We start from the raw sequence: 72089 nt of genomic DNA on the forward strand, positions 1-72089 counted from the left end.
GCTGATTGTGTGAAGCCCATTGAGGATATCCTTTATCCAATGGGAGTTGAAAGGTTAGTATTATTTAATCTGATTTGATTGTAAAATGACTAAGGTTATTGGGGATCTAATTTAATCCAATCACTTGGATGGATTGAACTGGGGTAGGGTTCGATTCGACTTGATCAATAAGGGAAATTAACCAAGTTTAATTACTGATTTGGCTATGTATTTCAAAATGTGATTTAGCTATTTGAAACATATGTAATTAGATAAATTACACATGTGATGCAGGACTTTGATTGGTGATGAGAAGCGTGACGTGGGGGTCATTTCTTGCACACACTATACTTGAGGCGAGTACTTCTTCCTCGGCATCTATAGTTCATTGAACTAGTACATGAATTTTAATTGATGGATTATGTTGCTTTATCTTAAATCTACTTATATTTATCCATGATTAATACTTACGTGCTTGACCTTAGAGAGGATCTATTTATTGCTTATAAGCCTAAGCTTTGGATATCTATACTCTATAGAGTATATACTGTATAAGATACCATGTTGACTGATTATATGCATGTAGTGTGTACATGGATATGGTGTGCACTATAAGAGTTAACATACTGATTATGCATATGATATAGAGTATACGCATGTACGATATGTATTATAGGAGATACCATGTTGATTATACATTTATATGTTGTGTATGAACACATGTATGGTGTGTACTATTAGAGGAATCATGTTGATTATACCTATATTGTAGGGTGCATACGTGTCTGGTATGTACTATAGGTATTGCTACTTACTGTATCTGTTGTTTAGTAGACACCTGTTAGATCTATTTATACCTATAGACTTAAGTGATAGATAAATCATGTACTAGATATACCTATGTTGATTTGGGTTGTTGCATTGATAATTGTTGCATCTGTATCATGATTATTCATATCATGTTCATCATTACATTATATGCTTGCTGACAATCATTGGTCCCTTATGGTATAAGCTAGTCGTCAATCATCTTGCTACCCATTTGACCACTCAGGGTGAGTGGTAGCTGGAGTTGGGTTCATCTTGTCCTATTGTGCCCGCTCGGCCATTCTGAGTAGTGGTAACTAGAGTTGTGAAGGCAGTGCCCCCTTGTTATTATGTAGCTAATAGCTAATCTGCATCCTATCCATCTCGGCCATATTGATGTAGTGGTAGCTGGAGACACGAGCAATCATCATAGTCATGCTCGCTCGATCACTCAGATGTAGTAGTTGCTGGAGTAGAGTGTGGGAGTGATGCATACATGTTCATATGTATATGATGCACAGTATATCTTTCATAGATATATCTTCATTTTCTTGTGATTATTGCATTTGCTTGAGATATGATTATTGTATATGGTTGTCATGCTTCATACATGTTCATTTGTCATACATGTATATGTTATCGTTTATATTGCTCAGGTGTTATGAGCAGATTTATTGTTGATCTCTAGTGAGTTTACTGATCACTATACCGTATGTGTGTTAGATCTAGATTGGGTATGTATATTCATTATGTCAGTTATGATTATATACATTTATTATGTTATATATGATCATGTTCTTATTTCCTTACTAAGACTATATGCTTTGATCTCTATATTTTATATTGACCATGCACTATCTTCTCTATTACCCACTGAGTCACCCATACTCACCACCCCTATTTGTACATTTATGTTCGTTAGGTACATATAGATGATGCTGAGTCTCTTGGTGTGCCCTAACTATCAGTCCCACGTCACATCTGGGGATAGTTTCTAGTTTTGTGTTCTGCTTTACTTGCATTTTAGATTTTATGAACTTGGCATTGTAATAATTTGACTTAGACTTGTTATTTGGCCTTATGACTCTTTTTGTGATTATTTTGGTGGTTGTTGTGTAAACTGAGTCGGCTCACAGATAGTCATTTTACGCATTACATTGTTTATCTTATTGTCTTCCACTATATTTCTATTCCAGCCGTGTGGGTTGCATATACAGCTGTATAGTTGTAATTATTTCCAACCGTGTGGGCTACATATACATAAGTGTGGTTGTGTTTTGTTCCAACCATGTGGGTTGTAGTTATTATACTTATACAACCATGTGGTAATGTATCCAAGTTTCATATGTTGTCATTGTTGGTGCTGGGAATTCCGTTCTGTGTAAATCCCCTGTATAAAAATTTGTAGGAGCACAGAACCTTTCCTAGCAACCCACATGCTTGATCAGACATGTGTTTGATCAATCAAGCAAGTTCTTGATTGATCAAAGTGCACCTTGATCGAAGCACAAGATCGCTGGCCTCTTGTGTTGGTATTCAAAATCGATACGCAAAATCGATACAAAGAAAAATGAAACTAGATACGCAGCGGAATTAAAGAACTAGTTGTACCTTTCTTCGTAGCTAAAGACCTCAAGATCTTCTGCCATATTTCTCTCCTCTTCTTGGACGTCATGTGGGCGATGATCTACCAAGACAACACCACCCTCTTTTCTTCTCTTCCAAAACCGTCGGTCACAAAAGAGTCGCTAGGATGGGGCACCTTCTAATCTCCTTCCTTCTCTTCTTCTTCCTCTTCTTGCTTTTCTTGCTCTTCTTCCCTTTCTTCAAGCCACCACCCACAAGTGGATGGGAAGGGGCACCGGCCACCAAGTGAGAAGGAGGTATCGGCCACCAAGTGAGAAGGGGGGAATAAGGGCGCCATCCCTAAGCAAGGAGAAGGAGAGGGAAAGGGGGGAGGAGAATAGGTTTGTGTCGCCGGCCCTAGGAGGAGGAGAGGGGGCGGCAACCACAAGGAGAGAAGGGATTATGGAGAATAAGAAAGTTAGGTTTTAGGGGCGACATCCTACTCCTTTTTATAGACTTGCCATCAGTTAAAAGGAAAGAAAAATTAACAAAATTTTATTTAGAAAAAATCTAAACAAATTTTGTTAAAACAAACCAAGTTAAATTAAACCAAACCAAGTTAAGTTAAACCAAACCAAGTTAAATTAAACCAAACCAAGTTAAGTTAAACCAAACTCGGTTATGGATGGGTGGATGCGAGGCTTTATATATAGAGGCTACAATAAGGACCGAGAGGAGGAATTTGTTTTGGCCTCCTGATGGACTTGAGCTTCCTGTATTCGACCCGAACACCCAACTCAAGTTCATCAATAATAACTCACACCACTAAAGGGTCATTATTGAACTACCGCACCAATATCATATTACGATATGGGCTCCTACTTATCATGAGTGCGTTAATCTCCCTGTATTTAAAATATCGTATGTCCATTAATTAAATGAGTTACTGACAACTCATTTAATTAACATCTGACTCCAAGAGTAGTACCACTCAACTTTATTATCATGTCGGACTAAGTCCACCTGCAGGGTTTACATAACAATCCTTATGAGCTCCTCAAGAAAACATCATCAACCTAAATAAATAGGACACAGTTTCCCTTTAATCAACAATACACCATATAAATGGTACACACTCTCAACTTATCGGGCCTATTGATTTAACGAATAAATCTCACCCATTGATAAGTTAAAGAAATAAATACTAAGTATATGTGTTTGTTATTATATCGGGATTAAGAGTGCGCACATCCATAATAATAGAGGTTATGTTCTTTTATATAGTCAGTATAAATCGAACAACATCAAATGGTCCAGCTCAATACACATAGTGTACTAGTGTAATTATATAGTCAAGACAAACTAATATCAATTTATACTACAATCGTTCCAATGGTTTGTCTCTATCCATCTTGGTTGTGAGCTACTATTTATAATTTATAAGAAGTCAATAACATGATCTTCTGTGTGGCACCACACATCATGTTATCTACAATATAAATTAAATGGACAACTGCATCGACATATATATAAATATAAAATGTAGATATTTGACCAAAGTGATTCTCATTTCAAAATATCTCAAAAATAAATATTCATACAAAAGCTAGGCTTATAGTATACATCAACAATCTCCCACTTATACTAAAAGACTATGCTGGCATACATCTGATTCTCATCCCCTCAACATGCCCATCAAAAGCTCTCTTCAGAAGGGCCTTAGTGAAAGGATCTGTCAGGTTATCTGTTGATGCAATCTTGGCGACAACTTCTCCTCACTTTACAATGTCTCGTATCAGGTGGTACTTGCGTCCGATGTGTTTACTTGCCTTATGGGCTCGTGGTTCCTTCTGTTGGTGCAACCTTAGGTCAAGGTTGACCTAGTTGACCCGACTAGAGTTGACCTGACTCGAGTTGTATTTTGATGTTTGACGAGAATAGAAAAGTTGTATCTTGATGTTTGACAAGAATACAAACTTGGGAGATTGTGGGTGCAACCTTTGGTCAAGGTTGACCCGACTTGAGTTGACCTGATTCGGGAAAAGTCCAAGTATGGAGACTTGGCACGGGAAAAGTCCAAGTATGGAGACTTGGCACGGGAAAAGTCCAAGTAGGGAGCTTGGCACGGGAAAAGTCCAAGAATGGAGACTTGGCACGGAAAAGTCCAAGCAGGGAGCTTGGCACGGGAGAAGTCCAAGTATGGAAGCTTGGCATGGGAAGTCGGAGAGGGCTCGGCAGCTCGTTCTCCGGACTTGGTCAGAGAGGGCTCGGGAGCTCGTTCTCTGGACCAAACGAAGTCAGAGAGGGCTCGGGAGCTCGTTCTCTGGACCGGACGTGGAAGTCAGAGAGGGCTCGGTAGCTCGTTCTCTGGACTGGATGAAGTCAGAGAGGGCTCGGTAGCTCGTTCTCTAGACTGGATAGAGTCAGAGAGGGCTCGTGAGCTCGTTCTCTAGACCGGACGAAGTCGGAGAGGGCTCGGTAGCTCGTTCTCCGGACTAGGTCAGAGAGGGCTCGGGAGCTCGCTCTCCGGACTAGGTCAGGCTCGGTAGCTCGTTCTCCGGACTAGGTCGAGAGGGCTCGGGTCGTTCTCTGGACCGGACGGAGTTGGAGAGGGCTCGGTAGCTCGTTCTCCGACTAGGTCCGAGAGGGCTCGGCCTCGTTCTCTGGACCGGATGAGGAAGTCGGAGAGGGCCTGTAGCTCGTTCTCCGGACTAGGTCGAGAGGGCTCGGTAGCTCAAGACCGGAAGGCCTTAGGATTTAGGGATGAGAAGCTCTAAATCCATGGGCATTGGATCGGTCAGACCGATCCAAAGGATACTCAGTTTATCGATCGGTCCGTGACCGATCAAGAACCAAACGTAAGCTATCAGGTTATCGGTCGATGCGGTAGACCGATGAAGCGTTATCCGAGGAAGCGAGGGATTCAGAGAGGGGGATCGGCGTGGACCGATCCACTGTATCTGATCGGTCACGATCGATCAAGCTTGCCAACTCACAAAGAGTTGGTTGATCGGTCTGGGACCGATCAGGATGATATCTGATCGATCAGGGTCCTCCTGGACCGATCAGGATGGAGCCTGATCGGTCCAAGCTTAGCCGTTGTGACTCAACGGCTAGATTTCTGGATTCTTCTTTGTCTTCTTCGCAGGTGCAGGATATAAGGCCGCTACAGTAGAAGAAGGAAAGATAACGCTTGCTGACTACGGTTCTTGCTCCTGCGATCTGAGCTTTTTTGAGCTCTCCACTGCTGAAGCTTCGTGTGAGCTTCCATCGGCTGGTTTTCTAGCTGCTGTTGTTGGATCCGTGAAGTTGCTGCTTCATCAACGGACTCCAGTAGACAACGAGAAGACAAGCAAACTTGGTAGGGTGTTTTTACATTCATATTGTCCATTGTTTCTTGCTATATCTTGTACTCCTTTATTGCTGTTGCAAAAGAGTTTGTGGCGAGGTTTCTCCACCCAGAAGGAGTTGTTGTTAGCCGATTTTCCGGGGTCTCATCCACCGACGGATTGATAGGCTTCGTCCACCTTACGGACACGCCGAGGAGTAGGAGTATCATCTCCGAACCTCGTTACATCATCGTGTTTGAGGTTTGATCTTCTCCACTTTCGTTTCTACATTGTATTTCCGCTGCGCTAACCTAAATTGTAGGAAGAAACGATAATTTGAAGTCGGCTATTCACACCCCCCCCTCTCTAGCCGCTATCCGAAGGTCATAACAAGTGGTATCAGAGCAAGGTTGCTCTTCGTCGGATTAACACCCGGGGGAGCACAAGCTAGAGAATGGATCTACTTGGAGAAGACATCACGATTCCACCCTTCTACGATCGCGACGACTTCGCGTATTGGAAGGTAAGAATGAAGTATTTTCTTATAACTAACCTAGTGAATTGGAATTGTGTACGAGTAGGTTTTACTCCTCCGGTGGATAAAAAGGGAGAACCTCTCGAGAAGAAGAAGTGGACGAAGGAACAAATCCACCAATCCACAATCAACGATGAGGTAACGAAAATCCTTGAATTTTCATTACCTAATGATATCGTGTGTAAGATAGGTGGATACAACGATGCCAAGGAGTTGTGGAACAACTTGGCTAAGTTTCATGAGGAGAGCTCCAATTCAAGTCATGAAGAGGAGTCAAGTGAGCCAAGTAGCTCACATCATGGAGGTATGGAATTAGAAGTTGAGGGCTACTCAACATCTAAGGAAGAAGAGGAGAAGAGTTCTTCTTCAAGATTGGAGCAAGAAGAAGAAGTCTCTACCTCCGGAAGGGATGAAGAAGAGAGCTTATATCCATCCTCAACCTTAGGTAACTCAAGCAACTTAATTTCAAGTAAATTACATATAATGTGCTTTGAGTGTAGGGAATATGGGCATTACAAGAGTAAATGTCCAAAGAGGATTAGGAAGACTCCACCGGCGCCAAAGGTCAAGGAAGCCGGAGTCTCGATACGCAAGGGCAAGGAGCACGTGGTGTGCTTCCAATGCAAGCAAAGGGGACATTATAGGAGCCAATGTTCGAGGGGGAGGCAACCTCACAAGGACAAGAGACCAAGCACATCTATAGGGGGAGCTAAGGCAACCCCTAAGGTACCCTTTAAGGCACATTATTGCAATTCTAATAAGAAACATGCTAGTAGCTTTATTGCAATTGCCAATGATGATAAGCATGATAACCATAGAAACCGATACATGTGCTTAGGTGCCAAACATGTTAGTCTAGGTAAGGATAATACTAGAAATGCCAACCCTAGAATTAACTCATCTAAGGTTAAGGAAAACCTAGATAGGAATCCCAAAACAACAAGACATATGCCTAGGAATACCTCAAAGAAAAATGACAAATTAAAACTTGAGGTATTAGAGAAGGAAAATCAAGTCTTGAGGTCAAGACTTGACACCTTAGAAAAGACTCTTAAGAATTTGGAGAAGTCAACTCTAGGGTCTAAGGGTCAAAAGAAAAAGCCCAAGGACATGAGAGGTTTGAGTCACAAACCTAAGTCTCAAGTTGTCAAGCCCACTTACCATAATGTTCCATTCGATTATGGAACAAGACCTAGGGCTAGGAAGACCATCACCAAGGTCACAAGGGGAGTCATCCCTAGAGTTGATCTTGATGAGTCCCAAATGACCAAGGCTTTAAAGCCTAGGAGGGTCATTAGGAGGGTTGCTAGGGAAGTCATCCCTAGTGAATATTTAGTGAACCCAATGAGCTCAAATAGGTTTTGGGTTCCTAGGAGCGTGATTCCATCACGCTAGATGTGTTAGGGTGTGCCAACCTTAATTAGATAGGTAGTTAACCTACTCATGGCAAAAGGTGGCATTTTAGGAATATTCAAGGTGTAATCAAGCCTTGAAAATGAAATTAAGAACTATTCCTAAGGTGATTAGGATGTGCCAACCACATTTGAGGAGTTTTCTAATATCAATCTAATCGACACATAGTGATCTAAAAATCTTTAGTATATGATTTTAAATCTATTACACTTAGGAATATAGAATTTATGGCAAAATGATCAAAATTATCAAAAATGGCAACTAAAGCTAGAATTAGGTATTTTCTATACCTTTATATGTTATTTGCCATATATTATTTGTCATATGCCATGTCATGACATCATATTTATTTTATTATCATTTGAAATATCATGATAATGCTTAGGTTAGTTATATGTCATGCCTTATTTAAGTTTCATACTTTATGTCATGACATCATGACATTGGCACATGTTTCCACTTATGATATTATCTTATGCCATGTCATCATCTCTTGCATGTATGATCAATTAATTTGATTTAAGGATAAAAACTCAATTTGATATGGAAATCAAATTGTTGTCTAGAAAATGCATGAGAACTTAGCTTAAGATGACCTAAACCCATATCTCACATCAAAATTGACTTGGATGTGTTTGATACACCTTAGATGTGTGTGAGATATTAGGATTATGAGTTAGGATCAAGGTGCATAGCTCTTGTACCTAGATGAGCCTAATTCTAAATTGAGGATCATAGGGAAAGCTTGTGTACAAGTCATGTACATTTAGCCCTAAGATTGTGGTCCTAAATTGAATGGTTTAAGATCATTTCAAAATTGATTTGAAAAACCTTGATGAAGCTTTTCTAGTGATAGCATTCATCATTGAGCAAGTTGATACAAAGATGGATTAACCTTGAGCTATTTCAAAGTTTTTCGAACTTTGTATCAAGATTTGAAAATGGAAGTTATTTTCATAGAAAACTATTTTTCCATGATAATATATGTTATGAGGAATGTATCCTCAAAATTTTACAATTTTTGGAATTTTCTGTAATGTTTAGGGGTTTCTGAATTTCGGGAAGAAAAAATTCAGAACTCTTATCAGAGAGTTGTGGACCGATCAGAGAAGAGCCTGATCGGTCCAGAGTAGTGTGGATCGGTCACTGGACCGATCCAGGGAAGTCTGATCGGTCTGGTGACCGATCCAGAGGAGTTCTGATCGGTCTGGTGACCGATCAGAGCGTGCCAAAATGCTTATTTTCGACTGATTATCTGAAATTTCAGCTGTGGAAGTTGGTGTTTTAGATTTCTAAAGGGTTGAAACTCTCCAAGACATTGTTGGTGCAATGGTCAAGGGGGAGTTTTACCTATTGGTCAAGCAGGAGTTGACTTTTAGGGGGAGTTTTTACTCGTCAAGATGAGTGATATGGGATGATCACTATGTTGATTGTTGTCTTTAGTATCAAGGGGGAAATTAAGGGTTTCAATGAAAGGTATGAGACTTTCATTAGGAAGAAACTCTTAACCTTGATTCACTCTTTTTGATGTGTGTCAAAAAGGGGGAGAAATGTCTAGAGAATGTTCAAGGAAGAACATTGGAGTTTGGGGAGAATGTTCAAGGAAGAACATTGATTGGAGAACTATTGGAAAACCTAAGTTAGGTTATCGGGTTAACCTAACTTGATTATGGTTTTTGTCAAACATCAAAAAGGGGGAGATTGTTGGTGCAACCTTAGGTCGAGGTTGACCTGGTTGACCCGACTCGAGTTGACCTGACTCGAGTTGTATTTTGATGTTTGACGAGAATAGAAAAGTTGTATCTTGATGTTTGACAAGAATACAAACTTGGGAGATTGTGGGTACAACCTTTGGTCAAGGTTGACCTGGTTGACCCGCCTTGAGTTGACCTGATTCGGGAAAAGTCCAAGTATGGAGACTTGGCACGGGAAAAGTCCAAGTAGGGAGCTTGGCACGGGAAAAGTCCAAGTATGGAGACTTGGCACGAAAAAGTCCAAGTAGGGAGCTTGGCACGGGAGAAGTCCAAGTATGGAAGCTTGGCATGGGAAGTCGAAGAGGGCTCGGCAGCTCGTTCTCCGGACTAGGTCAGAGAGGGCTCGGGAGCTCGTTCTCTGGACCAGACGAAGTTAGAGAGGGCTCGGGAGCTCGTTCTCTGGACCGGACGTGGAAGTCAGAGAGGGCTCGGTAGCTCGTTCTCTGGACTGGATGAAGTCAGAGAGGGCTCGGTAACTCGTTCTCTAGACTCGATGGAGTCAGAGAGGGCTCGTGAGCTCGTTCTCAAGACTGGACGAAGTCGGAGAGGGCTCGGTAGCTCGTTCTCCGGACTAGGTCAGAGAGGGCTCGGGAGCTCGTTCTCTGGACCGGACGAAGTCGGAGAGGGCTCGGTAGCTCGTTCTCCGGACTAGGTCAGAGAGGGCTCGGGAGCTCGTTCTCTGGACCAGACAGAGTTGGAGAGGGCTCGGTAGCTCGTTCTCCGGACTAGGTCAGAGAGGGCTCGGTAGCTCGTTCTCTGGACCGGATGAGGAAGTCGGAGAGGGCTCGGTAGCTCGTTCTCCGGACTAGGTCAGAGAGGGCTCGGTAGCTCGTTCTCAAGACCAGGAAGGCCTTAGGATTTAGGGATGAGAAGCTCTAAATCCACATGGGCATTGGATCGGTCAGCAGACCGATCCAGTGATACTCAGGTTTATCTGATCGGTCTGGTGACCGATCGGTAACCAAACAGTGGTTCGCTGTAGGTTATCAGGAAGCGATCAGGAGGTAGAGAAAGATAGGGGGATCGGTCTGTGGACCGATCCACCTATAGCCTGATCGGTCCACAGACCGATCAGGCTTCGAAGCCAACTCTCACAGAGAGTTGGTTGATCGGTCTGGGGACCGATCAGCCTAGGGCCTGATCGGTCCACAGACCGATCAGGGTCCTCCTGGACCGATCAGGATGGAGCCTGATCGGTCCAGGCTTAGCCGTTGTGACTCAACGGCTAGATTTCTGGATTCTTCTTTGTCTTCTTCGCAGGTGCAGGATATAAGGCCGCTACAGTAGAAGAAGGAAGGATAACGCTTGCTGACTACGGTTCTTGCTCCTGCGATCTGAGCTTTGTTGAGCTCTCCACTGCTGAAGCTTCGTGTGAGCTTCCATCGGCTGGTTTTCTAGCTGCTGTTGTTGGATCCGTGAAGTTGCTGCTTTATCAACGGACTCTAGTAGACAACGAGAAGACAAGCAAACTTGGTAGGGTGTTTTTACATTCATATTTTCCATTGTTTCTTGCTCTATCTTGTACTCCTTTATTGCTGTTGCAAAAGAGTTTGTGGCGAGGTTTCTCCACCTAGAAGGAGTTGTTGTTAGCCGGTTTTCCGGGGTCTCATCTACCGATAGATTGATAGGCTTCGTCCACCTTACGGACACGCCGAGGAGTAGGAGTATCATCTCCGAACCTCGTTACATCATCGTGTTTGAGGTTTGATTTTCTCCACTTTCGTTTCTACATTGTATTTCCGCTGCGCTAACCTAAATTGTAGGAAGAAACGATAATTTGAGGTCGTCTATTCACACCCCCCCCTCTCTAGCCGCTATCCGAAGGTCCTAACACCTTCGAGTTTGCTATGCACTACTATTATCACAATAAATTGAGATAATTTTGGGCAAATCAGGAATCACATCTAAATCCATCAAGAAGTTTCTTAGCCATACAACTTCTTTGGCTGCCTCAAAGGCTGCCACATACTCATCATCCATAGTGGAGTCCGAAACACATTTCTACTTAACACTCCTCCATGTTATGGCTCTACCTCCAAAAGTAAACACATACCCTGAGGTTGACTTATTATTGTCCCTATCTGATTGGAAGTCAGAATCCGTGTAACTCACAGGGAGCAAATTATCTGCCTGGTAAGCCAGCATAAAATCTCTAATCTTTCTCAGGTACTTTAATATATGTTTTACAGCAGTCCAATGTCCTGATCCTGGGTTACTTTGAGATCTGCTAATCATGCCCCCGATAAAATAGGTATCCGATCTCGTACATAGCATCGCATACATTAGGCTTCCTGCAGCCGAAGCATAAGAAACTGCCTTCATCTCCTCTGTCTCCTTTGATGTTTTAAGACACATCTCTTTAGATAAAGGTACTCCATGCCGAAAAGATAGAAAACCTTTCTTAGAGTTTTGCATGCTAAAATAAGCTAGGATAGTATCGATATATGAAGCTTGGGATAAGCACAACATCCTTTTCTTGCAATCCCTTATTACTTTGATCCCAAAAATATGTCCACATTCTCCCAAGTCCTTCATATCAAACTGCTTGGACAATCATACCCTTACGTCTACCAACACTTTGACATTGTTGCCAATGAGCAAAATGTCATTTACGTATAGTACAAGAAATACCATCACGTTTCTGTTACTTTTCTTGTATACACAAGACTCATCTGGACACTGAATGAATCCATAATATTGGATTACTTCATCAAATCGGATGTTCCAAGATCTCGAAGCTTGCTTCAATCCATAAATGGACCGATTGAGCTTGCATACAAGATGTTCTTTGCCCTTTGCAATGAATCTCTCTGGTTGCTTTATATAGATGTTTTCTTCAAGACTTCCGTTAAGGAAAGCTGTCTTGACATCCATTTACCAAACCTCATAATCCATATGAGCAGCAATAGATAAAAGAACTCGGATAGACTTGAGCATGGCTACCGGTGAAAAGAGTTCCTCATAATCGATTTCCTCTTTCTGAGTATACCCCTTCGCAACAAGCCTCGCTTTAAAGGTTTCTACCTTCCCATCTGTCTCTCTTTTCCTTTTGTAGACTCATTTATATCCAATGGCTTTTACATCATTTGGTGGCTCTACAAGTTCCCAGACTTGATTAGAATACATAGATTCTATTTCAGAATTCATTGCACTTTGCCAATATGCTGCATCTTTATCTTGGAGTGCTTCATCATATGTCCAGGGATCAAGTTCATGTTCACCAGGAATCAAGTCTGAAGACTCTCCTAAAAATATAAATCTATCAGGTTGTCGAACAACCCTCCCACTACGATGAGGCACTACCTGTAATTGTGCATCATTTGTGACACGTGTTGCAGTTACTTGTGGTATCTCATCTTGTACCGTTGGTACTAAATTAGACGTGTCCTCTCTTATTTCCTCAAGAACAATTTTACTCATGGACTTGTGGTTCATTACATAATCCTCTTCTAAAAATAGAGCATTTGTGCTAACAATGACCTTCTGATCTTTAGGACTATAAAACAAATCACCTTTCGTTCCTTTAGGATATCCCACGAACAAGCGAACTTATGTACGTAATTCCAACTTATCAGCGTCTCCCTTCAGCACATGTGTTGCACTACCCCAAATTTGAATGTGTTTCAAACTAGGCTTACACCCATTCCACATTTCTGTGGGAGTAGAGGGTACTGACTTAGAAGGTACTAAGTTTAGAATGTACACCGTCGTTTCCAGAAACGAATTTGGTAATTCTGAATAACTCATCATTGATCTGACTATTTCCATAAGAGTCATATTCCTTCGTTCTACTACACCATTCTGTTGGGGTGTACCAAGTGCAGACAATTAGGATTGAATCCTGGCCTCTAATAAGTAATTTCTAAACTCTCCTAAGAGGTACTCTCCACTACAATCAGACCGTAGTGTATTGATACTCTTACCCTGACGTTTCTCCACATCAGCCTTGTACTCTTTGAACTTATCAAAGCACTCAGGCTTGCGGTGCATCAAGTAAATGTACCCATATCTCGAATAGTCGTATATAAAAGAGACAAAATATTCGAAACCGCCTCTCGCCTGGATAGTCATAGGTCTACACAAATCAGAATGAACCAATTCCAACACTTCTTTGGCTCTATACTCCTTTGCCTTAAAAGGCCTTTTGGTCATTTTTCCTTCCAAGCAAGATTCACAGGTTGGAAAGTTTTTCACTACCAATGAACCCAAAGGTCCATCAGCTATTAACCTTTGAATCCTACTCAAGTTAATATGACCTAGCCTTAGATGTCAAAGATATGTTTGGTTCATTTTCGAAGGCTGCTTTCTCTTATTAGATTTAGAAGATGTGTTATTAATTTCCCTTTGTTGCATCGTGGGAGTTATTAGATTAAGAGTGTACAAATTGTCAACCAACATACCAGAAAAGATAACCTCCCTATTTTTCTTGACAACTACTTTGTCATCAAAAGAAACAGAATATCCATCTATAAATAATTTAGAAACTGAAATCAAGTTCTTGTTCTTTCTAAAACATGGTACGTAAAGATAATTTCTCAAAATCAATGTTTTATTCTTATCAAAAGATAAATAAACATCTCCCACTACAACAACCACCACTCTCGTAGCATTGCAAATGTAGATGATGATTTCCCCTTCATGTAGTCGTCGGGTTTCCTGGAACCCTTGCAATGAATTGCAGACATGATCAGTGGCTCCCGTATCTACACGCCAGGTACTGGTAGATAACACTGCTAAACATATTTCAATAACTAATGAATGAGATATACCTTTATTATTCTCTTTTCTGCGAGGACAGTCCACCTTCCAATATCCAGACTACTTGCATATGAAGCACTTGCCCTTCGGCTTCTTCACGCCTGCTTGTGGTCCAGTCCCTTGAGGTCGAATCACTTTCTTTGCTGAACCAACTTGTTTCTTTTTCTTCTTCCTGCATTTCGGCTTAGAAGCAAAAATGTTTTCAGTAATGTGAATTTGAGAACTTTGACGAAATATCCCTTCTGCTGCTTGGAGTTTTGTCAGAAGTCCTGCCAATGAATAAGTCCTTTTGTTAATGTTATAGTTCAGGCGGAACTGCTCAAAACTCTTGGGTAGCGTTTGGAGAATGATATCGACATGGGTTTCCCCATTGATTTCAGCTCTAAGGATTTGTATCTCGTTCAAGTGAGCCATCATTTTGAGGATATGATCCCTCACGAGTGTCCCCTCAGTCATGGTGGTTGTCATCAGGTTTCTCATAGCCTCCTGCTTGGCAGCCCGATTCTGGTGTCCAAAGAGTTTTTTGAGATTGTACATCATGTCATAGGCAGTAGGCATGGCCTGATGCTGATGTTGCAGCACATTTGAAATAGAAGTCAAAATATAACACCGCACCATCTCATCTACCTTGACCCATTTCCTATATCTGTCAATCTCCTATTCACTAGAATCACTATCAGGAACATTAGGATAGACCTCAAAAAGTACAAATTTATATCCTTCAGCAGTTAAGACAATGTCCAAGTTTCGCTTCCAATCAATATAATTGGGACCAATAAGTTTATTTTCTTTTAAAATAACAATAAGAGAATTGAAAGCCATTTTGAAATCCTGAGAATCACAAATAAAATATTTGGTCAAAACTTTAGAATTTAAAATAATATTGATTCCTCGAACAATATAATTTAAATTCACCAACACCTCAAAACACCGTGAATTTTGTATGCCACAATAGTGTGGATGTATACTAATTCAAACACAACCTTGGACTTGAGTTAAGCAAGTCAAATGGAGGTTAATCGATCAACCAATCGATTGAATCGTGGTCCAATCAATCAGCCAATCGATTGAAGATGTACTGCGAGTTAAGGCTAGCCCAATCGATCAGTTGATTGATTGGGAAGCGTTAACGCAAGCACAAAACGTTCCCCAATCAATCAGCTGATCGATTGGGCATCGCCAATAGATCGGTCGATCGATTGGAGGCTGGTTTTCTTTCGTGCAAACGTGAGGAAGCCTGAATCGATCGGTCGATCGATTCAGGTCATTTTCAGCAAAGCACAGAGGCGCTCTGAATCGATCAACCGATCGATTTAAGCCTCCCCATTCGATTGACCAATCGATTGGGATATGACCGTTGCAAAGGAAGTGTCGAGTTTAAAGTCGCGACGAGCCTTCTTCATTTACAACTCTCCACCTCCTCTTCTCACGATTCTCTCAGGTGATCTCGCCAGTTCTTGAAGCTTCTTGGAGCAAAGTGTTGTTGCACTTCCAAGGTCAAGAGGCGTTCCACACAAGAAGAAGAAGTTGTTGGACCCTATGGTTATTTTGATGTGATCAGCCAAGTTAGGTTAGGTCCTGTTTGGTTTTGATCCCTATGTCTAAGTGTGCAGGAGCTTAGCAGCATAGGAAGTCGAGTGAAAGACGCAGCTAGCGAGAAGGACAACACGAGAAGGGAGCCGATGGGCTCGGTGCGTCCAAGGGACGAAAGAGCTGCGAAAGAGTACACCGGTGACGAGAAGAACGTACGCGACGTTCGAGGGACGAGAAGCCGGAGCGGAAATCTACTCTAGGAGAAGGCCGGAAATTGAGTTCAGGTGAGCCCTATTTCAGTTGGCCGCAATCACCCAAGTGAACGGAGTAGTGGAAGATCTAAAGAAAATCTAGAGCTATTTATATGCTGCAGCATTTAGGGCGCCCTCCACATTGAGGGTGCCCTACACATTGAGGGTGTCCTCCGTAGCATTGAGGGTGCCCTCAAACCAGTTAAAGTGATCGTTTCGTATTTAGATAAAACTTTATCCAAATGTCATGCTGGAGGCACCCTCCATGCTTATGGGAGGCGCCCTTAAGCCGAAGATAGAGTTTTCAGGCTCTATAAAAAGGGCTCTGGAGCTAGGAAATTAATCATCAATTTTTGTACTAACTTCCTAGCAACTATTTAAGCTTTTATTGTGTAAAAGGCTTCTCCACCTTTAGAGAAGGAGATTCTGACTTAGCTTTTCTGTTGGGTCGTGGCGGCCAGCTAGAAGGGAGGTTGAATAACTTGCAAAAATAAAAACACAACCCTTCTCGAACTTCTTAAACTAACACTTGCATAATAATTAAATAGATAGAAAGTAAAAGAAGAGACGAGAGGATTTTTACTTGGTTACAACCGGGGAGGTTGTTAATCCAAGGAAAGTGTAGCACTAAATACTCCTTCAGGCGGAGAAACCTCTTACAGCAGTGAAGTGCAAAAACAACGAAGCTAATCTAGAAATGAACTGTACAAGTGTTGAAAATGAATTGCTTGAGTTGATTGAAAGCTTCTGGACCAAGGCTGTATTTATAGCCTTGGTCGGGGTGCCCCGAAGTGTTCCGAGCACCCTAGGGGGGATAAAACTTTATCCCCAACGTACAGATCTTGGTTTGACCGAGATCTGGATATAATTTCGGTCTGGGCGCCCGGAAGGGTTCAGGGCGCCCCGGACTGTTCCGGGCGCCTTGAAGCCCAAAGTCAACAGGAGTTGACTTTTTCAGTCTGGGCCCTCTGCTCCGAGTCTGTTCGCCTCGGTTCGGGTCTTCCACTCCGGTTCCGTTCGTTTGGGTGATCTTTGCCATCCGGAATAGGGCTCACCCGAACCCAACTTTCGGTCTTCTCGAGTAGGCTTCCGTTCCGACTTCTCATCCCTCAAAATCATCGTGTGCTTCCTTCTCATCCGCCAGCGTACTCATCCGCAGTCTTCATCCCTCAGTCGCACCCCATGCCGACCTTCTCGCTAGTTGCATCTCTTGCTACCCGAGCAGTCTTCCGCTCCGGCTTCTCATCCCTCGGAACCACTGCACGCTTCCTTCTCGTCCGCCGGTGTACTCTTCCTCAGCGCCTCATCCCTCGGACGCACCGCGTGCCGTCCTTCTCGTTAGCTGCGTCTTCCGCTCGACTACCTGTGCTCCTAAGCTCCTGCACACTTAAACACAAGGTTAAAAACACACAGGACCTAACTTTACTTGTTGATCACACCAAAACAACCTTGGGGTTCCAACAATCTCCCCCTTTTTAATGTGAGCAACCCAAGTTAAGTTACGGTAAATAGACATAAAAAGTAAACTAACTAATTTTGCAATTAAAGTGCAAAAAGATAGAAAATTTAAATTTTTGTCTACCTCCCCCTAGACCTATACTTTTCCTCCTCCCCCTTTGATCACATAAAAATTGGGGTTCCGGAAAAAATCTAAGGGTTAAAACTTAGAAAATTTTGAAAATAATTTCAATGATTAAAAATTTCTAAGTTAGATAAATTCTTAGTTAGAGAATTTGCAAAGGAAATATTAAAAATTTCTTAACTTAAATTTTTTAATTTTCTAAGTTAAAACATTAGGTAAGAAAATTTTATAAAAACAAAAATTTAAGCAATAATTTCTAGTTTTCAGAATAAATTATAACTTAGGCAAAAAAAAATTGAGAATTTTTCTAAGTAAAAAAATTTTACGCACGAAAATTTTTCTAAGTATAAAAATATTTTAGAAAGATTTCCAAAAAAAAATGTTTGAAAAACTTTTTAAAGCATTTATTAAATTTTAATACTTTACCATAAAGTTAATTAAATATTTTATTTCAATATTTTGACTTCCAGGTCGTAGCGAGGCACTAGGCCTTCTTGGTTATTGGAGCAACAACCACTTCCTTAGACTAAGCCTCATAAAGAAACTGATTGTTTAATTTTCTCACTGAAAACGCTAAATCCGATTAAAAGTTCAAATTAAACATGACTTTGGAACCCAATAATAGTTCCAGCCTACTGGATTAACTAAAAATTTCTTAGGGGCATACCTTTTTGAAATGTTCCTAATTTGTCTCTTATGATATCTAAAATACCAATTTAAATTGTTAAATTTTCTAACATTGGTATTAGATGAGCATGCATGGTTTTTCAAGTTATTTGCTTGTACTTTTAAATTATCATTTTCTACTTTTAATTTTTCATTTTCTACTTTTAATTTTTCATTTTCTAATTTAATTCTGTCGAATTCTTCTATTGGACAAGATTTAGCTAATATTATTTTTAAATTTTTAATTTCTTTTTCTAATTTACAGCAATCCTTAATTAACAATTTAATAAACTTAAATAGTTCATCAAGAGGAAGAGATCATACCTGACTTACCTTGTCGATCTCGTTGTCTGTTTCTCCCCTTGAATTGCTGCTATCTTCTGACGTAGCTCCCCCTTCATCGATGCTCTCGATACTCATTTCAGAAGAGCTTGACTCGCAGTCGTCGTCTTGATGACTTGCCATTAATGCAAGTCCGAAGAAGGCTTCGACTTCCGATTCGGACGACGTATCGTCCCACGTCGCTTTTAATGTCTTGCGTTTTTAAACAGGCTTCTTACCTTTATCCGTGTCCTTATTCCTCAGCTTGGGGCAGTTGTCCTTGACATGCCCTTCTTCATTGCAGTAGTAGTTGCGGATCGTCCTTTTTTTTCTACCCTGCGGATGGTTAGTTTTTCTAGAATTACATAACTTCTTAAATCGTCTTACCATCATTACCATTTCCTCGTCGTCGAGAGAGGACTCTAACTCAGATTCGTCTCTTGATACTTTGAGGGCGATGTTATGCTTGGGCTCCTTCGTACATACACATCTTGATTCATGCACTTCAAATGTGGAAAAGAATTCTTCTAATGTAATTTTTTCTAAATCTTTCGAAATATAAAAGGCATCTACTAGTGATGCCCATTTTGTATTTCTAGGAAATGAATTGAGGGCGTACCTTAGTGAATCTCAGTTACTTACCTTTTCTTCGAGATTCGAGAGTCCGGTGATGATTTCCTTAATTCTTGAGTACAGATGCGCAACTGTCTCATCTTCCTCAAGTCGCAGGCTAGTGAGCTGGTTGCGGAGTAAATCTCGTTTTACGAGTTTGGCTTCGAACGTTCCTTCGTGCAGCTCAAGGAACTTCTCCCAAAGTTCTTTCGCGGAGTCGTAGTTGCCGATCCGGTTGACTTCTTGTGGTGGAAGAACGGTTAGTAGATGGTACTCCGCTTTGCCGTTTGCCACGTAGTCGGCCTGCTCCTTCTTCGTCCAGTGGTATTTCTCCTTACCTTCCGGTGCAGTAAAACCAAATTCCATAATTAACATTAAATCAAAATCGATTTTAAAAAAATACCTGCATTCACTTTTTCCAGCTAGTGAATTCCCCTTCGAACTTCGGCGAGTAGATGCTTGGTCCGACCATTATTTCGTTGCTTCGTTCGACGGTTAGTCCTCCTGAAGCGCCTTAGCTCTGATACCACTTGTTGGGTCACGGCGGGCGGCTAAAAGGGGGGTTGAATAGCCTGCAAAAATAAAAACACAACCCTTCTCGAACTTCTTAAACTAACACTTGCATAATAATTAAATAGACGAAAAGTAAAAGAAGAGGCAAGAGGATTTTTACTTGATTACAACCGGGGAGGTTGTTAATCCAAGGAAAGTGTAGCACTAAATACTCCTTCAGGCGGAGAAGTCTCTTACAGCAGTGAAGCGTAAAAACAACGAAGCTAATCTAGAAATAAAGCGTACAAGTGTTGGAAATGAATTGCTTGAGTTGATTGAAAGCTTCTGGACCAAAGCTATATTTATAGCCTTGGTCGGCGTGCCCTGAAGTGTTTCGAGCGCCCTGGGGGGATAAAACTTTATCCCCAACGCACAGATTTTGGTTTGACTAAGATCTGGATATAATTTCGGTCCCGGCGCCCCAAGACCGTTCCGAGCGCCCGAAAGCCCAAAGTCAACAGGAGTTGACTTTTTCAGTCCGGGCCCTCTGCTCCGGGTCCACTCGCCTCGGTCCGGGTCTTCCACTTTGGTTTCGTTCGCTTTGGTGATCTCTGTCATCCGAAATAGGGCTCACCCGAACCCAACGTCCGGTCTTCTCGAGCAAGTTTCCGCTCCGGCTTCTCATCCCTCGGAATCGTCGCGTGCTTCCTTCTCGCCCGCCAGCATACTCATCCGCACTCTTCATCCCTCAGTCGCACCCCGTGCCGACCTTCTCGCTAGCTACGTTTCTTGCTCCCCGAGTAGTCTTCCGCTCCGGCTTCTCGTCCCTCGGAACCACCGCACGCTTCCTTCTCGTCCGCTGGTGTACTCTTCCGCAGCACCTCATCCCTCGGATGCACTGCGTGTCGTCCTTCTCACTAGCTGCATCTTCCGCTCGACTACATGTGCTTCTAAACTCCTGCACACTTAGACACAAGATTAAAAACACACAGGATCTAACTTAACTTGTTAATCACACCAAAACAACCTTAGCGTTCCAACATTTTCAACCGCCTTGGATTAACAACCACCTAGGTTGTAACCAAGTCAATCCCTGAGTCTCTTCTTTAATTCTGTTGTTTTATTTTTATTTATTATTATTTCACATTAAGAGTTGAAAGAATGAGGAGGGTATTTTTTTATTTCATATAATTCACCCCTCCCTCTTGTCAGCCCACTGCACCAACAATTGGTATCAGAGCCCAACCGCCTCAGAAGGACTAACCACCGACTGAAGCATCAAGATCAAGACGATGACCGGTGTAAGCATTCACCCTCCAAAATTTGACGGAGACTTCGAACAATGGAAACGCTGGATGGAAGTATTTTGCAAAACAGATTTTGAAATTCTGTTAATAATGAAATACGGCTTTGTAGTTCCAAAAGATAAAGAAGAATACCAATGGACGAAGAAGGAGCAAGCCGATTTCGTGGTGAATGACAAAGCAGAGTTCTATCTGCTCAATGTTCTTCCACCCAGGAGGTCAATAAAATTGGCAGCTATGACTCCGCCAAATATCTCTGGAAGAAGTTCCTAGAACTCTACGAAGGCACCTCGGAAGAAAAGTTAGCAAGGCTAGACATTCTCCGAACCCAGCTAACAAACCTGAGGATGAACAATGGAGAAAAGGTAGCGCAACTCCAAGCACGAATCAAGGAACTGATTACTCAACTAAATAATCTTGGAGAATCGGTAACAAATCGAGATTCAATTCGGTATGCGCTCAACACCTTCCTGAGAACTTCAGAATGAGCTTCCTTAGTAGATGCATACTACATCTCTAAGGATTTTGAGGTAAGTACGCTAGAAAATTTGTTTTCTAATTTTGAACTTCATAAATCTCGAATTGCAGAACCTAAAGAAATAAAAAAGTCAAATCTTAATATTGCCCTAAAAGACAAGATGGGTGATCCTGACTCCGAAGCATCAATCGACGAAAATGAAGTGGCTCTATTGGTAAGAAAGTTCAATAAATTTATTAAAACTAATAAATTTAAATCACAGTTGAGAAAACAGTATCGAAATAAAAAGATGGCCCGTTGCTACAACTGTAATGAAGAAGAGCATATCAAAGATGGCTGCCCAAAACTGAAGAGCAAAGATAAGGAAAAGAACAAGAAACCAGCTCGGCCTAAACATAACCTCCAAGCCACGTGGGATGATTCGTCGTCCTCCGAATATGAAGTCGAAGCCTACGCCGGACTTGCCATAACAGCAAATCACTAAGTAGAAGATGAGACAATCTCGGAGATGAACATCGAGGTAGGGGAGGATCAGAAGAAGAAAGCTGCGATGAAGGGGGAGCATTAGAAATTGAGGTAAGTGAGGTACGTGCTCTATCTCCTAAGCAGTCTTTTAAGTTTATCAAGGTTCTTACAAAAGATTTAGTGAATTTAGAAAAAGAAATTGCTGATTTAAAAAGATAGCTAGATAATTTAAATTCAGAAAATAATAAATTAAAAATGTAAATTGAAAGTTTGAAAATAAATGCATGCTTATCGAATTTATGGAATTTATGCAAATAACTCTCAAAAATTAAAACTTAGAATTTATGAAAAGTTAAACTAGTACATTAGAAAATATCAAGGACAACTTAGAAGAATACCTAGAGAATATGTACCCCCCCCCCCCCCCCCAGATATTTAACCAGCCCAATAGGAAGAAACCTATATTGGGTTCCGAAATCATACTTAGTTTTTTTTTTTATTATTTAAAACTTTCAAAAAAATTAAATATTTAAATTCCTTAAAAAGCTTTGTCTAGAAGTGGTTGATGATCTAATAACCAAGAAGGCCTAGTGTCTCGCCACAGCTTGGAAGTCGATTATCAAATTGAATATTTAATTGATAAATTGATTAAGATAATTCTTTTAAATCCTAGTCAATTATTTAAAAATTTCATAACTCAGAAATTTTTTTTGAAACTTATTTTATTTGTACCCTGTCTTTTTTTTATGTGATCAAAGGGGGAGAAATAGGTACAAGTTTAGGGGGAGTTAAAATTAAAAAAAAATTCTAAAATCAATTTTGTTGCAATTTCTTTTACTGCAAACTTTATACTTAAAATATTTTTTACTACTTGTCTGTTATTACCCTAACTTGAACTTGGGTTGATGCACATCAAAAAGCGGGAGATTGTTAGACCCCGTGGTTGTTTTGATGTGATCAACCAAGTTAGGTTATGTCCTATTTGATTTTGATTCCTGTGTCTAAGTGTGCAGGAGCTTAGGAGCATAGGAAGTCAAGTGGAAGACGCAGCTGGCGAGAAGGACAGCACGGGAAGGGAGCCGATGGGCTCGGTGCATCCGAGGGACGAAAGAGCTGCGAAAAAGTACACTGGTGGACGAGAAGAACGTACGCGACATTCGAGGGGCGAGAAGCTGGAGCAGAAGCCTGCTCAAGGAGAAGGCCGGAAATTGGGTTCAGATGAGCCATATTTCGGTTGGCCGTAATCACCCAAGCGAACGAAGCAGCGGAAGATCCAAAGAAAAGCTGGAGCTATTTATACGATGCAGCATTGAGGGCGCCCTCCATAGCATTGAGGGTGCCCTCAAACCAGTCAAAGTGATCTTTTCGCATTTGGATAAAATTTTATCCAAATATCACGCTGGAGGTGCCCTCCATGCTTATGAGAGATGCCCTCAAGCCGAAGATAGAGATTCCAGGCCTTATAAAAAGGCCCTGGAGCTAGAGAATTAATCATCAACTCTTGTACTAATTTCCTAGTAACTACTTAAGCTTTTATTGTGTAAAAGGCTTCTCCTCCTTCAGAGAAGGAGATTCTGACTGAGCTTTTCAACCGCCTTGGATTAACAACCACCTAGGTTGTAACCAAGTCAATCCCTAAGTATCTTCTTTAATTCTATTCTTTTATTTTTATTTATTATTGTTGCACCTTAAGAGTTGAAAGAATTAGGAGGGTATTTTTTTTTTGTTTTAGGCAATTCACCCCTTCCCTCTTGCCGCCCGTTGCACCAACAGAAGCTAGCTAGGGTTTCATTTGTGTAAATCTTGTAAGATTTTCTTTGTATTCGCTTCTTCTTATCTTCTTGTTGTATTGAGAGGTTGTACAAGGCTTCTCCGCCTTCGGTAGTTACCGAGAAGGAGTGTTGTTCTTAGTGGAGAGTGTGTCATGTGTGGATCCTTGGATTAGTCACCTCTTCTTAAAGTGGATACCAAGTAAATCCTTATATTAGCATTGTGAGTTTTGCTTCAAGTTCTATCCGCTGCATATCATCATCACGAAGCAAGTAAGCGGACGCAACGAGCTATTCCCCCCCCCCCCCCCCTCCCCCTCCCCTTCCCTCTAGCTACAAATCGACCCTAACAGATAAGAAATTGTCAAACATAGAGAAGTCATCTTTAGGTTTAATCGAAATATATTAAATTAAAATAAAAGATGATACCTAACATCAACTAAACAATTATTTTAAAAGACCTTGCACCCTAAGATGTAAAAAATGGAAAAATCCTAATAGAAAAAAATCTTAACAAAAAGGAAAAAAAAAAATTTGGAGCCTCCGAAATAACTTTAAAATGCATTTTTGGATCCAAGACTGGATCATTACAGGTTCAATCTAAATTAAAAGTTAGGGCTTCTGAAAGCTCGGGTCCTCTTACATTAAAAATACTTGTAATCAAGTGATGTTATCAAGTTGCATCATGCTACGTAGTCATGTACTAATAATGCTAGAGAGATATGTTTGCATATTATGTCTATTGTTTTGTCCATCACCTTCAATTAGCTTTGAAATTAATTATACCTCCCCTTTCATAAAAAAGAAAAACTTATTTATATTGACCTTTCTTTTTAACACTTATCATGAATTGGTAATTGATTGTTTCTTTCTTTAAGCATCATGAACGTTTGCTCAAGCAACCAATATTAAAGAAATGCTTATAATTGATGAGTTTGAAATTGTATAGGTAAATAAAACAAATAACATTTTATAGTGAGTCAAAGATGCTTAGTGGGGGTGCATAGACATTGGTGGAGGAGGCGATGGGGAGGTCAGGAGCATGGATAGATCGATGGATGATAGATGGTTACATGCTGATAGTTTGATAGATCAGCTAAGGGTGATAAACGGTATGATGCATTAGACTGCCTCCTACACATGGTGGACTCGATTAATTGGTTGTTTGTTTGGGGTTGTACGTTTGACAGTGATCATTTTGTTGTGAGGTTAATTGGAATTCATGAGAGTACACATACATGTATATGAGTTGTTAGATAGCTACATACTTCATCATAAATGAATTAATGGTTATCTTTGGACACATTTTTGGTTGTCATTTGGTGATTTATATAGTTTACCTTCATAAAAAAAAATACTCGATGGGGTTCTCACTTGGGTTTTATGCATTCTCTTGTATTGATTCAAGTAGTAGCCATTTGAAAAATATAATTAGATATGATTCTTAGCAAAGAAGCTATAAAGATGATAGGGGCATCTTATAAAATGATATCCTTCACATTCTTATGAAGGATAAATTGAGTATAATTATCTATTTTTTAACTTTTGCAATGAATTTCATGACAAGAATAGAAGCGTTATTTTAGATGTTTAGAAAGTGAAAGGAACGGTATATATAAGAATTAGTATATATCAACAATATTATAATTATTTTTAGTTTTGATCACAATTGATAAATATATAAGATATTCTCAAATTGATAGACTTATTCATCTCATTTTGACACTTTCATTCTAAACAACAAGAAGCATTTTTCCGTTCTAACCTAAGAATATCATAAAGTAAAAAATGTGTAATGAGATAGAGAATAATTTTCTAAGGAAATTTAAGATGCTTGTGTTTTGTTAAATTGATGAAATAATAGGATAAAGTTAGCATTTGGTTAATATATAGAGTAAAAAAACAACTTAATTGCAGATTGATGTAATTTATGCTACTAATGAATTCTAAACTACAAAATAATTCTCTAACGAAAAAAATTACAAAAAACATAAATATATATTTCAATGATATTTCACAAATGATGATACTTTTTTATTGTTGTTGTTACTCTAGGTAACTAACTAATCCTAGAAGTGACCGGCTCAGCCCCACAAATGGTGATATACTTGCAAATGTAATTCTAAAGTAACGCCAGATATCCGATTTATACCAACTAATCTAAAGTATAGGCACTCATAAAGTCTCTATCTTAGTGTCATAATTTTGAGTGATTGCAGATTAAACTAATCAAAAATTATGTTTTTGATTCTAGAAAAAGTTGCTAAAAGTATGACTTAAACTTTGTCAAGATTAGTATTAGAATGTAGACATTTTTAAAACTTTAACTAATCATTTTTTTTCAGTTAAGTACTAGGGGCAATGCAAAATCAATGACAGTCAAATACATGGTGAATTGAATTTATTAAATTAATTAATTAATCAATGGATCTCTAGCTTTAGAGTTTGTTGATATAATTCTCAAGTATGAATACAAGACCAATAATATATATGGTCCCTTTCACCTTATACCCATCCTGTGGAAAAATTTAAAGCCAACACAGAGACTCCTCTTTCTCTCTCCTCTCTCCATCACACACTCTCTCTCAACCCTAATTACACCACCCTCTCAATAAATGCAATTGCACCCTCTCTATACGCTGTGCAATAACTCCCCACCTCTTCCTTTGCCTTCCCACCTGCTCTTTCTCTCTTCTCCTCTTTCCCTTTCTCCCCCCTTCTACTCCTCAGATCCCCCTTAGCTTCTCATGGCATATCTTCCCTTTCCTCTCTCCCTTTCTCTCCAACGCAAGAGAAAAAGTTAGAGATCAGGAAGAAAGCCGCATGCACTAGTTAGAGCGTACTATTACTAACATATACACCTTCTTGTACTTTCTATTCTTCTTCTTCACCATCATCATCTTCGTCGTCGTCGTCATGGGAAGAAGTAATTCCTTGAAGTTGACTACTGCTCGTGCATCTCTCTCCTTTTTGAGGTTTCTTGTTTGAAAGAGAAGGAGAGAGAGGGAGGGGGGATGAATTAGGGTTTGGTCGAGAGAAATATGCCTGTGGGAATCATGATACCAGCGAGACAAGCAGCAGCTTCCATGATGGGGAGGAACGCAGGCACTAGCTTTGGCTCCTCCTCAGTCTTGTCCCTCAGCCAGGTACCAACTAATCGATTATTTAATTAGCAGTAACTCAACTATTTAATTTTCTGAGTTTGGTTTCTTTTTTGTTGTTGCTGTTGCTGCTCCTGCTATATATCCTAATTAATCTGTTCTTCTGTCAATTCCTTAAATTAAATTGGAGGCAAGGCATTGTTGTCCATGTGTTCAGGGTTTTTGTTACTTTGCACTTGAATATTTGAGGAGAGAGAGAGAAAGCTCTCTCTCCTCCTTTGAAATTGGCAAATTTTGGAACTTTGATCTGTACATGATCCAAGTGTTTTTATTTTGTAGCCGAATTTGTTAGAAGGGGAACTGCAGATCCCGCCGCTGCAGTACCAGCACGGGAACCAGTTCGTGGATATGGCGCCAACGACGATGACGGGGGAGAGCGAGATGGCGCGGGCGGAGGCCGACTTCGAGAGCAAATCCGGCGGCAGCGAGAACATAGAGGGCGCCTCCGGCGACGACCAGGATCAGAACACGCGGCCCCGCAAGAAACGCTACCACCGACACACTCAGCATCAGATCCAAGAGATGGAAGCGTAATAATTCGTACACATGCCAAATGTTTTGTTTCCTTCTCTGTGATCGATCGATTATCAAATCAGATCTTCGCCCTCATTTGGTTAATGAAATTCTGTAACTCTGTTTCAGATTCTTCAAGGAATGCCCTCACCCAGATGACAAGCAGAGAAAGGAGCTGAGTAGAGAGCTTGGGCTCGAGCCTCTCCAAGTCAAGTTCTGGTTCCAGAACAAGCGCACTCAAATGAAGGCATATATATATATATTTATTTATTTATTTATTTATAGTCTCCTCTTTCTTCTGTGATTTAAATTTCCTGTTTGTGATTCAATTTTTTCCTCCTTTTTTTCCTTTTTGTGTGTGTTCGTGTGAATATCAGAATCAACATGAGCGGCATGAGAACAGCGGGCTGCGTGCGGAGAATGAAAAGCTGCGCGCCGAGAACATGAGGTACAAGGAGGCCCTCAGCAACGCCTCCTGCCCTAACTGCGGTGGCCCAGCCGCCCTCGGCGAGATGTCCTTCGACGAACACCACCTCCGCATCGAAAACGCTCGTCTTCATGAAGAAGTAGTATACGATTCATGCATGTGTTGAATAATTAAAATTGTATACGTTTACATGAGCTTAACGCGCGTTTGCTATTGATCATGTGCAGATTGATAGGATATCGGGGATCGCCGCCAAGTACGTCGGGAAACCGATGTCAATAGGCGCAGCGGCGTCGTATCCTCTGCTTTCTCCGACGTCGTCACGGTCGCCTTTGGATCTAGGGTATGGAGTCGGAGAAGTTTTCGGGGCTGCAGGGGCAGTCGGGGAGCTGCTTCGTAGCGTGCCGGCAGGAGGACAGAGTGAGATAATGGATAAGCCGGTGGTGGTGGAGCTGGCGGTGGCGGCGATGGAGGAGCTCATCCGGATGGCTCAGCTCAACGAGCCGCTGTGGTTGTTTCCGGACGGCATGAATTCTTGCGGGGAGGCGCTGAACGAGGAGGAGTATGCTCAGGTGTTCCCGAGAGGAATCGGGCCGAAGCCGTTCGGGCTCAAGTCGGAGGCGTCGCGGGAGACGGCTGTGGTGATCATGAACCAGATGAACGTGGTAGAGATGTTCATGGATGTGGTAATATTCTTTAATTCATTCATTCCTTCATTCATTCATTAACCAGATTTTGCAGTTAATTAAATTAAGAATTTAATTATGGATTAATGTGTTTGATTAGAACCAATGGTCAAATGTGTTTGCGGGGATTGTGTCGAAGGCTATGACAATCGAAGTGCTATCAACTGGAGTGGCAGGCAATTACAATGGAGCTTTGCAAGTGGTATATATATATATTAATGTTCAGAAGCTATTTTGGTTAATTGTTTTTCAAATCAACTATTTCTATATATTGCGATAATGTTTAAGTTTTTGCCACATGATCAAATCAAACTCTTGTTTGCTTAATTGTCCTACTTTGTGATGACTTCAGATGTCAGCCGAGTTCCAAGTCCCTTCTCCACTTGTGCCCACAAGGGAGAGCCTCTTCGTGAGATACTGCAAGCAGCATCCTGACGGGACTTGGGCCGTCGTCGACGTTTCCCTGGACAGCCTACGGCCCAGCCCGGTTTCCAGGTGCCGGAGAAGGCCCTCCGGCTGCTTGATCCAAGAAATGCCCAACGGCTACTCTAAGGTCAAATTAATTATAAATACAGTTTTTAAAAATAAAAAAATGCAAATAATTTACCAAATATTATTTTATTATTCATTGACGCGCAGGTGACTTGGGTGGAGCACGTGGAGGTGGACGACCGGTCGGTCCATAACATTTACAAGCCTCTGGTTAACTCGGGTTTGGCGTTCGGCGCAAAGAGATGGGTCAGCACTTTGGACCGCCAATGCGAGCGGCTTGCCAGCGTCATGGCTAGCAACATCCCCACTACTGAGATCGGTGGTAATTGTTTTGATTAAATCGGAATTTTTTAGTGTGGATAATTATTATCGAGATGCAGTATCATGTAGTGCCAATATTGTAGTGATAACGAGCGCCGGAGGACGGAAGAGCATGTTGAAGCTGGCGGAGCGGATGGTGATGAGCTTCTGCGGCGGCGTGAGCGCGTCGACGACGCACCAGTGGACGACACTGTCGGGGAGCGGGGCGGAGGACGTGCGCGTAATGACGAGGAAAAGCGTGGACGACCCCGGCAGGCCGCCGGGCATCGTCCTCAACGCCGCCACCTCCTTCTGGCTCCCCGTCCCTCCCAAACGCGTCTTCGACTTCCTCCGCGACGAAACCACCCGCAGCGAGGTACGCAATTTAAGTTTACGACGAATATAATCGTGGAATTTAAGTTTTGTGACTGCTAGGACTGATTAAATTTCTTGCAGTGGGATATACTCTCCAATGGCGGAGTTGTTCAGGAAATGGCTCACATCGCCAATGGCCAGGATCAAGGCAACTGCGTCTCTCTTCTCCGGGTCAATGTAATTCATTCATTAGCTGAACACGATTATTTGTTTTGTATTAGATTTTGTGATTGATAGTTGATGTGGTTGAGGCTTGTTATGCTTTTTGTATGGAAGCAGAGCTCGAACTCGAACCAGAGCAACATGCTGATACTGCAGGAAAGCTGCACCGATGTGACAGGATCCTACGTCATTTACGCCCCTGTCGACGTCATGGCCATGAACGTCGTCCTCAACGGCGGCGACCCCGATTACGTGGCCCTCCTCCCCTCTGGCTTCGCCATCCTGCCCGACGGCCCAGCCTCCGCCGGAGCAGCTGGCGCCGTGGTCGAGGAGGTAGGCTCCGGCGGCTCCCTACTCACCGTCGCCTTCCAGATCCTCGTCGACTCCACCCCCACCGCCAAGCTCTCCCTCGGCTCCGTCGCCACCGTCAACAGTCTCATCGCCTGCACCGTCGAACGCATCAAGGCGTCCGTCGCCGGCGAGATCATCCCCCACTAAGACCGTATTATGTAAGATCCAAGTGCTTGCCTTAATAATCCAACGCTATTCGCCAGCTGCAGGATGCATGTCCATGAACACCGAGTGTTTGATGAAATGTGCAGGAGAAGGGGTGGTAGCTGGAACGGTGATTATAGTGCTTCACCTTTGGGAGTCAAGAACGCACCTCGTGCTTGCCTTGCCGTGTGGTGTCGGAATTAAGCAACAAAGACGTCGTCCTCGCACCACTATGCAAGGAGGGTTGGTTCGGGTATTGACTTTACATGTCTCAGTTAATTACTACATGCGCATGTGTTTCTATACCACCTCTGGGTTTTGAAGGAGTTCTACTGCTAGTAGTTATAATTAATATCTATCACCAATTAATGTTCCTTGTAATGTTTGCTGTGTCCTTTGCCACCGTGCAACAGACGTCTATTTAATTTCCTCGTTGTCTTGGTCATCACCTTTTGTTGTTAATTTGGTCGTGTTGGTGAAATAGCTTGTCTGAGTGATCACTCCTCTTTGCATTTCTTTCAATGAGAAGAGCCTATTTTACCTTCTCTTTAATTTAGATTGAGGCTATACTTATCGGAACAAAATTTAAGTTTTGGTTGTTTAATTTCACAATTTTTCCTGCAAACATCATGTTTACTACCAGCTAGCTAGCTTTCTAATAATATGAAGGCTAAAAAAAGAGATACAAGAGTTAAAACAATCAATGTAATTATCTGAAACATGGATTACTGTTTTCCATTGTTTTATCTCTTGCAATTGTTTCTTTTTTATTATTCTAAGAGAATTCCAATTGTTTCTCAAACTGTTAAACTCTAAGCAAAATGCATAGTGCTTCCTTTCAACACATCTATCGATATTCTTAGAGAAATTAAGCTCGTATCTTAAAATCATGAATACTGACAGAAAGAAAATTAAACTTAAACTCAAGTAAAAACTATTATCATAGGATTTCTTTTGTTTTTTTCATTCCCTAAATCTTTTACCATTTCTGGATGCAGCATTAGCTTTTAGCAAGTGGTACAGGAGCAAATGTCTAGCATAAGAACTTCAAAGAATAAATAAAATCCTATATTTCCATAGAAATCAGCAAAAACAGCATAGAGAAACTACCTTAATGTTTGGATATGGAACCCTACTATATGAGTGTTATCATGAATAAGTGTTACATTACGTCTTTCTTCCTTGTCTCCCTGGGAATGAAAAGTGTCTTCCTTGCTATACATTTGTGATTCCACTGCCTTGTTCGCTTACAGCCATAATGATATCACATTTCTGCAACGTTGGATGTTTCACCAGAATCATTTGGTGAAGTAGCTACGTACCGGAGGGCAGTTACGACATCGCTAATCAGTGGGCGGTTGTTTGCTTCTTCTTGTAGACACAATGCTGCAATTGCAAGAGCTTGGTAAAAGCCTTTCAGTGGGAACTTCCCTTCTAGTAATGGATCCGCCATTTCTATAAACCTCTTCTTGTTTTTAAAAAGCGGTTCTGCCTGCACAAACAACATCACAGATTATTTTACCTGATTAATTGAGTTCAAAGCTGATACTCAAAAACAGGTGAAAGTATACTATTAACTTACCCATTGAATAAGATGTTGCTCACTTGATGGTTTTGATGTATCAATAGCTCTCCTTCCCGTTATTATCTCGAGAAACACAACACCAAAACTATATACATCAGACATCTTTGTTAATTGTCCTGTCAGCACATATTCTGGAGCACAATAGCCATAAGTCCCCATCACCCTTGTCGATACATGAGTCTTATCTCCAATTGGACCGACTTTAGCTAGCCCAAAGTCAGATAATTTCACATTGTAATTTTGGTGAAGAAGAATGTTAGATGCTTTGAGATCTCGAAAGATTACTGGAGGATTTGCAATATCATGCAAGTACTCTAGGCCTTTAGCAGCACCTTCAGCTATTTTCATTCTTGTAACCCAGTCCAATGGCTTCTCGTTTGGGGAAAGATCTGTAAATGTTCATTGTTAATCTTGTCTTTTCTAGCAAGTTAAATACATCATGAGAGAGTCTTAATAACTACTTACTTAAAAGATGATCCTCCAGTGAACCCTGTGGCATGTACTCATAAACCAGAATTCTTTGATCTCCATCAGCACAGTAGCCAATCAAATTGACAAGGTTTGGGTGATGGAGCAGACTGAGCATCAGTACTTCCACATGGAACTCTCTATTTCCCTGTAGACCATTCTTTTCCAGTTGTTTGACAGCAATATCCTGTAGAAGTTGAATAAGAGCCATAATTACAAATCCACTCTGTTGAAGAAAAAAACAATGAAGTTTTTTTTGTCATACTCGACCCTCGTGGCGCCCTTTGTAAACTCTACCAAATCCACCTTCACCTAAAAGACATTCTTCTTTGAATTCACCAGTCGCTGCTGAAAGTTCAGGGAACGTGAAAGCACGAGCAGGATTGCGGCCCTTGCTTATCTGTAAGATCTTGTCAGCTACAAATTTATGTTTGTCTGTATCTGCACAGTTCGATTCCGTCAAATTAAAGAACTGCACAAGCTTATGATGTTTTGTCCTTTTAGAGCACAGGACAAGATTTTATCAAAGCCATCAATAATGAAAAGGCAACGACAACTGATATGTAATGATGCATCGAGAAATACCTGATTCAATTATAAGATCATTGACAAGGGAAGCAAGAGCGTTCCCTTCTGCTGTTTCCGCTTTTGAAGGTAACCTTTCCTGGGCGGGTGGTTTGAAACAGAAGCAGCCCATCATGCCGGCCTGTGAATCTACTCAATACTCCATGTAGAGAAAAAGAGAAAGAAAAGAAAACCTCTGAGAAGAACGATCAAATTCTGAAGCTAAGCAAGAATCAGATGCTTAATTTGACCCTGTGGATCGATCAGAAATACGGTCCACTGGGTCAAACAACAACAAACTTGATCCTAACTAAAATGGAAGAATTTTCAAGGAAGGTAAGGAGTACTTGAGATTGCATTTTTTGCTAAGTTTAGAGTTTCCTCTTAGAATGCATCAATGGATGCTACTCGTTCAATTTGCGTTGAATTTAGAATCTCTGTTCTTGGAGAATATATCTATATTTAGAAAGGCCAACTTCAAGGCATGCAAAAGCAAGGGCTATATTTGATACATAAAAGTTTTTTTCAGAAAAAAAATGATAGTGAAAAAAAAGGGCTGAGAGGGCACACCTATATTTGGGTTAATAATAATAATAATAATAATAATCATCGTGTATTACTTAACTCTAAGAAACAAAAAAAAAATCCTTACTAGGGATTCTAGGCTTATGTGACTATCAAAACAGTTATAAAAGTGTTATTTATCGTCCAATAAATTTATTGTGTCATTCAAAAATTATCAAAGAATACTTTGTTTTCATAAATATGTTGTAGATTGTATACATGTGTGATGCTATCCGCGACTAGAAAATGTTTATACTTAAATGGTACGTATTTAAGTGTTCCTGAATTTCGAGACTAAAAATTCAAATTGATTTCCTCAATCTAAGGAGAACAATCCGCTGAAACCTCTAAGTCGTATAACAATTCAAACTTGATTGCTAAGGTGATTTAACATTTATTCAAAATTCTAAACACCGTCAAATAGGGGAAAACTCTGTTTTAAGAAAATTATGACAATCACAGTCCTTAGTTTGTTCGTAACAAAGTAGCCCTTCCTGGCATTAACCCCCAGGGCAGTGATGTAGATGCAGAGGTAGGGCTCCTAATCCTATTTGAAATCGATGAAGATGCACCGCTGATGAGGTGGCATGCACATTGATAGTAAGAAGACCTTGAACTAGAAAACTCCAAAGCTTCGGGCTAACTTGTGCGGCAGAGAAAGCAAAGAGAGGAGAAAACGTCAATAAACAGGTCAGAGAGGGGTCTCTGGCACAGTCACTCCAACACTCAAGTCAATTGGAGGCTAAATCCGAGTAATAGTAAAGACAATGATAATGAACAGTGAAAACGTTGGAGAGCTTACTTGCGCATGGAGAAGGGACCCCTTATATACACCTTTACCTTTGGTCCGAGGCATCTCATTATGATAATATAACCCTTATTATACTTTGTCTTATCCCCACGCCCAATAGTACTTGGTCGTCCCTTCGTAGATTTGGTAGGGATGTCTAAATATGGGCTGCAAAGATGCATTTCAGAGATTTTATGACAGACCTCTACGTGGCATTAAATGAAATAGTGGGCTGAGAGGCCAAATGACTTAATAGGCCTTTAGTTGATATCCTTTAATAATGGGCACGTGTCGTTTAAGAAAAAACCTTGTAGATTCATAAATGAGGAATTTAGACCTGAATGGACCTCTAAAGAGTTTTAGGCCTTAATGGGCCCCAAGTAACATTCCTTAAGTATAATTGGCGTTGTTGAAGTCCTCTCAGACCTAGTGTGCTATCATATCCAACTAGAGTTAGAAGCTAAGCGTTCATGAGATCGTTGTGGGGAGGTAGGACTCTTAGAAGGCTTGGAATGGTGCAGGATGAACTAACTATCCGATAGATCTAAGCCAATCGGGAGCTGAGAGGATCTAGCCTTTTAACGTTCGATCGGCTCTGAGGAGTTGTGTCTGTTGGTGCAATTGACCTCTAGGGTTTCGATGTTTGACAATGCACCTAAGTCTAGTCATTTTGAGCAAGGGTTAATCCAAATAGGATTTGATATTTGGAAGAGAGTAGTCTAGTCAGGACTAGATGACTAGCAAGGGTAAGTCCTAACCGAAGGATAGGGAAGTGAGAAGTCTTAACTAGAGGTTAGGCAAGTGGAAGTCTTGGTGAGTGAAGTCAGACCCTAGTGAATGAAGTTAGGTGCTGGAAGTCTTGGTCAGTGAAGTCGGGCTCTAGTGAGTGAAACTAGGTGGTGGAAGTCCTGATGAGTAAAGTCGGACTCTAGTGAGTAAAACTAGGTGGAGGAAGTCTTGGTGAGTGAAGTCAGTCAATGGAAGTCTTAGTGAGTGAAGCTAGGCAACCCTAGGAAGGTAACCCTAGGTAATGTGTGATCAACTAGTTTCTGGTCGACCGCACGCGGTTGACTGGACAACGAATCCTGAAATATGTTGACACTATTTTACTTTACTATTTTATCTATTGTACTCATCCAGTGTGCAGGAGTATAGGTCTGAGGGAGTCCAGAAGGTCAACGGACCGACTGATATCTGGCATGAAGTCCAGTTGGGTCTACGAACCAGACAACTGGCAAAGTGGTAAGTTAAGGTAAGTCACTGGAGGAGAGTGACCTTGTGAGGGTGCGTCCCGGTTGAGGGGACAGTAGGCATCAGTTCAGATTAGGTCCATTTTGGATGCCTAATTTGAGACTTTGACTAGTTTCTGGTCCTGGGAGGACAGAAACTAATTACTACTTATTATTATTGTCCTAATACTTGTTTTACAGACTATTTGCACTAACATTATTTTGCAGGATAAAAGGAGTAAATTTTCCTTCAGATGAACAATGTCCGAAGGCTCCTTCAAGCAGTGAAGGCGTCTTCATACTATTCATAGAAGGCGCCTTCCATGGCTATAGAAGGCGCCTTCCGCAGGATGAAATTTTGACTTTGCCGCGGATAAGTACCGGGATGTTCGGGATCAAATTTTCCAAGTTGAAAGCGCCTTCAATAGCTATGGAAGGTGTCTTTCATGCCTTATATAAGGCAGTCTCGAGAAGGCTTCAATACAATACTCATATACGAGCTACTGCGCATCCATTTGAGTTTCCGACTGCTCCAAGCTCCTACTACAACTCTTCTACAAGGCTACTGTACTCGACGACTGTTCCGAGGACTTCCGATCGCGGCTAGTAGACCAACACCAACACACGAACGCTCTCACACTCAATCCTTACGTGTTGGTAACAAGTTCTATTTGTGTATTTAATTATTGCAAAAGGACAAGTGTAGTGTGTTGCACTTGTTCTAATCTTCTTGTACTCAATTCCCTCTTCCGGAGGTATCGGAAGAGGCTTTTTTAGTGTATTACCCATCAATAGTTCAGCGGGACCTGGATCTTGGAGTAGGAGTCGCTGAAGGCTCTGAATCAAGTAAACTGACTGCATTTTCTTGTGTTCTTTATTCTCGCTTTCTTATTTCTTTCTCCGTTATGTACTTTGTTTTTATATTTTAAAAAGAAAAGATGAGCTTTTGAAAATCACATGATTCATCCCCCCTCCTCACGTGCGTATCGATCCAACAGTGTCCTCCTGAAACATTCGAGCGAAAACATTTGATCGGTTAGAGTTGTACAAGGAAACCTCTCGTGTGCTCATTGGAAGACTAGGGAATGCTTGATCACACATGTTTAGGTTTCGTAAATTGTAATCTTTGTTATTGTTTGCTAGGCTATATCTGATCAGACCTCAGGGAATCACGTTGATCGGCTTTCAAGAACTCGCTCGAGACCAGAAGGCTTAAGTTGACCCCTTTCGGACTTTAACCCCCACATCATCTAGCTCTCTTGACTTTGGTACCCACTCATGGACCTTACCTTACTTGATGATATTGTCCACTTTGGACCTAAGTGTAGGACCGTTGGGCCGTCTAGAAGGGGGGTTGAATAGCCCTGAATAAAACACAACCCTTTCTCGAACAATTAAGCTAACACTTGAAAAATAGATTAAGCAGAAAATAAAGCATAAAAACGAGGCACCGGATTTGACTTGGTTACAACCGGGGAGGTTGTTAATCCAAGGAAGATGGTTGCACTAAGAACTCCTTCAGGCGGAGAAGCCTCGTTTACAGTAGTGTAGGCACAAAAAGAAAGAAGCTAATCAAAGCAGTGGAAGCACACAAGTGTTGTTACAATTTCTAAACTGATGAAAAGCTTCTGGACCAAGGCTATATTTATAGCCTTGGTCGGGGCGCCTGGAAGGGTGTCGGGCGCCCTGGGAGGATAAAACTTTATCCCCCAACGTTCAGATCACGTAAATCGCGATCCTGGTCAAAATCAGGGTCCGGGCGCCCGGAAGGGTTCCAGGCGCCCCGGAGCCCAAAGTCAACAGCGTTGACTTTTTCGTCCGAGACCTCTTCTCTGGTTCAGTCCCTCCTCGGTCCGGTTCTTCTCCTCCGAATCCGCTCGCTTGGGTGATCTCTGCCATCCGGAAAAGGGCTCACCCGAACCCAACTTCCGGTCTTCTCGAGCGAGCTTCCCTCCGGCTTCTCGTCCCTCGGAATCGCCACGTGTTTCCTTCTCGTCTGCCGGCGTACTCATCCGCAGTCTTCGTCCCTCGGACGCACCGCGTGCCGTCCTTCTCTCTAGCTGCGTCTCTTGCTCCCCGAGCAATCTTCCGCTCCAGCTTTCGTCCCTCGGAACCACCGCACGCTTCCTTCTCGTCCGCCGGTGTACTCTTCCGCAGCACCTCGTCCCTCGGACTGTCGTCCTTCTCACTAGCTGCGTCTTCCACTTGACTACCTGTGTTCCTAAGCTCCTGCACACTTAGACACAAGGTTAAAACAAACAGGACCTACCTTAACTTGTTGATCACACCAAAACAACCTTGAGGTTCCAACACTAAGCTCTCATGACTTTGCTCTTGGGCTCTTCCCAAAAGGTCTCATCCCAATGGAGATATCCTACATCCTTTTAACCCCATTATCTTTCCCAAATCTTTCCAATGTGAGACTTTGATTGAATCCCAACAATCCTCCCCTCAAGCAAAGGACCACAATTACTCTCATAGTCTAGATCTCCCCGCGAGCATCGACATCCGATCACCCTGACCTGCTCTAGACCTTCCAGCGAGCATCCCCATCCGATCACCCTGACCTGCTCTGGGCCTCCCCGCAAGCATCTACATCCAGTCTCCCTGACTTGCTCTGGGCCTCTCCGGAAGTATTCGGTCACCCTGACCTACTTTGGGCCTCCCCACGAGCATATGGTCACTCATGACCTGCTTGGGGCCTCCCCATGAGCATATGATCACCTTGACCTACTCGCCCCCTGCAAGTATCCGGTTACTTTGACCTACTCCAAGCCCCCCCACAAGAATCCGGTCACCTTGACCTGCTCCAGGCCTCCCCACGAACATCCGGTCACTAATGACCAGCTCCAGGCCTACCCTCAACTTCGTTCAAAGCTACCCCACATGGCATATGGTCTGGACCATGTCTCTGATACCATTTGTTGTGCCCAAGGATGTCCACATATTTTCACAATGCATGATATTGTCCACTTTGGGAGTAGGCCCTCATGACTTTGCTCTTAGACTCTCCCTAAAAAGCCTTATACCAATGGAAATATTCTACATCCTTTTAAACTCATGATCTTTATCAAATCTTTTCAATGTGGGACTTTGATTGAATCTTTACAATTCTCCCTTTAAACGAAGGACCACAATTACTCTCATGGTCCGGGTGTTGATGCAGGTTGCACTAATAATATGATTTTGATGTATGACAGATAGGCTAAAGTTAGATGTGTTGTTTATCTAACTACATTACCAAGTGTATAGAAGTTGACTGGTCTGAGGAACCTGACACCAGGATGAAATCCAGCTAGGTTTGCAAGGTCCAATAGCTGGTACGAAGTCCAGATAGGTCCACGGGACCCGATATCTGGCAAAAATTCTAATTGGGCCCGCGGGATCTGACAACCTTCAGTTGGGTCTGCAGACCTGGCAACTGGCAGAAAGGCCTGGTGGGTCAGAGGCAAGTCAAGTAACTGCAAGTGGTAAGTGAAGGTAAGCAACTGGAAGAGAGATCCAGTGAGGACACGTTCCCCATTGAGGGAACTGTAGGCGTCGATCCAATTTAGGTCCATTTGAGAAACCTAAGTTGAGATCTTGACTAGGTCCTGGTCTCGTAGAGACAAGATCTAATTAATACTGACATTTTATCATGTTATGCTAACTCTGTTTTACAAGGTAAAATATATTTTTCGATTGCTTGGACTAACCTTTTCTTGCAGGTGGAAGATGCTGAAGAAAAGGGTCCAGGCACCTAAAGCAGGCTCGCCCAGTAGGTGTCAAGGGCGCCCAGGCAATCCGGGCATCCGAACTCGGTCCAGGCACCCGCAACCGAAAAATCATCCACAAGTTGACGTGGAGCGCGTCAATTGGCCGAGCCACGTAGTCCAGGTGCCTGGAGGGGTTCTAGGTGCCCAGAATGGACCTATTTAAAGGCCTTCAACCCAAAGCTTCAGAACAACAATTGCGACAAGTTTCCTTCTTGCTCGGTGCTCTAAAAACGCTCCTGCAACACTGTGAAGCTCCTCTGACAACCGACAACTCAGATTTTCATATTTTCCTTATTGTCAGTAACCTTGTTTTTTGTTCCAATACTTATCTTGTAACACATTTTGCGAACTATTAGTGGATTGCCCAACAAAAGAACTCAATGAGTGCGGGCCTTAAAGTAGGAGTTGTTGAAGGTTCCGAACCAAGTAAAACCAACTTATGTTAGCGTTGTTTGTTTCTTCTGTTTTCCGCTGCGTAACTTCATTTTAATTTGAATTTTTAGACAATCGCTATTCCCCCCCCCCCCCCCCCAGCGTTCTTTTCGATCCTACAAGTGGTATCAGAGCCAAGTTCTGCTCTGAATTAGTGCAACCATCAATCAGGCAAAGGAGATTCCTTTTTAAAAGAAAAAAAATTATATATCATTTTTTATTAAAAATTATTATTACGCCTTTCGTTTTTTCCCTCTATTTTTTTAATTTATTTTTATTTTTTCAATATTAGTTAGAATTGGTTAAATAACTTATTTAACAAAATTTGTCATAATATTTTTTATATATTTTTTTTATTATTTTTGAAATTGGTGAAACGTCCTTTTTTCTTTATCTCCCACACTACTTACTCCAAGACAAAGTCTTGGAAATTACTTCTTGTTTATATTTTTTTTTTTTACAAATATACCAATGTCTCATCAAGAATGATGGAATATCCACGAACCACCACCATATGAGATGTGTTGGAACCCCAAGGTTGTTTTGGTATGATCAACAAGTTAATGTAGGTCCTGTTTGTTTTAACCTTGTGTCTAAGTGTGTAGGAGCTTAGGAACACAGGTAGTCGAGCGGAAGACGCAGCTAGCGAGAAGGACGGCAGTCCGAGGGACGAGATGCTGCGGAAGAGTAAATCGGTGGACGAGAAGGAAGCGTGCAGTGGTTTCGAGGGACGAAAGTCTGAGCGGAAGATTGCTCGGGGAGCAAGAGACGCAGCTAGCGAGAAGGACGGCACGAGGTGCGTTCGAGGGACGAAGACTGCAGACGAGAAGGAAACACGTGGCGATTCCGAGGGACGAGAAACTGGAGGGAAGCCCGCTCGAGAAGACTGGAAGTTGGGTTCGGGTGAGCCCTATTCCAGATGTCAGAGATCACCCAAGCAAAGCGGAGCCGGAGCAGAAAGACCCAGACCAGAGGCGAGCTGAACCGGAGAAAAGAGCACGGACCAAAAGTCAACTGGGTTGACTTTTGGCTCCGGGGCGCCTGGAACTGTCCGGGGCGCCCGGAACCCTTCCGGGCGCCCAGAAGTGACTTTTTCACAGGATCGAGCTTTGACTCGATCCAACCGTTGGGGGATAAATTTTATCCCCCCTAGGGTGCCCGGAACCCTTCCAGGTGTCCCGACCAAGGCTATAAATATAGCCTTGGTCCAGAAGCTTTTCATCAGTTCAGAAATTGTAACAACACTTGTGTGCTTCCATTGCTTTGATTAGCTTCTTTCTTTTTGTGCCTACACTGTAAACGAGGCTTCTCCGCCTGAAGGAGTTCTTAGTGCAACCATCTTCCTTGGATTAACAACCTCCCCGGTTGTAACCAAGTCAAATCCGGTGCCTCGTTTTTATGCTTTATTTTCTGCTTAATCTATTTTTCAAGTGTTAGCTTAATTGTTCGAGAAAGGGTTGTGTTTTATTCAGGGCTATTCAACCCCCCCTTCTAGCCGGCCCAACGGTCCTACAAGTGGTATTAGAGTCGAGACGCTTCAGGAGGACTAACCGCCGAACGAAGCAACGCGATCGCCGGACCAAGCATCCACCCACCGAAATATGAAGGGGACTTCGCTACCTGGAAAAAACTGATGCAGGTATTTCTTACAACAGATATTGAATTATTTTTAACAATGAAATTTGACTTTGAAGCTCCAGAGGACAAGGAAATAGATAAATGGACAAAAAAGGAGCAAGCCGACTTCGTGGCGAACGGCAAAGCAGAGTACCATCTGCTAAGCGTTCTTCCGCCTCAAGAAGTCAACAGGATCGGTAAATACAACTCCGCAAGGGAACTTTGGGAGAAGTTCCTTGAGCTGCACGAAGGGACGTCCGAAGCCAAGCTTGCTAGAAGAGATCTGCTTCGCAATCAGCTCACCAGCCTGCGATTTGGGGAAGACGAGACAGTCGTACATCTGCACTCAAGAATAAAAGAAATCATCACCGGACTCACGAATCTCGGAGAAAAGGTAAGTAACCGAGATTTGCTCAGGTACGCGTTAAATTCATTTCCGAGAAATTCAAAATGGGCATCACTAGTAGATGCTTTTTACATTTCTAAGGACTTAGAAAAAATTTCATTAGAAGAATTTTTTTCAACATTTGAAGTCCATGAGTCAAGATGTGCAGGAATGAAGGAGCCCAAGAACAACGTCGCCCTCAAAACTTCGAGAGACGAACCTGAGTCGGAATCCTCTCTCGACGACGAGGAAATGGTAATGATGGTAAGAAGATTCAAGAAACTTTGTAAATCTAGATCTACTAACCATCCGCAGGGGAAGAAGAAAAGGACGATCCGCTGCTACCACTGCGACGAAGAAGGGCACGTCAAGGACAACTGCCCCAAGCTGAAGAACAAAGACAAGGAGAAGGGTAAGAAGCCTCTCCAGAAAAGAAAGGCCCTAAAGGCGACGTGGGACGATACGTCGTCCGAATCAGAAGTCGAAGCATTCTCCGGACTCGCACTGATGGCGAGTCATAAAGACGACGACTGCGATTCAAGCTCTTCTGAAATGAGCATCGAGAGCATCGATGAAGGGGGAGACACGTCGGAAGAAAGCAGCAGTTCAGGGGGAGAAACGGACAACGAGATCGAAAAGGTAAGTCAGATACGATCTCTTCCTCCCGATAAAATGTTTAAGTTTGTTAAACTTTTAACAAAAGACTGCTGCAAATTAGAAAGTGAAAATAAAAATTTAAAAGTAATTCTAGCTAAGTCTTGTCCCTTAGAAGAATTAGATAAAATAAAATTAAAAAATGAAAAATTGGAATTAGAAAATCAAAATTTGAAAATTCAAATAGATAACTTAAAAAATTATGCATGTTCATCTAAAACCCATGTTATAAAATTTAATAATTTAAATTGGTACTTTAAATATCACCCGGGACAAATTAGGAACATTTCAAGAAAATATGTCCCTAAAAACTTGTTAGTTAATCCAGTAGGTTGGAACCTATATTGGGTTCCTAAATCATGCTTAAATTAATTTTAAAATTAAAATTAGCGCTTTAAATGAGAAAATTAAACAAAGAATTTCTTTATGAGGCTTTGTCTAAGGAAGTGGTTGTTGCTCCAATAACCAAGAAGGCCTAGTGCCTCGCCACGACCTGGAAGCCAAAATATTGAAATAAATGTTTAATAAACTTACTAATGAAGCATTAATACAAGAATTAATTAGCGCTTGAAAAAGGTTATTTAAAATATTTTATTTCAAATTAGAAATTGACTTACTTAGAAATATTCTCAAAAACCATTTTTTCCTAAGTTAAGAATTTTTTTTCTTGAAACTAAAAATCTTAGCTTAAATTACTTAGAAAAATTTACTAAATTTCTTAAAAACTTAGAATTTTTTTTTAGAAATACTTTTTCTAAGTCTTTTACCCTTAGATTGTTTTTCTTGGAACCCCATTTTTTTGTGATCAAAGGGGGAGAAAGGAAAGTATAAGTCTAGGTGGAGGTAGGTAGATGGATTTAATTTTTTTTCCTATCTTTTTGCACTTAAATTGTAATTTAAGTTAATTTACTTAATTCTATTTTATGTCTATTTTAACCCTAGCTTAACTTGGGTTGATCACACCAAAAAGGGGGAGATTGTTGGAACCCCAAGGTTGTTTTGGTGTGATCAACAAGTTAAGGTAGGTCCTGTTTGTTTTAACCTTGTGTCTAAGTGTGCAGGAGCTTAGGAACACAGGTAGTCGAGCGGAAGACGCAGCTAGCGAGAAGGACGGCAGTCCGAGGGACGAGATGCTGCGGAAGAGTACATCGGTGGACGAGAAGGAAGCGTGCAGTGGTTTCGAGGGACGAAAGCCGGAGCAAAAGATTGCTCGGGGAGCAAGAGACGCAGCTAGCGAGAAGGACAGCACGCGGTGCGTCTGAGGGACGAAGACTGCGGATGAGTACGCCGGCGGACGAGAAGGAAACACGTGGCGATTCCGAGGGACGAGAAGCCGGAGGGAAGCCCGCTCGAGAAGACCGGAAGTTGGGTTTGGGTGAGCCCTATTCCGGATGTCAGAGATCACCCAAGCAAAGCGGAGCCGGAGCAGAAAGACCCGGACCAGAGGCGAGCTGAACCGGAGAAGAGAGCATGGACCAAAAGTTAACTGGGTTGACTTTTGGCTCCGGGGCGCCCGGAACTGTCCGGGGCGCCCGGAGCTGTCCGGGGCGCCCGGAAGTGACTTTTTCACAGGATCGAGCTTTGACTCGATCCAACCGTTTGGGGATAAATTTTATCCCCCCAGGGCGCCCGGAACCCTTCCAGGCGCCCCGACCAAGGCTATAAATATAGCCTTGGTCCAGAAGCTTTTCATCAGTTCAGAAATTGTAACAACACTTGTGTGCTTCCATTGCTTTGATTAGCTTCTTTCTTTCTGTGCCTACACTGCTGTAAACGAGGCTTCTCCGCCTGAATGAGTTCTTAGTGCAACCATCTTCCTTGGATTAACAACCTCCCCGGTTGTAACCAAGTCAAATCCGGTGCCTCATTTTTATGCTTTATTTTCTGCTTAATCTATTTTTCAAGTGTTAGCTTAATTGTTCGAGAAAGGGTTGTGTTTTATTCAGGGCTATTCAACCCCCCCTTTTAGCCGGCCCAACGGTCCTACAAGATGTACAAGAGACACGAATTTAATTTGTGGAAGATGCAGATGAAATGCTTCATCCTTATGAATGACTTCAATAGCGGCATGGAATTGAGGCGATCAGTCCAAAACACAGAAACCAATAGAAAGGTAATAAATTTAATTATAAAATTATTACCTAATGAAATTACATGCAGAATTGGAGAACACCAAGATGCCTATGAGTTCTGGACTCAACTAACCAAGCTTACCAAAATACCCTTATCAATAGTAGTTTAAATAATGTGCATGATAAGTTTAGGTAAATATGAAATTATCCCAAATATGGTCTATGATAATCTAAATTTACGTGATTCAAATTTAGAACTACAAAATAATCCAGATTTTGATCAAGTCAATAAAGACTTTGATCAAATCAACATTAACCTTGACTTGGTCAAACAGAACATTGACCAAATCAATTCAAGTAAATTAATTAATTCAAAAATTTTAAAATTAAATAAAAATTTAGAAATAACTAATTCAAATATTAAGGTAAATTCAAAACTTAAAAATGAAGAAAAGATCTAGATAAAATTAATACATATCTTAATAAAATATTTGACAATCTAAATAATATCAATCTAGAAAAATCCTATCCAAAACCAATGTAATTTAATTAAAAAAAATAAATCTTAAAGATAATAATATAGATAAAACTAATCTAATAAATTCAAGTTATAATATAAACTTAAAAGACAAAGAATATATTAGGATAAAATCAAACACTCATAAAATCAAAATTAAATTTAACATATTCAAAATTAAATAGTAAAGATAGCATCTTTAACATAAATAATCTAGCGAATTCAAAATTAACAATTAATAAAAAGTTAAACATTAAAGATAAACCTTTAAAAAATATATAATTCAAACAATTTAACTAATTCGAAATTAAAAATTAATAAAAACTTAAGCATTAAAAATAATCTCTTAAAGAGAGATAATTCAATTGACTTAATAAAATTAAAATAGAAATAAAATTTAAATATTAAGTACACTCCTTTAAATAAGGACAATTTAACCAATTTAATTAATTCAAAATTAAAAATATAAATTCAACCTAAACTACAATTAATTAAACCTTAACTAAAACTTAATTAAATTAAACTTAACAAGTTAAAGAAAGGGTTCCTAAAGCTTGTCTAACCAAGAAAGAAGAACCAAACCAAATCCACATAAAACTAAAAGTTTAATAATTCAGGAAGAGACTCCAAATTAGTTGGTACCTCCAAAATAATAGTTTACCCGGAAGGATAATTAGGATCGGATCAAAAATATATAAAAGTTTAATTTGAAAAATAGCACTGAAAAAATTTTGGATGATAGTAGGTTAGGAAAACTATGTCTATGCATGTCTAGGAAAATATGGTTTTGACCTGGTGCATTTTGCTTAGTGGAACTAACTAAAGCTACCCCTTACGAATCCTAGCTGGTTAGACCAAAATATTATTATTAATTTCAGTGGATAAAACTATTTGGAAAACTTTGAAGACATGGTTACTCTAATGATATCCAGGTGACTCACCACAGCTTAGAAATTTATCCAACTTGTTTGTTGGACTCAAAGTTAAATTTCAATCTAACACAAATTAAAACAAATCCTGAAATTTAATTTAACTCATCTCACAAAACCATAGGATCCCTTTGTCTTAATACTTAGACTGGGTGAGATGAATGATGTGCGTAGATTGTATACACTTGTTTAGTATGTTTTGACGCACAATCACATGTTTTACGCATGCTTTATCTATGCATTTTCATACAATTTGCTTTACTTTTAGCATATTTACTCCTCTTTGTTCGGAGATCTGTTCGTGTGCATTTCTGTCTATAGGAGTCGAATTTAGAGAAGAATTGATGTGAGCCACACGATCATGAGAAGGGAAAATGACCTTGGTCGTGTGGAGCAGACAACCCGTGCAGCATCAGCAGAGGAGAAGCATGACATGACTGTGTGGATTCACACGGTCCTGTCATCCCTGAAGTAATTCCAGAACACGGTCGTGTAGATCTACACGATCGTGCAACCTTTCCAGAGCCAAAGCACTGCTAGGCCGTGTATGTCACACGGCCTTGTGACACTTCCAGAGATAAGGATTGACTAAGTCGTGTGGATCTGCACGGTCGTGCAAGCTAGCAAGAGAAAATGCATGGCACGGCCGTGTGAGAGTCACACGACCGTGTGACTCTGGTCGAGAGGGAAGTAGGCAAGGCCATGTGAGATTCACACGGTCGTGCCATAGGCCGTGTGGCGCCCAAACCCCCTGCTCTATATAAGGGTTTCTCCTCCTTTAAAAGGGGGGAGGCTCTCCCTTTGGGGAGATGGAATCTTGAGGCTTTCCTTCACCTTTTGGTCGTTGATCCGGTGATTTGAAGGAGGTTTCCATCCAAGATTCGACTTCGGTGGCACGGATTGGTTCCGAAGATCACTCGTCGTCTTTAGATAAGCATTTCTTCTTTATCTTCTTGATTGAGATCGAAATATTTACAATCATCTTGTCTTCGGTTCTTTTCTCTTGTTTCATGGAGTAGATCTCCTTGTTCTAGGATGGGGGAGTATTTGTGATGTGAATTGATGTACGAATTCATGGATTTGTCAACTTCTTGTTTCAATGATGTTGTTATATTTTGTATCAATTCAATCTTGTGTGGATTGTTGTGTTTGGATCTAATTACCATTCTTGATTGGATGTTTGTAATTCTTGTGGATCTTGTAGAGGAATTCTCTAGATTGTATGATCGAGGGGTGTTGTGACAGGGTTGCCCCGTTAACGGACATTTAGGGGATCACCTTGAAGGGTGATGCAAGAATCTACAAAGAAGAGTGATAGATGAATACGCTATACCCTATATCTTGATGTGAATTGATTAGTGATGAGTTTCTATGTTGTATGACCGAGGGGTGTCGTAACAGGGTTGCCCCGTTAACGGACTTCATAGGGATCGTTTCTATTTAGTTTCTTGAGGTGTAGATTAATGTCCCTAGCTGGTGTTTTATGCAGAAGATAACCGACAACTTCTTGCAAACGCATGACAATTGAGGATATGATTGGTAGACCATGTTACATTGATAAGTATCACAAAGAAACTAAATCTCCTAGAACTTCCATAAGACCTAGTTTCCTACATTGTCTTTCTATTTCTATTTTCTAGTTTTGTTTTAGTTCGTGTAATTCTTGTTCGGTTGTTTAGCTAATTCGTTTTGAGACATTTTTAGTGATTATAACCAGTTTCTATGGATACGATATCTTTTTATATTACTAACGGCGTATCCGTACACTTGCAGAGACGTAACAATGAATAATGATTAAATTAAAATTAAATTAAAATAAAATTAAATAAGGATTAAATTAAACTAAATTAAACAGAAATATAAATTTAATTAACTACTAAAATCAAAATTAATTAAACATATATTAACTAACGAATTTCAAAAATATTTTAAAAATTATTTTAAAAATAATTTTAAAAATTATTATAAAAAATCATTTAAAAATCATTTTAAAAATTATTTTAAAAATCCATTAAATAATTATTTTAAAAAATTCTTCTAAAAATCCTCTAAAAAATTATTTTCAAAATTCTTTTAAAAATCCAATTAAAATAATTTTAAATTTTTTAAAAAAAAAACACTTTAAAAATTATTTTAAATTTCTTGTAAAAATACTTTTAAAAAATTATTTTAAAAATTGTTTTAAAATTCTTTTAAAAATACTTTTAAAATCCTTTAAAAATTTATTTTAAAAAAATATTTTAAAAATCCTATAAAAATATTTTTAAAATTATTTCAAAATTATTTTACAAAATTCTATTAAAAATTCTTTAAAATATTGTTTTAAAATTGTTTTTAAAATCCTTTAAAAATTCTTTTCAAAATTCTTTTAAGATAATTTTAAAATCCCTAAAAAATTTTAGTAAAAATATTTTTAAAAAATTATCCTAAAATCCAATAAAAAAATATTATAAAAATTCTTTAAAAAATTATTTTCAAAATTCTTTTAAAAATCCTTTTAAAATCCTTTAAAAACCCCTCTAAAAATTCTTTAAATATTATTTTAAAAATTTGTTTTAAAAATTCTTTTAAAAATCCTTTAAATAATTATTTTAAAATTATTTTAAAAATTCTTCTAAAAATACTTTTAAAAATTATTTTAAAAAATCTTTTAAAAATCCTTTAAAAATTATTTTAAAAATTATTTTTAAAATTATTTTAAAAATCCTTTAAAATTTATTTTTATAAATTCTTTTATAATCCTTTTAAAAATTATTTAAAAAATATTTTACAAATTCTTTTAAAAATCCTTTAAAATTTATTTTAAAAAAAATCCATTAAAAAATTCTTTTAAAAATCCTTTAAAAAATTATTTTCAAAATTCTTTAAAAATTATTTCCAAAATCCTTTTAAAAATTATTTTAAAAATCCTTTAAAAATTATTTTAAAAAATTCTTTTAAAAATCCTTTTAAAAAATTATTTTAAAAATTCTTTTAAAATTTATTTTCAAAATCCTTTTAAAAATCCTTTATAAAATTCTTTTAAAAATCCCTTAAAAATTCTTTTAAAAAAAATTTAAAAAATGAAAACACTTAACTTAAAACTTAAAAAACTTTATTAACAAATGATCAAAATTCAATTAACTTAAACTTTAAACTCAATTAAGCAATTAATAAGTAAATAATTAAAATTTAATTGTTTAATCTAACCTTATTTAAGATTTAGCTTACTTGATTAGTACCCGAATCAGATCAAATTAATACATTAACTTTACCCTAATACACTTTAAATCAAATTTGAATTTACAAGTTAATTAATGCTTAACCTTAATTTAACTTAATCAACTTTAATTTCAACGTTAATAAAAAATCTTAACTTTACTTTAATTAAACCATAATTTATATTAATTAAATATTGACTCAAATTGAACCTTAACTTGTTTGCTAACTTTAACAAATTTAACTCTGAATTAATTCAAACTTACAACTTAGTTAATCCTAACTTAACTTTAATTAATAATTTGTTTAAGTTAAACCTAATCAAAACTTAAAATTAAAACTAATATTTTCATTCATTAGTCAAATAACTCAATCAGTTAATATGAAATGTAAGTTGTTTTATTCAAATAAGTATTAAATTATTGAATTGAGTCAAGTAAAAGTTAATCAATAAATCATTGATAATGATTAACTATTATTGAATTAATAACAAATTATTTTATTTAACCTAAAATTTAATTTTAACTTAATACACCTAAATCTATGGTTATTTTTTTTATTAATGACTAATCAAACTTAAGTGAACAATCATAAAGGTGTAAATGATATATTTGATGAATATTTGTGTTACGAATAGTAAATTTCCTAAGCACTAAGATAGAAATCCTTATTGCTAACAAAGACAACTAAAAGGTGTAGGTTAAGGGGGAGCAAGAGCCTTGAAAATGTTTCAATTTAAGTTGTCCAACCCTAGTACAATTAAAGGGGAGTGTTAACTTAAGAGAGAGAAAGAGTTCAATTATTTTGGAAATATGTTGAAACATTGATGTGAAATTTTTTTAAAAAAAATAAAAAAAGTACACCATACAAAAAATTATTTTCTTTAAGAAAGTTTTTGAAAAATTAAATCATTTTTTTTAAAAAAATTTTCTTTCACTTTGAAAATCTTTCTTAAATCTTTTCTGTAAAATTACCTTGAATTTCTTTTCAAACTTAAATTGAAAATCTTTCTTAGAAAATATTTTTTTAACATTATTTTAAAAAATATTTTCGCTTTATTCTAAAATATATTTTGACAATATTTTCAAAATTAATTTGTTGAATTTATTTGAAACATTGATTTAAAAAATACTCTTCTAAAATTTGCCTAAAAATATATAATAATCCTTATAACATGCTTTGTTAAATCTTGTTTGAAAAATATGAAATGTTTCAAAACTAATTTGCTTCTCTTTGAAAATGTTTTTCAAAATTTTTGCAAATTTTCAAAATTTAAAAATCTAAAAAGACTAAACTTTTAAAAAATTATAAAATTACTTTGAAAATGGATAACTTAGAAAGTTTTTTTGAAAACTACTTTAACTTTTCCTTTGCAAACCTCTTATTAAATTATGCATCCAAACATGTTTTTAATACTTTTTTTTTAAAACTCTCTTGAAAAACATTTGCATTCTTTGAACTTATTTGAGTAAAGTTTTTTTAAAACATTACTTCCAAAATTTTTCTTTCAAAAGATAAGCACTTTCTATTAGAAGTTGTTAGGTTTTCAAACATTGGTTTTCAGAACTATTTAAAGTACTTGACATCATTATTTGAAACCTTGTTTGAAAAACTAAGGTTGCAAAAATCCTCTTTGCTAAATCTTTATTTTATGCCCTATGCATTTATCTTGTTTGATGTATGCCAAAGGGGGAGGATAGTGAGTTAGATTAGAAAAAATCAACCCATTTTAAAATTTCATGCTTAATGCTGCTTTGTCTGCTTTATTACTTTATTATATTTTTTTCTAACTTTAACCTGGGTTATCATTACATTAAAAAAGGGGAGATTGTTGGTGTAGGTTGCACTAATAATCTGGTTATGATGTATGACAAATAGGCTAAAGTTAGATGTGTTGTTTATCTAACTACTTTACCAAGTGTGCAGGAGTTGACTGGTCTGAGGAACCTGACACTAGGCTAAAATCCAGCTAGGTCCGCAGGGCCCGATAGCTGGTGCAAAGTTCAGATAGGTCCGTGGGGTTTGATATCTGGTGGGAAGTCTAGTTGGGTCCGTGGAACCTGACAACTAGCCGAAGTCTAGTTAGGTCTGCGAACCTGACAATTGGCGGGAAGACCTAGTGGGTCAGAGGCAAGTCAAGTGACTGCAAGTGGTAGGTAAAGGTAAGCAACTGGAGAAGAGATCCAGTGAGGACACGTTCCCCATTGAGGGAACTATAGGCATCGATCCAACTTAAGTTCATTTGGAAAACCTAAATTGAGATCTTGACTAGGTCCTGATCTCATGGAGATAGGATCTAATTAATACTCACATTTTATTATGTTGTGCTAATTCTATTTTGCAATGTAAAATATATTTTTCGATTGTCTGGACTAACCTTTTCTTACAGGTGGAAGATACTGGAGAAAAGGATCCAGGTGCCTGGAGCAGGCTCGCCCAGTCGGTGCTGAGGGCGCCCAAGTGATCCGGGCGTCCGAACTCGATCCAAGCGCCCGAAACTAAAAAATCATCCACAAGTTAACGTGGAGCGTGTCGATTGGTCAAGTCACGTGGTCCAAGCGCCCGGAGGGGTTCCAGACACCCAGAATGAACCTATTTAAAGGCCTTCGACTTAGACTTCAGAACAACAATTGTGACAAGTTTCCTTCTTGCTCGGTGCTCCAAAAAAGCTCCTACAACACTGTGAAGCTCCTCCGACAACCGATGACTCAGATTTTCATATTTTCCTTGTTATTGGTAACCTTGTTTTTTGCTCCTGTACTTATCTTATAACACATTTTGTGAACTATTAGTGGATTGTCTAACGAAAGTACTCAACGAGTGTGGGCCTTGGAGTAGGAGTCGACGAAGACTCCGAACCAAGTAAACCAACTTGTGTTAGCGTTGTTTATTTCTTTCGTTTTCTGCTGCGAAACTTCGTTTAAATTTGAATTTTTCGACAATCGCTATTCACCCCCCCCCCCCTCTAGCGTTCTTTCCGATCCTACATCGGGCCTCCTCATGAGCATTCAGTCACTCTTGACCTGCTCTGGGCCTCCCCGTAAGCATCCGCATTCGGTCACCCTGACCTGCTCTGGTCCTCCCTGTAAGCATCCGCATTCGATCACCCTGACCTGCTTTAGGCCTCCTCGTAAGCATATAGTCATCCTTACCTACTCACCTCCCTGCAAGTATCCGGTCACCCTGAACTGCTCCAGGTCTCCCTGCAAGAATTCAGTCATCATGACTTACTCCGGACCTCCCCGCAAGTATACGGTCACTTTAACCTGCTTCAGGGTCTTCCCAGAAGCATCTGGTCATCTTGACATGTTCCGAGCCTCCCCGCGAGTATCCGGTCACCCTGACCTGCTTCGGGGCTTCCCTGCGAGCATCAAGCCACCCTTACCTACTCACCTCCCTGTAAGTATTCGGTCACCCTGACCTGCTTCAGGCCTCCCCACAAGTATCCAGTCATCCTTACCTGCCCCGAGCCTCCCCACGAGTATCCGGTCACCCTGATCTATTTTGGGGCCTTCCCGCAAGCATCCAATCAACCTGACCTACCTGATCCTACCCTCAACTTCGTTCAAGGCCACCTCACATGGCATCTAGTATGGAATATGGATCTGATACCATTAGTTGTGCCCAAAGGATGTTCACATATCTCCATAATGGCATGATATTGTCCACTTTGGGCCTAAGCCCTAATTGCTTTGCTCTTGGGCTCTCCCCAAAAGGTTGCATGCCAATGGATATATCCTACATCCTTTTAAACCTATAATCTTTCTCAAATCTTTCCAATGTGGGACTTTAATTAAATCTCAACAACGTATCATAAGCCTCTCCTTCAAATCTAGTTGGAGGAAGTTATAAGTCTGACTGACTAGACCTTTGTGTCTTAGGCTCTCCTTCGATTTCCGATCAGATGCCATGCTCGGACTAACTTTATTTTACTGTCAATATCCTCCACTACCCTACCCGCATCTCGAAAAAGGATGTGTCATATATCATAAATGTGCGGTAATGGTAGGATCGAAAGCACTAGAGGAGGGGTGAATAGCGCTCGTGGCTTTTCATGTTTTTCGTAAAAATATTCAGAGTAATAAAAGCAGCGGAAATAGAAAATAATGCTAATACTTTTTTGGTTTTACTTGGTTCGAAACCTATAACGACTCTTACTCCAAGGCTCGCGATCGATGATCGCTTTTGTTGGCCAATTCACTAATAATTCGATGATTACAAATAACTTATAAAAACAATGATTACAATTCTGCATAATGTAAATTATACCAATGGTGTGAAAATTTAGTCTAGAATGTAGTTGTTGGAGCAGCATCACAACGTTGTAGTCGGAAGTCAAAGTAGCGCGGCAAGCTTTTGAGCGTATAAGTTGTAGCTTGAAGTAATTTTTTGGTTCTTTTTAAGTGGCTGGCCAAGAGCCTCTTTTATAGGTCATTGGAGGCGCCTCCAATCCCATTCGAGGCTCCTCTAGCCTTGAATCTGATCCCATGCACTTCGGCCTTGATAACCTCTGCAGGTTGAGTCCTGTATCCACCTGAGAGCGCCTTCCAAGAGCTCCGAGGATCTTCCAATGCACTTCAAGGTGCCTTCCATGCACTCCAGGGAGCATCTCCGCAGCGTAAACTTTATCTTCAAAGTTTACTGCGTGAAGGCGCCTCCATCATATCCAGGGTGCCTTCGCGCAACTCTGAGGTACCTTCAAGCAGCTCTGAGGCACCTCAAGCACTGTTCACTCAAGGTAAACTTGTGTATTTCAGCTCCTGCAATGCATGTTAGTCCAAATACCAAAAGATACCCTATAAAATAGAGTTAGCACAATATAAAATAGTATTAACTAATTAATTTGAGAGTCTTGTGACTATCACTTTTGGATTTACCATGAAACCCTAGGTCGAACCAACGCCTACTATTTCCTCAATGGGGAGCGCGTCCTCACCTACTCCTCTCAGGAGAATTTACCTGATGTTAAACCAGTCCTCCAAACTGTTTGGACTATTACTCAACATCTGAAACTTCAAGACTTTTCTCTGGACTTCTGAACCCCGACCTGTCTAGTCTTATGCCTGATGTCCACAACCTCTAGGAATTTTACCTACTATCCTTAATCAATAGGATTTTTCACCCGATATCCTCGACCTGTTAAGACTTCTGCCTAGTCCCTCAGACCAGAACTTTCTTGCCTAGCCACAACTAAGGCTTTCCACCTGGCTAGTTTTCACTAAAACTTTTATCTTACCTAAGCTCACTTAGGACTTTCCTGCACACTCATTCAATCTCATCAATATAACAATAAGACTTAACTTTAAACCTTTTATCAATATCAAAACTCAGGTTCGATCATCTAGTGCTCCTTGCACCGACAATCTCTTTTTTTTATTATGGTAATACGGTTCAAGGTTAAGTTAAGCATAAAGATAACATTTCAACAAGTTAAGAACAAATAAAAATTTTCACAAGTAAGAATTTTCAGTGTATAGAAAACTGCTTTTTAAGAGTAAGAATTTCTTAAGATTTTTAAAGTATGAACATCTTTTATCATCGCTCCCTCTAAAAAATACTTGGCTTTTGAAACTTTACTTTTGAAGTTGTAAAAAGCTCCCCTTGAAAAGCAGCACTTGACTTTAAAAACTTTTGAAAAAAAAACATCTAACTTTTAAAATCTTTTCAAAAAATACTTAGCTTTAAGAATACTTATTTTAAAAAAAACTTTTTAAAAAAAAAATACTTAGCTTTGAAAATGATATACTATAATACCCCAACAATACTTCAATAAAATTGAGGATCAGACATAGGTGAGAAGATGATGATGTAGAAGAGTTACCTACAACAATAAAAGTATAAATAGGGCATGTACCATTTATTTTATCTCATTGTAGAATCCCAATAATGTATTGCTCTATGAGAGAAGACAACCTAAAGAATTTGAGGAAAAATCAATTCCAAGAAAATAATGAACATTGCTAAGTTCTTAAATTGGAAACTCCTGATTAAGAAGATGGAGTATATAGAAGTAATGACCTCTTGATCACTGTAATCAATAGAGTATCATCCACATAAATAAGAAGAAATATCATAGAGCTGGCATTGCACTTATAAAATAAAGGAGAATCGGTCTTTGAGCCTAAGAATCCTTGAGCTATAGCCAAGTGGATGACGATAAAACCATGTATGAGGAGTTTGTCAAAGACCATATACAAATTTCTTAAGTTGACAAACATATGTGTTGGACATTATGGATGAATGAACCCAAGCGGTCGCTCCATAAATATGGTTTCCTCAAGATGGCCATGAAAAAAAATTATTAAAAATATCTAATTGTCAGATTAACCAATTAGAGTTGATAGTAGCAATAATCTAACAATTGTAATTTTAATGATTGAGCTGAATGTGTCAGTAAAGTCAATACCAAGATATTGATTAAATCCTTTAGCTACGAGACGAGTTTTATACCTTTCAAGAAAATCATTAGCACGTAATATTTGTGGAGGAGGTGAAAGGAACTAAACTTCATGTCCCATTACAAAGGAGAGCATCAAAGTCTATAGTCATCGTAGCACGTCAATTTGGATCCTTAATTGGTTGGGTAAAACACATTAGCTCAATAGGTACATAAGAGATCACTAGAACTTGTGGAATGGGATATCGGGTGACTATTGGTGGGCATCATGTATAGACGTCACTTAAAAGAAGCATGCGTGAGGAGCATCTTCATCAGAGTCACTTGACGATAAGGATGAGGAAGTAGGTTGGGATGGTGAAGATGCGATATGTGACACATCTGATGAAAGAAGGTGATCATTTTCATGATTGAATGATGTAGTGAAGGAACCAATAGGAGAGGCCCCAGAGAGAAGTAGAGATTATTTGGGCCTAAGATACCATCACTTCCTATGTTAGCATCATTTCTAACTAAAGAGTCGGAAATCTAATGTTTGGTACAATATTAGATGGTATCAAGCAGTTGCCACCTGTATCTAGAGGAGAGATCAAAGAAGCTGCTAAAAAATGAAATAGAAACTATTCAAAAGTAACAAGCCGTAAAATATATATTCGCCCGATTTGTATGTGCAAGCAACAATATCTATGGCACAAATTGCTATAACCAAGAAAAGCACATTATAATGAACGAAAGTAAAGTTTGTGTTTAGAGTAGAAGTGTAACCACGATTGACATGTATAACTAAAAATTCGAAGGAAAGTATAATCAAGAGTTTGATTATAAAAATTTTTTCAAAGGACATTTATGATTAGGCAATGGGGTACTATAGTACTAACAACTTCATCCCAAAATTTATGAGGAACTAATACATAATGGAGAAGAGTTAAAATAGCTTCAACTATATGTAGATATTTTTTTGCAATAGAGTCATTTTGCTCGAGTGTGTGAGGGCAAGAAACTCAATGTGAACAATTCTGCAAGAGATAAGATGATGATAAAGAGTTTGATACTCGTCTCCTCCAATCAAAAAGAAGAGAGAGTGTGATGTAGGATCAACCCAACATGACCCTTTAAACTTCAAACAATCATAATTTTTGACTCAGAACTCAAAATCAGACTCTGTCAATAGTCATGCATACAGAATTCAAAAATCTATATTTGTTATAGGGGTACCCGTAACCGCCAATTTTTGGACCCAAATTTCACCATCTAGGTCCTCATCCGAGCCTCCGGAAATTTTATTACTATTTTTAATAATTTTTATTTTTTTTGGGGTATCTAGGGTTTTTTTATATTCTTAATAATTATGGTCACAGTTAGTCTAAAACAATGTCCTATTTTATTAATTTTAATTTTTGCTAAAAGATTTTTTTTTCTGGAAAGATCTTCTTTCTTTTTCTACAATATTGGAATTGAAGTGCTTATATTGGGATTTCTTTCCTTTATTTGTCTTAGGGTCTAAAGTCTATATAAACTCCTGTTTAGTTGTATGAGAAATTATCCATCAATTAATTATAAAGTTTTCTTTTTTAGCAAACGATGGATTTTTCTCCTTGTTTTCTTCGGGAATCACTATCATGTCCGACATCCGAATATCTTACGATTAAAAGAACGTTCAACTTGTTTCTAATAAATTAGATTTCATTTTCATAGGATAAAACTAAATATATTTACTAAAATGGTCAATTAATAAGATATAATATAGAAGTCATGGTTAGACAATATAAGTGCATGGCGTTAAATATATGAATGAGTTATTTAAGTGTAAAATTAGAAACATGATTAAATAAAAAAAAAGATAATATGATAAATTTTAGTTTACATTCAAGCCCTACATAAATGAGGTAGAGAGAAAGTAAAGGAAGTAGCTAAACAATATCGGTTAATGGTCTCAAAAATAGATTAATCTGAAAAATACGAACAAAAGGATGATCAAATCAGCATGTCAAATAAGTTTATTTGTGCATTCAAAACTTTAAATATAGTAAAGACTATTTTTTATTCCACGGTAGAATAAGATAGTATCTATTTTTTCTGTCTTTTTATACGAATGATTATTATGAAATATAAAAAGATTCGAAACAAAATTGGCAAATCTTCTAGATATATATAAGAACTAAAAATTTGTGGGTAAAAGAAAGCACGCATAAAAAGATATTATAATCAATCAATTTAAAATAACAAAACAGAGCAGGCGCAGGCGCAGGCGCTGTTGGCCAGTACGAATAGCCACTCGATCAGAATCTAGCGGTGAAAGTTGTTTTGGAAAATCTCGCGTAGATCCTTGTACTGTCTGATTATGTGTAACAACGTACAAAAGATGGTAGCCAGCCGAAACCCAACCGGATGCCACTCCAGTGTTCAAAGAAACCTTAACTTACCGCCGCCGCCGTCGCCGTCGCCGTCGCCGCTGCGACTCTAAATTTGTCAGAATATAAACACATCCGGAGTGTATGTATATATACGTGTGCGCGCGTTGGAGCAAGATGGAATTAATCTGCGATATGGAAGACAGTTTCTCTACTCTCTCGAGCCCCACGAGCCATCGGACGCTACATAGTCCACCTAATCACCTCTCGCCGTATTTCAAGCGTGAGTCCCTATCCTACATCGAGTTCGAATTCCTGACGAGCGTGGACCATCGCGACGGTGGTCTGTCGCGCCTTGTGCCTCTGAAGCTTCCCCCTCGACTTCAGAGCCCATGCCCCACTCCGCCGAGAACGCGAGGAGGCTCTGCGCCGAGGCGAGCAGGGTTAAGAGCTGCCAAGAACAAGAAGCTGGAGTTTGACCCCTTCACGGCGGCACTCGAGCGCATCAGGAAGGAGGAGCAGGAGCGGGTTCATGAAAGCGAGATGGCTGGATCGACGAGTCCAACGACAAGTAGAGAATCTGGAGCGAAACACAGGAGAGGCAAGTCGTCTGTGCTTTTGGCTTCTGCCGGCAGGAATCACGTTGAGGATGAGACTGAGGAAGATGAAGGAGATGAGATCAAGTTGAAAAGCAGCAGCTCGCCATCAGTGTTCTGCTATAAGCCAAATCTTTTGGCATGTTTCATACTCAAGAAATGAGAAGATTATCAAACAATTTTATGAGTTTAACGACAAGATCATAAGTTTAGGTATTCCGTCAGGATTATTGTGATAAGTTAGTTATTCTGTCCGCAATTTGAGATGAATCTGAAATATATATATATATATATATAATAAAATTATAATACCAAATATATAAAAAAAGTCTATGATAATTTTTTTTTGTTAATTGAAATCAATTGACGTCTACGACACCCCTCACAGTTCAGATTTATGAATCACGGACAAAAAAAAGGGGTTTTGCGACAATTTTTTTTTAAAAAAATCATCACAAAATCAATCTGCGACCAAAATATTTTAGTTACAGAAAATCTGTCACAATTTTTTATTTTATTATATATATATATATATATATATATATATATATATATATATATATATATATATATATATATATATATATATATATATATAATATTTTAGTTACAGAAAATCTGTCACAATTTTTTATTTTATTATATATATATATATATATATATATATATATATATATATATATATATAATATTTTAGTTACAGAAAATCTGTCACAATTTTTATTTTTTATTTTAATATCGTCTTGGCGCTTATATATATATATATATAGATCTTGTTCGAGCGCCAAGACGATAGATTGGTACTCCCATTAATCGTTAGTGGACTTCTCGTCAGTGAAACCTACAACCATAACAATGTTAGCGTCGAGCCAGGGAGGGGTTCCCCGACGATGACCCTCCGACGCTTAAGTCAACTACCGGAGATGTAGAAGAAACGAAGAAGCAAAATGACAGGGTAACTGTAACTACAGTAGAAATTATGTATACCTCCGTCGAAGCTTGGCAGTCTTTATATAGGACTCCCGGGGAGCGCGTGCACGCTTCTCGAAGTGTGCACGCTCCTCAAAGCATACCCTGATAAGACGTGTCAAAAAAGTGTCCCTGACATCATACCTTAACGACCCGAACATATCTCTGGCAAGACAACGGATGCTTCCGTCATACGATCTTCTGCCTGAGCATACCGTCAACCATGCCGTCTGTCGGTAGCACTGGTTCCCAGAAGGATATCACCATCTACTCCCTTTGTCTGTTACTGGGCCGAGCGGGAGAGCCACTCGGCCGATCCTCTTCCATTCAAACGGCTATCCCTCCTAGGGCCAAGCAGGAGAGCCGCTCGGTTGATCCTCGTCCATTCGGATGGTTGTCCCTCCTGGGGCCGAGCGGGAGAGTCGCTCGGCCTAACCTCAGTCATCCGGGCGACCTTGCCCTTGGGTCGAGCGGGAGAGCTGCTCAGTCATCCTTCCACTGTCCGCTCGGCTATGACTCCACTCTGTTGGTTCTGAGATTTCAGGCAAGTCTAAGCGGATTGATCGCTCGGCATCTGGATTCGCTGATACTTGGATCTTCTGAGCGTCGAAAGCTCGGTTTGGAGCCGAGCTATATTAATATCTGATCGGGTTCTCTTACTTTCCGATTGGACAATGATCATTGGGGTGTTAACCATCTTGATTTTAACGACCATCATATCATTGACCCTTTTACTGAGTATATATATATATATAATCCAGTGATAAAGCCGGACCCGTTCAAAGAAGGATCAATGATATGATGATGACCAAAATCAAGACGATCTAACACCTGAGGATCATTTCTTTTATCTCACTGGAGCTTCCTCTGTGTCGAGTATTCGATCTTCAACCTTCTTGGATTTTTCATCTCTGGTAAGTTAATTTCTCTTGCACACTTGGCAACCACGTGAGACTATACAAATTGCCTTAACTTAAATATTATCCAAATCAAAAACACATGTATAGCTACATGCACGGGGATTGATTGCACTAACAGGACTTTCTTTTATCAAATGGTTGATCGATTTCAACTCATTTGGACTTTCGCCAACTCTGTTAGTCTTTTGGCATTGCACTTGCATTGTCAATGTCCATTGAACACTTACATACTTGATATAAAATGTTAGTATAACATGAATCTAGTCTAATGCGGCGGATGATGTAGGTTCTCTAAAGTCAGGTCAAAGTTCAAGAGGAGTCTAATATGACAGTCAAAGATAAAGAAGAACGAACACTCAGAGCTAACATGATCGATCTTTTTGGTCGAGTGATCATCCGATTGGACTCTTGGTCCAGTCAAATTCTGGATCCCCCAATATTGATGAAGCCCCAAATTAAGCCAGTACCATTCAAAGCAAAGACAACTTCGTCACTTGGGATAACATGATTACCTATCCAACTAAGTAATCTAGCTAGTCAGACTATATTGCCAATTGAACATACTAGACTCACAGTTCGATCGGACTCTTTGGTCAAACAGAGAGATCAAGTGAAGATTGAGTTCTTGATATCATTCCTCAATCCAACCTGGTCATTCTTGTGAGCAATATCTAATCGGACGATAAAGGGGGCTCGGTTGGTCTACCATTTAAGCATATTAAGGGCCCCCTATTCAATGGTCCAACATTCTTTTTTGTCATTTTATGCAACAGCGGTAGAAAATCAAAGGAATATTTCCTATGCTAGCTGTACGACGAAAGCTTCTATGTAAAAATTATGAGTTCATTTTGAAAAAGGTGTCAGAGCATTATTACAATATGTCCTTTTTTGGCCATGCATCGAGATTCATGCAAGAGGAAAATTAACACTATAAAAAGTGATCTCCACTTATAAGCCCAGGTACGTTTACACTATACAAACGCTACACATCCACTATTCATCTACTATTCACTCTCTTTTATTCGATCGGTCATTGACTTGAATGTCAGAGTGTCTGCGCCATGGACCCTTCCTTGATGACCTGATTGGTGACATTCCCTTTGACACACAGGACCTCTTGGATTCATCTTTTTTCTGACTAGGAATTTTCATATCCACTTTGTGTGTCATCTTTTTCGCTTTTAGATAGAATCATAATCTAATTTTAACATTTTGTTAACTACCTCAAAATTCTAAGGTTGGGTTCAACCACTTATGCCTACTTTGTTAGCAATTGTGCTATATGCAGTTCTTGTCTGTTGTATTAGGAAAGTTGATAAATGTATAATTGCCTGTATAACCACTTTTCCCCTTCCCCTCTACTCATTCGGTCATTCACACATATTCACGCTCAATAAAAGATTTTTAGAGAGGGATGACACTGAAATTACTGAAGATAAATTTGACATCTCTCTTGAGGTTCTTGAGATAAGAATAGCAACTACTAGCTCCCCTCTCGGACATGGTGCTGCTATGGTAAAAGATAAGACGAACTTGTATATAATGAGGATTCAATAAGACGAACTCTCATGTAAAAAAGGATTCAAATATCTCACCATATAATATATATATATATATATATATATATATATATATATATATATATATATATATATATATATATATATATATATGTGATATTCAAATTACTCGTGATGTTGAATTGTTCGTCAAAATCTATTTGTGTTTACTGAATTGATCCTTATGATCGATAAAAAAATTTTATAAAACGAGACAAATCATCTTCGAAATTAATCCGTTCAAAAAAAATGAATACCTAGATTATAAAAAATATCATAAAAAGGAAGGATAATACCAAAAGAAAATAAATTGGTGTTATAAATAAAATAATTAATAAAAATAAATTAAGAATAAATTATAGATGGACGCGGTCATTAAAAAAATAAATATGAAATTGATATATTAATAATAAATTAAATTTTTAATAATTTATTATTTTTATTTTAATAATAAATAAGATAATTTTAATTAAAATTATTATATTTTTATTGTAAAATATTAGAAAGACTGCAACTCTATTTTTAATTATCTTTAAATTAACCTAAATTCTACCTTATTTATATATATGAAACTATTCCTCAACAAGGGATCAGTGTTTTTTTGTTCATTCAACCACATCATGCACTTCCACGAAACTCATTCCCCCCGTGAAAGTGATTAATTAGCCTTTTATCCTTTTTTTAGTTTTAATCAAAAACAACAATTTTTATTAAACAACCGGGAAAGAGAACCCGTAGGTAAAGAAATTATAGAATGCACATACCGTTTGCATCACCAAGGCATTGAAATTGTTCAGTTCCATTTCCATACCATGTAAAAAAAAAAAACAATTGTGAACATAGTGTGATATAGCCTCACCTAGATTACTTGAGGATAAAAATTTCGACTGTAGGATAAATGTATAACTTGTCAATGAATCTCATCAAGGCCATAATGAGGTACTGAAACTTCACTAGAGGTTTTAGAGGTCAAATCAACAAATTTGAGAGCAATTAGTTATCATTCCACCTTCAGAACTATCTTCACGAACTCATACACAAAATAACTGATGGAAGCAGATGGAAGAACCTGCAAGTGGAAAGAAGAATACTAATTAAGAGAACCAAATATAAAAATATATATTAAGTTGAACGAATGGATTCTGTAAATACTAGTAACACGTACCTGTAACAGGCTTGGAATCAAACCAGCATACAGTGCAGGCACACCACCTTGATCAACAATTTTCATAAATGTAGCAAAAGCATTCAATTTGTTTGCCTGAACCTGCATTTGCAACTGCCGTCTGACTACTTCAAATGGATATGTAGTAGCTTCAGCGCAAGCACCAGCTATGGCCCCATATAATAGCGTCCTCATGGGTCCCAATTCTAGCTGATCCAGAACACCCACATCTTCACCTTCTTGTTTTCTCATTATATCCAACCTCTTCCTCCCTTGAGGTGAATGCAGGTAGCCTGACTTTAGTATGTCATATACACCATAAAAAACAGCTCCTGAAGGAGCCATGCTAATGAGAGATGGCACCAGTCCCTTGTAGAGAGAAAAGAAACCTTCTGTCTGAATCATATGGTGAAAGACACCTATAACACTTCCTAAAGCTTCTCCACCAGGTGCTACCATCTTGGTTCGTATCTGAAATTTAAATAGTGAATTACACAGATGGGGGGCCTAAAGAAACAACTACACATCTTCATACAGAAACTACTGAGTTGATATCGCTGCTTTTACACCAAGAAAGCTTACAGATAGCATTCAGATAAACGAGAGCAGTATCAACGTCATTTTGTTAGTTCAAACTATGAGATTAACTACATGAATCATAGTACTCCGTTGAACTCTGGCCAATATTGAAATCTACTTAAAATATAATCTTAAATTTAACCTAACCTAAATCAGAACCGTCGATAACAGGTAAATAACTCTAAAGCAAGAATGAATTTGACAACCAACACAGCGTGTGATCAGTATGCAAAGTGTAGTTGCAGTAATGCCAGCCGGCAAGTGTTCATGCAACACCAAAAATTAATTGACAATAAGTATAATAAATTCAACAATCAACATACCGTGTCCATCGGTATGCAAAGTATAGTTGCAGTAATGCCAGCTGCTGCACCAGCAATGAATCTTTCAAAATTTGTGGTTTCTTCATTTCCAGATAGTTTAAGGAGCTGCTTTCTATATGTATCATATGCATAGAAATTAATGGCCTTAAAAGGTGCAGTGCGAAGAATGTTGACAAAATTTCCTTTCCAAAAACCTCTGAGTCCTTGTCTTGTTGCAATTTTATGAACAAGTGCAAAAAGATTGCTCTGCTCACCACGAACAATATATTCCAACTTTAGCCTCTCAAGTGGAGCAACAAAGGTTCTGGTAGATGTGAAACTTATGTTAGTATTAAAAATTCAACTGCAATCACTAGCTCACAGGTATTTGCATATTAGGTTAAGTAAAATAGATATGCCAAGCCAATTAACATTAATCATCCACTCATCAGGCACCATGTGTTCCTCACCCACTTATAATAGCTTAAATATATGGTGATAATGACTAAACAAAAACACATTTGCTACTAAAACCTATAGATTACTTCAATTTCATCTAAAAAACAGACCAAACAAGTCTTTCCACTTCAACTGGAGAAAGTCTATAAATTAATCAGGCTATTTTAGGAATAAAAAAATGACAGTAAAAACAAATCAAAGCAAAATTCTTATCAAGAAAGTACATGATATTCTCTTCTAGTCTATATCAGTAAGAACAATCAACAAGGAGGTCAGAGTAAGTCCATGAGGATTGAGTGTTAGCATTGTTCTAAATGACGGTCTAGACAGCCCTTTGGCAGTTTCTATGAGGAACTGCTTCACCTAGTAGCTAAGTGGACCGAGTAGTCCAGATAGGTAGTACAACCATGTCCAAGGAAAAAAAATAATTTGTTATAAAATACTAATTCATTTAACATTAGTTATCTTATCTATATTTTCATATTATAGTATGACACTAATTATAAATATATTTTATTAATTTGGATTTATGACTTGAATTTAATTTTTTTTTTTTCTAGTTAGAGTACTGCTAAGTTACACTTTTGGCAAACGATGGGCATGGTTTAAATTTTTGACCGTATCGAAGTTTTAATTTATGATAGGAACAATACAGTTTAGGTAGAGTATCATGTTATGTCAATATGATTTCGATATTGTTAAATATAAGATATACTAATTAAAAATATTTTTAAAAATAAATTTTTTAACCTAAATATTAAAAAAATAAAAAATATATATATATTTTTTTTAAAAAAATAATTGTAGAATCCTGGCATCGTGTGAGCTGCACGACCCCTCCGAAGTCATCACGATCCTGTGGCGCCCCTATGACTCTGTGGCGGCCCACGGTGTCCGTGCCGGACGAAATGATAAATTTCACCCATGTCACACGGCACAATACGAGATTTTAAACCTTGATACATAGTATATGGGAATGAATTTGGTTCATTATTAATCATGTACTTAACGATCCAATCTTGCACCCTAATAGTTAAATAGGCCACAAAGATGATGAACCAAGTAGGGTTGTAAACGAGCCAAGCCGAGCTTGAGCTAGCCTAGGCTCGAGCTCGGCTCAACTCGATTTATACTGGCTCGACTCGAGCTCTAGTAGAGTTGAGCTTGAGCTCGATATTTAATTATAAGCTCAAGCTCAATTTTTTTTATTTTATTATTATTTTTTAATAAATAAATTAATATATTGTATATTATAAAAATATATATTATTATTGGCTCGTTTGGCTCGACGAGCCACCAAGCCAGTAATAATTAGGCTCGAGTTCGGCTCGATTTCTAATCAAGCCAGATTGAGCTCGGCTCGAACTCAGTCAACTTCAAACTCAAGTCGAGTTTTGACCGAGCCACTCACAAGCGGTTCACAAGCGGCTTGGCTCATTTGCAGAATATATAATGATTAGCCATCATCAGATTTATGAGAGGACCTTGATTCTCTTGCATAGTACTGGAAAACTGTCGATACCATCAGTGGGCTTAGCATAATACATGGAGCATAATACAAAGAAGGTAGAAAGTCAAAAAAGAAGACAGATAAAACTGATATAAAACCAGTTTCAGTAAAATAACTGGTCAATAACAACATTGGCAAAAGCCAGACAAGGAAAGCTTGTCCATTGAATCTAATCCTCACCTAAATATAAAATCAACATATAATCGTAGTCACGACTTATGGCAGTAAATGACATTTAAGTAATAGGATAAAATTCTCTAAATTGATTTCATCCAAACAGACAGATTACCAACAAAGAGTACCTCTTTGTTTTGTGAAAGCATGGTCATCTTGCACTTTTTTGTTCCTCAGTGAGTTGACTTATTTGACTAAATGCTAAGTGAATCAATATAAATCAAATACATTGAAAACTAACCATTTGTAGCTGATACTGTCACTAGCAAGAACCTTTTCCAAAAACCCCTCTTCACATAGAAGATCATGAAACTAGCTCATTAATTAGGAAAACCTTCTCCAGAATAACAAAGCACGACATTTATATCACAATCTGTATTATCATGCAGTGGTCCTCAGAACCAATACCAGTAGTTAACCATTTAAGAATTTAATTTCATGGCCACTAATTTCATGAATTTTATTTGGTTATCATCCCAAGGTGGACAACTCATATTGACTAGCAATATATTGCAGCTTAGCTTGGGAACCCTAATGTAGATTAGAAAGTTAATTTTTTAAAATTTGGACTCGAAAAAAGTTTACTTTTATAGATCTAATTTAAAGAGAACACTCAATTTTGATAGTTTTGAATCGATAATTGTTATGACTAGAGAATAGGAAATTTGCAGCTTTGATCAAGTTTTTTTAATATAATTTTACATAGATTGGAGTCTTAATAAAGAACCTTCAATCCCTATAAGTTACAATCGTTGCAAAATAAATACCTCTTCCATTCTCTACATGAAATCATTTACTTGTCTATATGAAATTGTTTATCACTTATGTTATATCAAATGGTCTTAAATATGTATTGATCCACTTTTATGTTGTATAAACATGGTATCAAAGTCGAATTCCTTGTTAAGCTCTTGTGCTTCCCTTATTGCTACAACAAACCCATGATTTCTTCCGTAGCAAAATAATCTTGATCCATGTTCTCCACTTCATATCAATTGAAGAGCAATATTCCCCAAGTGCAACATACCACTTCCCCTTTCTTCTCCATCATATACCAGACCACCCTTACTCCCATTCGTTACACAACAATTGCCCATTGGATTTCACTACAGCCACCTGCAGTTAGGGACCGCCCCTCTTCCCTAAAATTGATTTTCATTGCCTCCAACAGAACCCTGACATCAACAAGTCCCATCCTAATCTTTAATAGACCCATGACCACCCTTCCTCTAAACCTCCATCAGCATTTTGTCTTGCATCCTTTCCCAACTACACCTTCATTGACACAGCCTCATTAGCATCACAACTCCATTTCCCACTCTAATTTGCTACTACTCCCCCACACTCTCCCCGCACTCTGAAGACTCTGCAAACACCACCTCAATCCTGAACCCCCTTGCTTTGCAACCCACACATCTACTTTGCACTATAGATATCCTCGACCAACACTCGCTTATTGACTCATGTGAGCACCACCTACTAACTCTCAGCATGTTCTTCGAGTCTCACATGGCATTAGCTATAAAATGTAGCACTCACTGACACACCACTATAAGTCTCAAATAATCATCTAACAATACCCAACCAATACTATGGCACATCTTTTTAGGCTCCTTTGCTAGGTTCACCATAGATTTGATTAACAAGCTACAAATTTGAAGAAATTGTCACTTTTTATTCTAGTAGGTGTCTTCATACCCTATCACTGGTCACCTCCTTGATGCCCTATATTATGGGATTTGGTACTAGAATCAAGAAATTTCTTGATCTTTTTACTTGGGATCCAATCCAAAGTCAATTGTAATATATTGGGATATACTAAAGGCTAATTAGATCTAATGTAAAGTGACTCACAAGATTAAAAGAAAGAAGAGTCACTTCCACTAATTAATGAAGGCACATAATCACAGTAAAATGGTTACCTCTCTTTGAATTTTTTTAATTAGTTGGTCAATTTAAATTTTTTGCATTTAATTTAATTTTCTCAAATCCTTGAATAATCTCATACTTTATTCATAAAAAAGAACCACATTGCACACATAATGTCTTTTTTCTTTTCTCTAATTAACCATTATACTTCAAATTTTAGTTCAAAACAATTTTCATCACATTATTTTGCATTATGACTAGTTTATCATCATAGCTTCTTTCCTCATGCCATAGTTTATTTATCATCCATTATATTTTATTTCCTAGAATAAATTCATTATTTGAAAAAAAAAAACAAAAAAAAAAGTATGTTTCTCGTATTATGTACTTTATAAGCATTATTACTTGTCAATATAAATTGACATGGTACAAGAAAACATCAATACTATATATATGAAAGATGTATAGTCAAGGATCATCCAAACAACTGCACCCACTTGAAGGATATGAATAAACTTATATTTATAGGAAGTAGATTAAAGCATCGCAATAGTTTTAACAATATTACTCTTCAAACACAAACATCTGCAAGAACCCACCTATAGTTGCATTATTCTATGTTTATAGAATAATACAATCATTTTCTGCAAATAATGATAAAAACAGGTCTAAGCATGATATGGTAGATGTCCCTTGTGTTAAAAGATGTTTAGACTCTAACTCATTCTTAATTAGTTAATTGATATAAGAGAATATTTTGAATAGGATACCATGAACATATCAAACGAGCACCATATACTAGATATAAATTCATTACACCATTAAAAAATTTTGGTAACTCAAGCCAATGTAACTGATTTAGACAACCAACTATCAAATATTGGCTTAAAATGAGATGTAAGCTTAAAGAAAAATATATTCCTAAACATTTTGACTACGAGGCTCATTAGCATAATACAAATTTGAAAACCTAGACAAATATTGTGGCATTGTTAGGGAAGAACTTAGGCTAACCCTTATTCAATTCATTAATAAACTTAGACTAGAAATTTAAATAAAATGTATATTCTCTTCACTTCAATAAATACTGTTTATTATAAAGCTACAGGAAGTAATACTATTTTAAACAAATTCAACTAACATGTGATAAAGATTGAATATACACATAAAATAACACATGAACTCAAATAGAACAAAAGATAAATTATCCAAAGATAACACTTAAAGCCATGAAATCTCGAGCCATGCCAAGATTTCGATCCCGAACCGGAACGATACAGTTCCGGTACTCTGATGTACTGTGTCACCATATTTTTAGTATTTTTTAAATATAAAATATATTAAATAAAAGAAAAGAGTTTAATCTAAATATTAAAAAAAAAAAATACATATATGTATACTAAATTAATGGGATAATTTTGTTAGGCTTTAATTAAGTTTATCTAAATTATCTCAATCATAGCTAGTAGTTGATTAAAACTATTAACATAAGATATTTAATTAAATTAAAACCTTCCTTGGCCCCCACCGTATTTCGGCCCGCATGACGCGTCCAGAGGCGTCGTCGGGCCAGCATGACTCGCCCACGAGGCCTTGGGAGGTGCCAGCACAGGAGGCGTGTCGTGCCAGTCCGCGAGAGGAACGAAATGGTTTATATCGGACGAAACAACACGAGATTTTAAACTGCTTAAAGCTCTTACTTCACTTGAATCCAAAGTAAACTCTGATAAAGGTATATAATTTTAAAAAATATATATATATATATATATATATCCCCATATTCCTAACTATGTGTTCTTAGAAGAACTGGATAACTTGACTTTATACAATCCTTTTAACGCATAACCTTAAGGCTCTAAGTTCAAAAAAGAAAAAGGTTCTAAGTACTAAAAAGAAAGGAAACAATATTAGGGAAAAGAAACTAAAGACAATAATTCTTAGGAAAATAATTATGAACATATTCCATTTGTTTCCTTCCAAGAAAGAAAAAGAGAGAAAAACTTAATCAACAGCATCAACCAAGCATTATCCCACCAGGTGAGGTCGGCTATATGGATCCTTTTATGTCATTAGACTCTATCCCCTAATATAGCATCATCTATATACTTAAATAAATTTTATCTTGTTTTATTGTTGCTAACCAAGTCTTTTTTTATCTTCCTCTTTCTCGTTTGATATGCGTATTTGTCATAGTTTCACATCGCCTAACCAGAGCATTTATTGGTCGTCGAAGTACATGTTTGTATCATCTTAAACGTGTCTCTCAGAATTTTTCCTCAATAGATGCAACTCCGACTCTCTCTAATATTCGTATTTCTTATTTTGTCCATCCTCGTATGTCCACACATTCATCTTAATATCCTCATCTCTGCAACTCTCTGTTTCTCCGCATATGCTCGAGTCATAGCCCAACATCAGCACCATATAGCATAGCAAGTTTAACCGTTATTTTGTAAAACTTCCCTTTAAGTTTTAGAGGTATTTTACGATCACATAAAACATCCGACACGCTCCTCCATTTCAACCATCTTGTATATATTATATATAAGACATCTCTCTCAATCCCTCTATCATTTTGCAAAAATAATCCTAAATATTTAAAACTCTCGGTTCCAAATAACTTATCTCCTATCTTAACAATTGTCACATTACATATAATATTGCTAAACTTAAATTTCATATATTATGTATTTACTCTACTAAGCCTAAAACCTTTCACTTCTAGTATTTCCCGCCAAGATTCTAGTTTAGCATTGACTCCTTTACATGTCTCATCTACCAAAACAATATCATGTCTCATCTACCAAAATAATATCATCTGCAAACAACATGCACCATAGTCATGGTACTGTATTTTGTATTTTGGTTGTGTCAAGTGAGTTCATCGATGATTAGTATAAAAAGATAGAGATTTAGTGTTGATCCTTGATGTAACTCTATCTTTATTAGAAATGCTCAGTGTTGTAAATCGCAATAGGCGGTGGCGGTTAATGACGGCCTGCCGCCTAGGCTATTGAATTTTTTTAACTATTTTTTATATATATTATTATAAATCAACATTATTCTTTATAATATCTACTTTTAATAAAATATATTAATTAAAATTTTAATCTAAATATTTAAAAATAAAAAATATATAATTTTTTATTTATATATAATGGGATAATTTTATTAGGCTTTAATGAAGTCTATATAAATTATCTCAATCATACTTAGGAGTTGATTATAATTATTAACCTACAGTAATTTAATTAAACCCTAATTTACAACTTACCGGCGTACCATGTTTCGTCCGGGTGATGCCAGGACCGCACGATGAGTTCAGATGTGTCATTGGGCCTAGGCGATGCGTCCAGGACTGTCGTCAAGTTCAAGCGACGCCTCCGGGTCCAGTCCACGCCTTTGAGCCCATCGTCAAGCCCGGGCAAAGCCTTCAGGCTCGTCATCGAGCTCGAGCATCACGTCCTAGCTTGCGTGACATGCCCGGATATGTCGCCAGGCTTGAGCGATGCTTTCAAGCTTGCGCGACATATCCAGACTCATCACCAAGCCCAGGCGATGTGTCCGGACTTATTGTGGTGGCGAAACAACGATAACGGCGAGGACGGTGGCAGTTTCAGGCGTGGCCATGGCGGAAGGTGAGTTACGGCCTAAAGTGGCGGTACGGTTGATGCCCACCTCCCGTCTAGGCAGCCGTCACGACCGCCATTTAGAACACTATAAATGCTTAAGTTAATCCGCCTAAAATGTTCACTCTGATCGTTAATTAGTTCAATATATGTTACGCTAACATCTTTCTTTTCTAGAATTCTCCATATAATGTCTCTTGCAACTCTTGATAAAGTTTTTTCTAAGTGAATATATCATTTACTAGTACTCTATTGCATTCATCTTTAATACATCTTGTTCGGATAAGATCTCTTGTTTTCCTCTCATTTTAGCTATTCTATAAATGTATCTTTTCCTTTCTTTTATATCCAATTTTTGATATAACCATTTAAAAGTTTCATTCTTTGCTTCATTCACGGCTTTCTTAGCTTTTTTCTTAGCTATTGTATATTTTTTTAAGTTTTTCTTGGTCTTACAAATATATAATTCCTTATAGACTATTCGTTTTTCCTTCACTTTCTCCTGTATTTTTTCATTCCACCACCAAGATTCTTTACTTGGTAGTGCATACCTTTGGACTCACCGAGTACACTCTTGGCTATTATTTTCAACTTTGATGTCATCTTATCTCATGCCGTATTAGAAT

The 72089-nt window shown here is 38.7% G+C and overlaps 3 protein-coding genes across 3 annotated transcripts in view; 1 reads left to right on the top strand and 2 right to left on the bottom strand.

The window, feature by feature from the left end:
- Positions 1 to 26264: 26264 nt before the first annotated feature.
- Positions 26265 to 30725, top strand: LOC122047385 (homeobox-leucine zipper protein ROC2-like). Its single transcript, XM_042608635.1, has 12 exons — positions 26265 to 26760; positions 27055 to 27305; positions 27418 to 27535; positions 27666 to 27854; positions 27943 to 28401; positions 28502 to 28603; positions 28754 to 28954; positions 29041 to 29215; positions 29298 to 29569; positions 29650 to 29745; positions 29848 to 30239; positions 30333 to 30725. Exons 1-11 carry the CDS (start codon positions 26656 to 26658, stop codon positions 30226 to 30228), a joined length of 2349 nt encoding a protein of 782 aa, XP_042464569.1. The 5' UTR covers positions 26265 to 26655; the 3' UTR covers positions 30229 to 30239; positions 30333 to 30725.
- Positions 30726 to 30832: 107 nt separating this feature from the next.
- LOC122047386 (probable serine/threonine-protein kinase PBL23) lies at positions 30833 to 33188 on the bottom strand. Its single transcript, XM_042608636.1, has 5 exons — positions 32864 to 33188; positions 32544 to 32719; positions 32276 to 32465; positions 31808 to 32199; positions 30833 to 31717 (listed from the first exon to the last, which is right to left on the bottom strand). The coding sequence occupies exons 1-5, from the start codon at positions 32976 to 32978 to the stop codon at positions 31490 to 31492; spliced, it is 1101 nt and encodes a 366-aa protein (XP_042464570.1). The 5' UTR covers positions 32979 to 33188; the 3' UTR covers positions 30833 to 31489.
- A 29273-nt stretch (positions 33189 to 62461) lies between these two features.
- Positions 62462 to 72089, bottom strand: part of LOC122047387 (probable mitochondrial adenine nucleotide transporter BTL3) — a 14972-nt gene continuing 5344 nt past the window's right edge. The window contains exons 2-4 of the mRNA XM_042608638.1: positions 63844 to 64147; positions 62942 to 63412; positions 62462 to 62845 (exon numbers count right to left, since the gene is read on the bottom strand). Coding sequence (XP_042464572.1) covers positions 62777 to 62845; positions 62942 to 63412; positions 63844 to 64147 — 844 coding nt within the window. The 3' untranslated portion in view covers positions 62462 to 62776. The remainder of the gene's footprint in view (positions 62846 to 62941; positions 63413 to 63843; positions 64148 to 72089) is intronic.

The sequence above is a fragment of the Zingiber officinale genome, chromosome 2B (assembly GCF_018446385.1).
Source record: "Zingiber officinale cultivar Zhangliang chromosome 2B, Zo_v1.1, whole genome shotgun sequence".
Lineage (NCBI taxonomy): Eukaryota > Viridiplantae > Streptophyta > Magnoliopsida > Zingiberales > Zingiberaceae > Zingiber > Zingiber officinale.

Bases quoted from the DNA above. Each gene is read 5' to 3' on its own strand.
- LOC122047385 (XM_042608635.1), top strand. From the start codon at position 26,656: ATGCCTGTGGGAATCATGATACCAGCGAGACAAGCAGCAGCTTCCATG. The intron at 26,761-27,054 runs GTACCAACTAAT...TTTATTTTGTAG, and splicing joins CAGTCTTGTCCCTCAGCCAG to CCGAATTTGTTAGAAGGGGA. The intron at 28,955-29,040 runs GTCAAATTAATT...ATTGACGCGCAG, and splicing joins TGCCCAACGGCTACTCTAAG to GTGACTTGGGTGGAGCACGT.
- LOC122047386 (XM_042608636.1), bottom strand. From the start codon at position 32,978: ATGATGGGCTGCTTCTGTTTCAAACCACCCGCCCAGGAAAGGTTACCT. The intron at 32,720-32,863 runs GTATTTCTCGAT...CGAACTGTGCAG, and splicing joins TGATCTTATAATTGAATCAG to ATACAGACAAACATAAATTT. The intron at 32,200-32,275 runs GTAAGTAGTTAT...GAACATTTACAG, and splicing joins ACTGGAGGATCATCTTTTAA to ATCTTTCCCCAAACGAGAAG.